Here is a 61,872-nt window from a genome sequence, read left to right on the forward strand (position 1 = left end):
CATCGAATTTCAATTCCAATTCTCAAGAACACAAGTACAGAGGATGCATGAAAATACACGGATGTGTTCTTGATATTCTCGAGTGCACTGAACTGAAATCTGGGGAGGTCATGTGACCAACAGGAAGATCACACACATCTTAATTCATGGACCTTCTGAGTTCATTCTTCCAAGGTCAGTTCTTTGCATTCTTGGAATTGAGAAACAGCATCTCTCAATTAACACCATTATATTTAAGTTTGTGCAAATCGTTTACTCTAAAAAAATGTTGGGTTGCATGCTTTACCCAAAGTTTGGTCAAATATGGAGAAACCCAACAGTTGGTTTATAAATAAACCTATGCTGGGTTGATGTTATCCAACTATGGGTTGAAACAAGCATTTGAATTGAAATACTGTAACCAAGATGAGTTGCTGTAACTTATAAATTAAAGTTAAATTAATTTATTTCAACTTAATTGTTTTACAGAGTATATCCCCTGTAGCATGACCAACACAGGTTGATCACAAGGTCACACAACCACACAGTGTCTAAGTTTGTGGCTATGTTTAAGCATCAAAAATAACGCCGTCGTTTTAATTGATATTCTATGCTGTTTGCTCACATGCAAAACATGGTAATGTTCATTACTTTAGTAAGAATGCACCAATTATATGCACCATTTATCTCCCTACTCACCTGTTTTGCATGTTCTTTTGCCTCAGGCAAAATCAAGTCTATAAAAGGGGCTTATCATCTTTCCCTTTCTTTGCAGGATCCTGCACTTGTTGACTTTCTCTCTGTGTGTGTAAAGTGATGGGTTTGATTGTGTGGCTGTGGGTGGTCGGCTTCCTTGCTGAGATTGTCAGGGTGTGTGGTGCAGGTCTGTCCTGTGGTCTGTGGGGCAGATCGGTTTCAGAAAGTCTGTACAAAGAGGGAGATGTGATCATTGGTGGTCTGTTTCCTGTTCATGTTGAAGCACCACAACCTGACCTTGATTTTACTCAATCACAGCATGGAGCTCACTGCCAGAGGTAAGTATAGTGTGAATATATCAAATGTCACATAACGCAAGGTTGTCGATTGTATATTGAGGGATATTGAGGGGTTTTGTGGTAACATTTTTAATAAAGTTCCATTTGTTAACTATATTTGTTTAAATGAACAGTGTTATTTGTATTAACTAATAGTAGCCATGATCCATAAATGCTATGAAATTACTGTTCATTACTAGTTCAAACTAGTAATTAATTCATTATTGTTAAAGGGATAGTTCACCCAAAAATGAAAATGCTGTCATCATTTACTCACTCTTATGTAGTTACAAACCCACATACATTTCTTTGTTCTGATAAACATGAAGGAAGATATTTTAAGAAATGTTTGTAACCAAACCGTCTGTGGACCCCATTTACTTCCATAGTAGGAAAAAAGGATACTATGGAAGTAAATGGGGTCCACGAACAGTTTGGTTACAAACATTTCTCAAAATATCTTCCTTTGTGTTCATCAGAACAAAGACATTTATACAGGTTTGTAACTACATAAGAGTGAGTAAATGATGACAGGATTTTCATTTTGGGGTAAACTATTCCTTTAACAAATTGAGCTTTACTGTAAAATGTTACCAATGCAATCCAACATAAACTTCAAAAATTGAAGTTGTCCAGTTGTTGCCTTAAAGAAGATGCTACTGACCTATCCAACCTAAAAATATTTTGGTGGCCTAACCAAATAATAGAATTCAATTAGTTTACTAGTAATAAGTTAAATAAAAATGTATTGTTACTATGTGGAATATGTTTATAAGTTACCTGACAAAAGAGTTTTAAATTGAATTGCAGGATTTTGTTACATTCAGATAAAATCTGTTTTCATCTGCAACAGTTTTCACCAAATTGTATTTTTTTCTCAGTGTTGACCTTCGTTCATACCGCTGGCTAAAAACAATGATCTTCACAGTAGAGGAGATTAATCGTGATCCTGTCCTGCTTCCAAATGTTACTCTGGGGTATCTGATAGCTGACACTTGTCTTGCCGAGGGTACGACCCTGAGTGCAGCTTTAGCTCTGGTAACCGGGCAGGAGGAGACGGTGTCAGGAGCGGAGTGCAACGGAGCCCCAATGGTGCCTGTCATTATCGGAGACGCCCGTTCTTCTGCCTCAATAGTGGTGGCTGACACACTGGGAGTGTTTGATATACCCATGGTATTGTAAAATCACCATAAACAACTTATTTTTCCCATTACATATGCCCCAACTGCTTATTATTTTTGTCCAACTACCCTCTGAAAAGTTGGTTCTAAATAGCACTAATAGTGCTTCACTGGCTTGTAATAATAGGAAATATTTTTTGTGCTATTACTTCATATAGTAGAACATGTGTAGCACATGTGTAGAACCATATTGTGCTATGCTATACCATAAGTGGTGCTTTGGTCATGCTTTAGCACCACTCATGGTTCTACAGAGGTTCTATATAGGTGCTCTGTGTTAAAAATGGTTCCCCTATGATTAAGAGCTTTAAGTGTTTAACATCATCTTTTAGAGTGTATTATGTTAGGTGAAAATTTGAGGAGTGTAACAAAAATGCAACTCTGGGTTCTCAATGTAGCAAAAATTTGACATAGTACTGTACAGTATGTTCCCACATCACCCCTCTTATATATTGTAAACAATATAAGTCACATACAGTATTTATGATTTACACAAAGACTCTGATATGTGAACACCATTATAAATCGTTTAAAATTAGGCATGGGCTGGTTAAAGGTTTCAAGGTATACCAAGGTTTTAAACAGTCGAGGTTTCAAAACCACTAACATTTTCTGTAATACCGTTTGCAAGGTATGAGCTGGGTTTACACAAAATTTATTAAATCAATAAGTCATGTAATTTACATTATATATATGTGAAAAAAATATACCCAGCATACATGTTGCTTAAAAATAAAATGTATTGTGTCCAGTTAAAAAGTTGATTATTTGTATACATCTGAAAAGAACAAATTTTAGAGTTGCAATGGCAAAACTGCAATATTGTAAAGCCATGGTATTTTTTGCTTAAGGTTATCATACTGCCAAAATCTCATACCGACCCATGCCTATTTACATACAATATACAGAAATTTTATTTTGCTACTTTGTTCAAACTTAACTCAAAACAGGCAGCAATCATGTCAGGAGAAAGTGACCATGTTGTGTAAATTTGGCATACAAGACTTACATAAATTTTTTTCTGCTAAAGTCTCTTTTAAAGGCACATTTCAAAGAGCTATTATAGTACTGTATATACAGAACAGTATATAGTTTTATCAAATATTTAGTTAGTAAACAATAGGTTTATTTCATTGCTATTAACAGGTATTAAATGGGTGCTTTTGTTTTTTTTGTTTTTTTTCTTACGAATTACAGAATTCCTGAATTTCTCATGTTACTGTACCAAATTGCTACCCATTTTATACTCTTTTCCCACTAGCTCTGTGTGTTTTATTTTTCAGGTAAGTTACTTTGCATCCTGTGCTTGTCTCAGTGACAGTCGCAGATTTCACACTTTCATGCGCACCGTTCCTAGCGATGCCTTTCAGGCCAAAGCCATGGCCCGTCTGCTGCATCTGTTGGACTGGACCTGGGTCGGTGTGGTTGCAGGAGATGATGACTATGGTAAAAGTGGCGTTCAGCTGCTCTTGAAAGAACTGGAGGGTAAAGGAATCTGTGTGGACTACCTGGAGTTCATTCCTAAATCACTCTCACAGACCAGAATCAGGCGGATTGTGGAGAAAATCCAGACTTCCACAGCTCGTGTGGTGGTAACGTTTGCCATCGGACCAGACATTGAAATTCTGTTCAAAGAAGTGAAGGTGCAGAATGTGACCGACAGACAGTGGATAGCCACAGAGGCCTGGAGCACTTCAATACAGTTCTTTGACCTGGCCACCATTCCTCTTCTTGCTGGTACCATTGGCTTTGCCCTTCGCAGGGCTGATATTCAAGGTCTTGGTACTTTTCTTGCCCAGCTCAATCCTTTGAAGCAGCCAAATGAACCTTTTGTGAAAGATGTGTGGGAAGACATTTTTGGCTGCTCGCTGGCCCAAGACTGGCAGCCTTCATTTGATAAACCAAGATGCACGGGCACAGAGAATGTAGAGGAACATGGACGCATCTACACAGATGTTTCACAGCTGAGAGTCACTTACAATGTGTATAAAGCTGTGTATGCTATTGCTAATGCTATTCATAACATGATGGCCTGTCAGCCTGGTAAAGGGCCGTTTGAACATGGACAATGTCCTGATGTGCACCGAATAAATCCAAGACAGGTACACAGATAGGATAGGAATAATTCTTATAAACCAACACTTAGCTTTTTGAAAATTAATGCATTGAATTTTTTTGTCATATAACTACTGCATATGTTCATCTTTGTTGTCTTTTTACAGCTTCTTCACTATTTAAATGCTGTAAACTTCACAACACCTGTGGGTGAGCGGGTCTACTTTGAAGATAATGGAGAGCCATCTGCCTCTTATGACATTATAAACTGGCATGTAGATGAAAGCGGAGCAGTGAATTTTGTCCAGGTGGGGCAATTTGATGCAGCCAAAGGACCAGGACAGGAACTGAACATAAACCTTGAGCGGGTAGTTTGGGGTGGAGGCCGGGCAGACCAGGTAGGCATTCAGTGACTATAGGGTTCATTTTTCCTTACATTCAGTGGTTTAAAATATTTGGTCACTTAATCAACAAACAAAAATTAATAAAGTAAAAGTAAAAATCAAATAGTTTTTCTCTTAAAAAAGTCAGCACAAGTAAACTTCCAAGCAAAACATTCAATAAAATACCACAACTGAATCTAAATATCCTCTAAAAATGACCTTCAGAGCAAGTTGATAAATAACAGTCAAGAAAAGTGAAATTGGTTTTTAGAAAAAGTTACAGCATCTTGACTTGATATGTTGCCTCTTGGTTCGATAATATAATCCATTCAATGAACTTCATCCATGTTTAGGGGTGGTTAAGTGCTTAAATAATTGTGTAAATGTCTGTACAAGCTAAATTTAAAAGGCTTAATTTAAGGCAGGTTTTTAAAATTTTAGGAAAAAAAATGCATGATAAATATTTGTATAAAAACACTGTTGTCCTATCATTACTTTATTATTGTCAGTCCTGTTTTGTTCTGTGAAGAGCCAGTAAGACTCTTTCATCATAGTGAAAAAAATCAGCAGATAAGAGAACAATAGCCCAAATATCCCAAAATAAACCGTCTTTGACACAATCTTTGTGCTTACACTTATTATTTGTACAAAATATATTGAATATATGCTATGCTTTTGATCATGTGCTTTTACAATCTGCAATTTAAAATGTGTGTGTTTATATATATATATATATATATATATATATATATATATATATATATATATATATATAGTGTGCATGTGTCTATGATCCATGATCCATTAACATATTTAGGTCATAGATAACTTTAATGGGTAGAGAGCCGAGACACGTGTCATTGAGATGAGCCTATGACTTTGTGTATGAGAATCTGCACGGTATGTGTGTTTTATAGGAACGGCTCCCCACCGTGCATGTGTGTGAGGCGGCAAAGCATTTTTAGTCTGTTTGTTCTCCTTTATGTGCTTGTTGTATTGTCAGATATTGTGTTGTTTGAGGTTTGTTGTGAGGTTGATGGAGTTTTCTTCCTCTGTAATTCAGGTGCCTGTGTCTGTGTGCAGTATGAGCTGTCTCCCAGGCACAAGGAAGGCTGTACAAAAAGGAAAACCTGTCTGCTGTTTCGACTGCCTTCCTTGTGCAGCAGGGGAAATCAGTAATGTCACAGGTATACACATTTTTTTATTAGTTAATTATGACAAGATCATTACTTTTTAACCCTACCGACAAGTCTGACTGTTAACATATCTTTATCTGTGCTATAAAATCATCCTCCAGACTCAGCAGAGTGTATTAGGTGTCCAGAGCGGTTTTGGTCAAACACTGAGAGGACAATGTGCATCCCAAAGGTTGTGGAGTTTCTGTCCTTGCAAGATACCATGGGAATTGTCCTGACCGTCTTATCTGTAACTGGAGCAACACTGACCACCACTGTTTTGGGTGCCTTCTTCCGTCATCGTGACACACCCCTGGTGCGGGCAAACAACTCCGAGCTGAGCTTTCTTCTGTTGGTATCTCTCACGCTGTGCTTCCTCTGTGCACTTGTTTTTATCGGTCGACCTGCGCCGTGGAACTGCATGCTACGTCACACACTGTTTGGAGTGAGCTTTGTGATTTGCATCGCCTGCGTCCTCAGTAAAACTGTGGTGGTGCTTGTGGCTTTTCGGGCCACTCTGCCAGGATCTAACTTGATGCAGTACTTCGGTCCTGTCCAGCAGAGGGCAGGCATCTTTTTTTGCACATTGGTTCAATTTGTCATATGTTTGTTGTGGCTGCTGTTGGCTCCTCCTCTGCCCACAGAAAGTGCAGGAGGAGAGCTTGGTGCTCGGGTGATCCTGCAATGCACAGTAGGATCAGTGGTGGGATTTGTACTGGTGCTGGGTTACATCGGCCTGCTCGCTGTTGTTTGCTTTCTGCTGGCTTTTCTTGCTCGTAAGCTTCCGGACAATTTCAATGAGGCTAAATTCATTACTTTCAGCATGTTGATCTTCTGTGCTGTGTGGATTGCATTTGTGCCAGCATATGTAAGCTCACCGGGCAAGTACACAGTGGCTGTGGAGATTTTCGCCATTTTGGCCTCCAGTTACGGCCTGCTGCTGTGTATCTTCACCCCGAAGTGTTACATCATTCTGCTTAGACCTGAGAAAAATACAAAAAAGAACATGATGTCGAGATAAGAGTAAAATAATGGTTTCATGGGGTTCTTGTAAATTGGTTGGGATTGTATTTGTTTTGGAAATGCATTCGTTTTCTTTTAAAGATAAGCAAAGGGATATGATAATGGATTTCCTGTAAATTTGATCGAGGTTTTGTTTGTATGTTCATTCAGATGTACCTCTGTAAACAACATTAAATAAATAAACATAAAAATGATTTCCAAACATTTAGTCCCTGACTCTTCTTTATCCTTACAATGTGTGATGGATGAGTAGACACCATAGTTTCATCAACTGTTCTCCCATTTCACATAGTCACCCAAACCTACAACCCAAACATCTTGTTTCAGTAAGTACTAGTATCAAGTTATTGAGCATGAACATGGAATTGCTAAACTCACTCTTGGAATTTCACCCAAAGAACTATTAACCAGATTAAAGGCAATAACAAACCACAAAGCTTTATAAGGTCCAGTTATACTGTAAAACTAAACATGTTAAGCTTTACAGCAATAATTTAATGGTATTTAATCACTAACATTAAAAACTAAATTTAATCCCCCCTCCCAACATAATCATATATTTTGCTGCAATTCTGTTTTATGGTTGTGGTCACCTACACAAATGCTCTAAGATGATATTAAGCATGAAAGTTATTATTACACATTAAGTTATTATTATTAAGTCATCTATTACACATTTATCTAAAGGTGCCTAGGTGATTTCCACAATCGCCTATTTACCTGTTGCAAGCAAGATGAACAAAAATGTGGGCTTATCATCCAACCCTGCACTTGTCGACTCACTCCATTGTTGACTCTTTCTCACTGTGTAAAGTGATCGGTTTGATTGTGTGGTCATGGGCGGTGGGATTTATTGCTAAGATAATCAGGTGCAGGTCTGTCCTGTGTTCTTTGGAGCAGATCTGTTTCTTTATAAACAGAGAGATGGTGGTCTGTTTCCTGTTTATGTTGAAACACCAAAATCGACCTTGATTTGGTTTTTAAACAGCATGGATGTCACTGCCAGAGGTGAGTATAGTGTTAATGTATACAAGAAGACTTTAGAGAAGACTTTGTAAAAAACAAATCAACATCAAATTGTGCAAAAGGTAAAGTTGTACATTTGTTTCTTTACAAAGTTAAGTGTACAAAAAGTATATGTGTTTTACTATAAGTATATTTTCCGGTTCTCCTATAATATCTGTACACGGGAGACCTCAGTATAATAAATTATCATAACAAAATCTGGTCCCCATCTTCATATTTGTATTGCCCCCATCAGCAATGATTTGCTATTTTTCATCCCTTTCATGTTTTTATAGGAAGCCCGTGTTTATTATTAGGATCATGATGTTTAGGAATCTTTTTGGGAGGATTTAAAAAATATAAATTTTTTTTTACCTAACCATAGGTTTAAACATTGGTTTAAAGTGTAGTTTGGAGAAAAGATATTCATGAATATCAGCTGACGTCACTCACATCTCAAACTTGTCTTCCGTCATTTTGAGTACCTGAAGTGGTCGCAAAAGAACTAGAAGCTATGCCTTCAATATGTTGTGAGCATCAAAATCGCTATTTTTACAACACCAAGAAGGCTCAACACAACATGGGAACTTTGCTCAAAGTATCAACTGTGTCTCTCATTGAGGACATTGCTTGTGTCCACAGAGTTCACTAAAAAGAAGGTTTTGAACAACTGACTTTGGTTGTTTTGGTGTCCGCTCGCCGTCATCTTGCCAGTCAAGATGTGTCGATCTCCGAATGTGACATAGGGAGGAGAGTAAAGATGGATAGCTCCTAAAGCATAGTTCCATATAAATGCACGGATAATTTGTTGTTTTGTCGCAAGGGAAAAACAATATTAACCTTCTAGTTGAAAAAGGAGCCTTATACGAGATTCATTCATTTGCATTCGGAAATCGATTCTTTACGTCTGGCAAATATGGCGAGCGGACACCAAAACAGCCAAAGTCAGTTGTTCAAAACCTTTCTTTTTAGTAAACTCTGTGTACACAAACAATGTTATCAATGCTTGCGTTCATGTGTAGAGATCCACGTGATACTTCGAGCAAAGTTTCATGTTGTGTTGTGCCTTCTTAATGTTGTATTAATAGTGGTAGTTCTGCGGACAGCGGCTGGAAGAACGCATCAGGGATAGAGTAGGCGTCACCAAGATATTTTTTAAAAAAAATCTCTGTAGGCTGTGGTGATATATTTTCTTTGGGCTTAAAGGGACAATAAGTAGGATTTACCCCCATCTAGTGGTGAAATTGTACTTTGCATTCAAACGAACAGTGCTCTCTAGCACCTCGCTTTTCCAAATGCGTGTTGCAACTATGGTAGCCGTTATGTAATCACGGACCTCCTTGTCCGTTTCAGTTGGTTCACATGTTCTGAATGAAAACGCATTGTGGAAAGTGCTAGTGCCTACTTTGTCCCTCTTTGGTATTATAGTTTATCAATACGGCGGAATGACATGGAAACCTCCTTGGACTTACCCGACTTTCAATGTAAGTAAAGAGAAGAAATTCTAAGCTTACAAAGAAAAGTCTGATCACTTGCAGAGCTTATCTGACACCAACAAGGACATATTTATGAATAAAGACATTGATTTTGATTAATAATACACTTAAAATCCTACTTACTGTCCCTTTAAGATTATTTTCTGGATAAAATGTAAATGTTTTCGTTCATGTGGATGTGGTTATTATGTGCATTTGCCATACTTTTGTAATAAGCCATTTCAATTCTCTGTGTAATGTGGATGTGTCCATTATCCATTTACTATATGGATCATGTATTGTATCCTTTAATAGACTGATAAAACATTGGGATGAATTGTGTGATTGTTGTACTGACAGCTGTTGGCTCCTACTATGCTAAAAAGTGCAATCATTGGCCAAAAATAATTTCCAAGATAAATCCCTGAAAATGCAAAGAAAAGAAGAAGAAGAAGAAAAATACTGTCTTATGAAAGTATAGCCTGGTCTAACATGTAATGTGAGCACTGCAGAAAAAGTCCTTGGGCCCTATCTTGCACCCAGCGCAATTGACTTTGTCAGTGACGCATGTATCATTCGTATTTTGCGCCGGCGCACAGCGGGGTTTTTCCCTCCACAGATGCACGTCAGCAAACTAGGGAATGAACTTGCGCTCCCTGGGCGGTTCAGCGCAAAAAGGAGGCGTGTTGCGGCGCAAACCATCTCTTATGCTATTTTGCAGTTTCAAAAAACAATTGCGCTACTAACCAAAAAAAACTAGTCTAAAGTCAGTGGCGCGTTGCGCGTGGTTCATTATGCTATTTTAAGGGCGCATGCTTGACCATAATGTATAGCGTGCACAACGCGCATACACTTTGCTTATCTAATCTACACAGATGAACAGTTATTTTTGCAAATCATAAATTGTTACACTTAAAAATATTAATACACGAGATAAGGGGAATCATAGTGGTGAGCATTGTGGTGATAGTTTTTATTTATTCTCATGCAAATAACGATTAAAATATTTTCATAACTTTGTTGTGTGGCTGTATTACGTTTATTTTATGTAAATAATAGTTAAAATGTTTTCATAAGAAACCTTAATGTATATGAACTTGATTTGTAAGAGTACTTTGGGGTTGGACCTTGCTTGCGTTTCTTGGGTCCGATTTCAAAGCCCCCAAACCCTTTCAGCGGTGAGGGTGGACGCAGCGATGTCCTCTGCTGGCGTCAAGTCCTGAGGCAGATCCACCTCCCGTTACACGGCGTGCCCGATTTATGCTGGCAAGCGTGGGATTCCCCCGTACAAGGACGTCGGTCTCCTCGGCTGTGAACCGCTCCTGGCGTGCGCCTGGTAAATCCGTCATAATAATAGCAACCCGCCATGGAACTTGCGCCCTTGCGTTTAAAGGGAATGTTGGCTAGCGTTCTGATTGGTTTATTTGACGTTACGCCCAAACCACACCTATGAATAATGAACCTACTTCAGACCAACCCCTTATTGATTTGCGCCCGGCGCAAGAGTTATTTCTCACGCCGGGAAAATAGCAACAGCGCCCAAGATCCGCCCACAAACTCACTTGCGCGTTGCGCTTCGCACTTGCGTTTCAGATCGTTAAAATAGAGCCCTTTCAGTTCAGTGGTGTCTAGCTGCCACAAAATGAAAATCTCCACAATGAAGTGACTTCACTGAGCCCTAATTCAAAAACACAGCTGGGTTATCAGAAGTCCCTCTGGCCCCAAGAAGACCACAGTTATTAGTCACCATATTGAGCTAAACAAAGGCCCTGTAACTCACTTGTCTTATTGCCACACCTGGGTTCCATATCTCATCATGGCAGATAGTGAGGATAGAGAGAGACATCATTGCTGAACACAAGCTTGAGAGGATAAAAGGTGTGACACTGTCTCAAAAAACATGTTTTTTTTCACTTTATAGGCATTATCATCGGATGCATGCGCAAATGTTTTGATTTCCTTAAAATGTGGGAGGCGGCGAGCATGGATTACTATGTGAAGAGAAGTTTGGCAGGCAGGCATATTTAAGGATCTGTAGCTATAACATTGTAACACTGATGTAATAGTTTTAGCTATGATTTGAGGTAATTTACAATCCTTGTTATTTATTTTGCTTTTTATCAGAAATAATCTACTCTAAAATTCCTTACATTTATATAGCACTTTTCTCAGTACTCAAAGCTCTTTACATATGAACGGGGAATCTCCTCAACCACCACCAATGTGCAGCATCCACCTGGATGATGCGACGGCAGCCATATTGCACCAGAACGCCCACCACACACCAGCTTATTAGTGGAGAGGAGACCAAGTGATATAGCCAATTAGTATATATGGGGATGATTAGCAGGCCAATGGGCAAGTTTGGCCATGATGCCGGGGCACACCCCTACTCTTTTTCGAAGGACATCCTGGGATTTTTAATGACCACAGAGAGTCAGGACCTCGGTTTAACGTCTCATCCAAAGGACGGTGCTTTTTTGACAGTATAGTGTCCCCATCACTATACTGAGTGTTAGGACCCACACAGACCACAGGGTGAGCACCCCCTGCTGGTCTCACTTACACCACTACCAGCAGCAACCTAGTTTTCCCAGGTGGTCTCCCATCCAAGTACTGACCAGGCTCAGCCCTGCTTAGCTTCAGTGGGCAAGCTGTCTTGGGCTACAGGGTGATATGCCTGCTGAATATATCTAGGACTCTGTATGCAGACGTCTACCTGTAGTTCAGTTTGGGCCACAAAAGCCATTTGCACTAGGTTGCCCACACGGAGTCTGTATGTTGCCCGCCAAAGCACATTCTATCAATAGCCTAAATTTTGATATTTATTTATTACATATTTTTGTATTAGCATTTTGCATAACATTTTAAATAGTGATAATAAAACATATCAACAAGTAAAGCAAAAAAATAAAAAAATTAGTAGACTTTTTTTTTAAAGTAGCCATCCAGATTGTTTATTCATTGTGACAGCCCTTGCTCACAAAAATGTTGGAGACCCCTGGTCTATATAGTATATTATAATGATTTAGATATATTCAAGTTTAGTTTTAACATGTTGTCTTTATTTTACTCCACTTAATCCATTTATCATTTGTATGTCTTCTGACCTTTAGCTTACTTTAACTAAATTACTTTATCTGGGTTTTTACATGCAGCTTTACAATTTGTATGCATGTATTTGTGTCCTGTTTTTGTATGGAAAAGAACTGCATCAAGAACTGTACAAATCAGCCTACATATTTTACCTTCATTATATCCACACATATATGCATAGACATTCTTTGGTCTAAAAATTTATTAATTTATTTAATAAATGTTAAGCATACAAATAGACAGCTTAAGCATACATCTTCAGATTAAAAGATTTTAAAGATTATGTGAAACACTTCGAGTAACCATATGTGAGTTGAGAATTACTCGAGAGTGATGAAATAACAACAACATTTCATAATGTATACTCCAGGAAGAGTTCATAAAGTTTACCGCATCGTTCAATGTTCCTGTAAAAACACAGACTGCTCTGATCACATATGGTCAGCATTACAGTCGTGTTGTGAAGAATGCAAACTACAAAGCTGCAAACAACATATTAAGATGATCCAAAGCGTATGCGAGTAGTAAATGATTAAGGTAAAAATGTGATATTACCAGCCATTAGTGAAGCAAAACTAAGCTTTGGAGCACTTAAGCTATTTACAATCATTTTCAGCACATGAGAGGTGTGGGGAATTGGATGCTGTGCTCTGCCTCTTTTATGTGTTTGAACATGCCTGGGGCAGGATCATGACGTGCATCGCTCTGATGTTGTATTGATCAGCTTAAAGTATTTTTTACAAACATACAATACTGGTGTACATCTTAAGATAAAGCAATGGCACTGATATGTTAAGGTATGTCAGAGCAAGATATTTATTTTTGTAACATTTAGTCTGGGATTATAAAATAAGACAACTGTCTGGGAATTATGGTTAATCTGGAGATTTGTATGCACATTTAAAGTCCAAATATACTCAAGTTTATTATATGAATAAAAATGTGCTGTTCTGTAGGCTTACTGTATGAGCAGGTGAAATGTCACAATATTCCTCGTGGTTATGCCTCCCTGACTAAGTGCCACCAAATCAAGGTCATCATGCACTGTGAAATGTGTTGGGTGCTACGGTTTGGGGTGTTACTTTAGCTAGCTGTAAAACTGAAAGTGATGCCATTGCTCCAGGTAATGGCAAAAACACTTAAGCTCTGTCATACAGTATACATTTTAATCAAACACATGATATTCTTGTATAATATTCTTTGTAAACTTGCATCTTTGCTCCACATTCCAGTTCCTTGTTTATGTATAATGTTTACATGGGAGAAAGGGTTATGCAGTGCACTTCTCTAAAGCAATGCCCAACACATGCTCTGTGTTTTGACTGAACACTAATTGTTTCAAGCATGCATACTGGACATGCAGACAGTCATTATACAGTTACATTTAAATGCAGCAATCTCAGCTCTCTCCTTAGATAGGTTTGCTAGGATGAGGGAAATTTTTACCTTACTACTGTGCATGTTCACTAAATACTGTTTATTTTGACAGTTTTTATTTATACATTTATTTCAATACAAAGACACATAATATAGCATCGGATGCAAGTCTCACAGCATCTTTATGTCTTATTGAGGAGTTTAACTTGAACACCAGTGCACTCTAGTGGTAAAACATCATAATCGAGATTGTTTGATATGCAGGGATGGAAAATAATAGACAATTTTTCTTTCATTTCATGAGCAAAAGATCAACATATCTCCTCCACTTCAGAAAGGTTTTATATTCATCCAAAATTGAAAATGCACACGAGTAAATGTATACAACGCAAATTTAAAGGGAAAGTTCACTTAAAAATAAAAATTTTGTCATCATTTACTCACCCTCATGTTGTTACAAACCGGTATACATTTCATTGTTCTGATGATCACAAAGGAGGAAGATATTTTAAGAATTTTTTTTTTAACAAAACTGTTCATGGACCCCATTCACTTCAATAGTATTCTTTTTTCCTAATAAAAACATTTCTCAAAATATCTTTCTTTGTGTTCACCAGAACAAAGACATTTATACAGGTTTGTAACAGCATGAGGGTGAGTAAATGATGACAAAATGTTCATTTTTGGGTGAATTATCCCTTTAAAAGCAGAAGCAGGAGATTGGTCTATCATTTTTGGGACATGAGATATTTTTTTGAATTTCTCTCAGGCATGAAAATGATGATGTAACATTTAGGAGCAAAAATACACAAAAGTACTCCGTAACTAGAAGCTAAAATGGCAAATATCTCCACAGCTACAGTAAATTTTCCAGGTGAACTGACGTAAGCTGGGATAAACGTGATCCACACCGCACAGAATATGAGCATACTGAATGTGATGAATTTAGCTTCATTGAAGTTATCAGGCAACTTTCGGGCTAGAAATGCCAAAATGAAGCAGAAGGCCGCTAAGCAGCCAATGTAACCCAATACACAGCAGAAAAGCGCTACTGAACCCAGGTGACACTCTAAAATAATTCGGTCACGATATAGCCATGTGTTTTTTACCGGATAAGGAGGAGCAGTGGTAAGCCAAACCACGCAAACCCCGCCCTGCAGGACAGAACATATAAACACACCTAGTCTTTGCTGAGGGCGACGAAACCATTTAGCTGTGTTGTTACCAGGCAATGTGGCTTTAAAGGCCATAAGCACCACTAGGGTTTTACTGAGAAGACAGGAGAGGCAAAGGGCAAAGGTCAAGCCAAAAGCAGTCCGTCTAAGAGGGCAGGCCCAGTGTGATGGCTGGCCCAGGAAGGTCAGCGCACACATGAAGCAAAGGGTGAGAGAGAGCAGCAACAAAAAGCTCAGTTCTGAGTTATTAGCCCGAACCAGAGGTGTGTCTCGATGACGGAAAAAAATCGCAGCAACTGTCATTGCAGCAACAGCACCCAGAATGGCTGTAGCGGCGAGGGCCATGCCGAAGGCCTCTGAGTATGACAGAAATTCAATCTGCTTGGGGATACAATGGTTGCGATGCTGGTTGGACCAGAAGTCTTCAGGGCAAAGCATGCATTCAGGCTGATCTAAAAAAGGGCACACAAAACAAGAACCATGTGACGGATTTCTCTGACTGGCATGTCAGTGCTAACATCCTTTTAGGAAAAAAAAACTTAGCTCAGAGAGTTAAGGGGGTCGCACACCGGACAGGCAGCTCAGCGCCACGCCGTTCTAAAAAAAATTAACACTTTGTTTTCTATGAGTATTTGCACACCGGCGCCTGTCCGCAACACCCAGCTACGACTCAGGAAGCTGCTCAAATACCTTTCGCGCCACAGAGCACATAGTTTACAATTAAATAACATTATATTTGTCCCAAATCATTAACTCTTTCCCCGCCATTGACGAGATATCTCGTCAATTAAGAGAAAACGCTTCCCCGCCAATGACGAGATTTTCCGTCTTTCCGCAATACCGCTATTATATAATTCCGCAACTTTTTAAAACCGGAAGTATTGCCCTATGGCAAGCTGCTGCATGTCCGTGTCTGTTTTAAAGATCGCTCTGAAAGGGATCTCTATGAAAAGTCCGTCACAAAAATGGAATTATTTTTGCTTTTTGCTCAAAATATGGTGTTTTTGCAAAAACCTACCCATATTCAAAAGCTGATTGCAAAAGAACCACTAAAGGTAGGATGAAACGGTTTTTTTTGTTTGAAAGCAGAGGGTCTGTTCTTTCATTTGGTATATTGTATGTTTATTTATTTAAAGAAGAACATTTTCTGGAAGGCATTAAACTTTGGTGAAAATCATGAAAAACGCTGGCGCTGGCTGGCAACTTTTTTTAAAAAACGCTGGCGGTGAAAGAGTTAATGATTAACTTTGGCTGCTAACGTAAATTTTGCATTTTAAAGTAGACGCTGTCTACTGACTAAGCTAGCGCTATTTAATGTGCACTTCCGGTGTATGAAACCTCCAAGTTGTCCTAGACGCAGCGCTGCGCATCCGGTGTGCGACCCCCTTTAATGTTTTGTATTTAGTCTTTTTACAGGTTGTCAACAGTGACATTTGTTGCTGTTTTATGTATATTTATGTATATCTGAGGCTGACTGAACATTATAACTTTCTTGTATGCATATTCTGGGTCTCCTGCATATTGATAGTAGCTCCCTGATGCTTGAAAATTATGTAAAATATCCCAGAAATGAATTATTGGAGAATGTAAAGGAGGTAAGGTACAAATAATTGTTTTATTCGGTCTGAAAATAACAGAGAGTGTGTACTGGTTGGCCTCTTTTTCTGATAACTAGATCAACCTCCATTGCACAAATAACACTTTCTTTTTGATAATTATGTCCATCACTATATGGTTACAGACGCCGCTTGCAAAAAGCAAACTGGTCTGAGGTCGGTTGCTCGTTCATACGCAATCAGACGCGTCCTCGCATGGGGCGATGCGAATGACTTGATATGGACAGTGCGTTTACAGCGAAAACACGCGCTATTCGCCTCAAACGCGCCTTCGCCCAAATTGAAAATATTCAACTCGAGCGAAAAATTTGCATGACACGAAGTTAAATCCCGCGAGTAATCTAGAGCGAGTAACGCGATGCCCTTGGTGTATACGTAGCATTTGTTTTGGTAAACCATTCTTTGCAAGCCTGTAAAAAAATAGGTAATTGAAATTTGGCTCCCCTGTGATGTCAGAAGAGAATAATACCGCCCCTTAATCTGCACTATCCATGGCACTGCCATTTAGTGCAGAGATCAACTAATTTGCATTTAAAAGGACACACCCAAAAACGCCACATTTTTGCTTACACCTTTAAAGTGGCAATTTTAACATTCTGTAATAAATTTTCCATGTCGTATTTGAGCTAAAACTTCACATATGTACTCTGGGGACACCAAAGATTTATTGGACATCTAAAAAAAGTCTTGTGAAATGCTCCCTCTAAAGTGTACCCCTGCTTAACAAGGGTCAAAATAATGTTATTCATTAATAAGGTGCCATTCGTTTCAATAGCATAGCTGACTAACTGTTAACCGAGCTACCCGACCAAAATCATAATATAACACAACGTATTGTTGAACATGAATTTGTATTAAGTGAATCGCACAACATACAATTGCTAGAAAAAACAACGACACCCCACTCTAACCCCGCTGACTAAAATCAATGTCATGGGGCGAAAGAAATTAAATTGGTTATACAAATTAATATGTACAAATTGCCATGAGATTGTGTTGGTGGGATCATACCAGTAGTATTGCTGATACTGCCCTCAGCACAACGCATACAATCATAGCAACACACAGGTTGACCCTCTTGTATAACCTTCCTGAATCCTTGTGGACAGCTTGCAGAACACACAGATACTGGTACCTGTAAGTGAAGACAGCACGTGGCAAAAATATATTCTTTAGGAACTACATGCCAGAAAAAGATTTGATAAATTACAAAGAGATAGTAAACAATATAAAACAATCACTAATCATCTGAAACGCTAGTACCTGAATATGATGCTACAGTATAGTATATCATTTTACCTTCTTTGTTTCCCCAAACCAGATGATTTGCTCCTGGTTCAACACCAACTGCTGTGCTGTCGGCAAAGAGGAGTCAAAGCGACCCACTGTAACATATTGTACCGGACCTTCCTTTGTCTCCCTCTGCCAGTTCACTATGTCATATGACCCAACAGGGTCTCCATTTTTATCAAAGTAAATTAAATCTCCAAAAATGTTTGTGTAGTTCACTTTCATCAGGACCTCAATGACCTAAAAACATAGAAACATAAATTAGGCATTAAAACTCAGATTTCCTTTTAACCATTTTTACATAATATAAAACATTTTGCTGTACCTGCCAGGGCTGCAAATTAAGGATATCAGGGCACTGTTGTCTAAAGACAGACACATTTTGTCTCTCACATAGAAGCAGGTTATGCAGTGCATGTGCAACAGTGTAAACAGCTTTGTGCACGTTATATGTCACCCTGAGCTCAGACACATCATTATAGATACTCTGAGTGTCCCTGATACTCTCCTTGCCGGTACATGTGTGGCTGTATCGGACTGGCTCTGTTGTAGAGGCAAAAGGAAGAGTTGTGTTTAAAGAGCACTGGAATTGTGTTTCCCAGAACTCCCTTGCAAATGGATTATAGGGCTTAGCCAAAGGCTGCATGCTTTCGAGGAAGCTTTTGAGGCCCGGCATCTCAGCTCGGCGGATGGCAAAGCCAATGGTGCCACTAAGGGAGGGGTAGTTCTCTTTGGTAGAAATAAGAGTGGAGGTCACCCATGCTTCACTAGCCACCCACTGCTTCCCAGTCACATTCTGACGTACTATTTCGTCCACCACCGGCTTGATATCCTCTTCGATAGCGAAAACCACCAAAACACGTGCCGTCGAATCTCGAATGGTCCTAACCATTTCGTGCAGCTGCTGGTGGGTTGGTAGTTTGGGTATGATAATCCGATAAGCGACACAAACACCAAGGCGGGTCACTTCTGCCGTGAACAATTCTATGCCCGTGCGCCCGTAAGCATCGTCAGCGCCGACCGTGCCCACCCAGGTCCAGCCAAAGTGCTTGACCAGACGGGCAAGAGCGTTAGCCTGATTAACATCACTGGGAATTGTGCGAAAGAAATAAGGGAACTGCTGCTTGTTACTCAGGCAAGCGCATGATGCAAAATAACTCACCTGTGACAGGCAAAGGAATAGAGGATTAGACAAAGAGAAAAAGATGAGTTAAAATAGAGATTTTCAGTGGCAGTACATATTCAGTATATACCATGGGCCCCAAAAGTATTTAGATTTTTTTGCACACTTACAGTATGTAATATTTAGTACAGATTCTTAAAATCGTAATATGTCCAAACGTTTTGCTTAATATATATATATATATATATATATATATATATATATATATATTTGATAACACTTTTTTCGATAGTCCACTTTAGACATTTTACTAATTATAAGTTACTTTGCAACTACTTATCAACTACCAATCTTTAGAGAATTAGTACTGTCTGCTTAATATCTACTAACACTTTATTGTGATTATATCTCCTCAGACATTTAACTGTCTATAAGTATCTTTGCAGGTGCATGCCAACTTATTCCACTAACCCTAACCTCTTTCCTTACCCTAACCCTTACAGTCTACTAATACTCTAATGACAGTTAGTTGATGTATAGTTGCAAATTAATGAAAGTTAGTTGACATGTAGTTGCAAAGTAATTTATAGTTAGTAGAATGTCTAAAGTGGACTATCAAAATAAAGTGTAACCATATTTTTTGCTAGATGGTTTGATTTTTGCTATCATGTGCAAACACATTGAATTTGAAAGTCTTACAGTATGTGACCAGATACTTTCTGGGGCCACTGCAGTATTCTCTTAGTCTTAATATCTTATGCAGTTGTGACCCAGTCTGTGAAAACCCAGCTAAAGTCTATTTTTTATGTTTTCTACATAAAATCATCTTACATAATGTAAAGAACATTCTGTGAAAATATAACCTTAGTAAGGACATGACAAAGATTGGAATCAAAGAGTGAAGTTAAACTTTGATGCTCCGAATCAAATTATTAGACTATGAAACTTTAGTCTGGATTTCACAGACAAAATCACAATTTTGCTCATCTTATAAAAGCATCTCGGTTTATCAATGTTTAGAGACTGTAAAACAAGACAAACATATTATTGACAACATCCTGGTGTCTGATCTCCCTCCTACCAGTGGGATACGAAACAAGTTAAGGAGTCTAGAATTAGCCATAGACAAGGTGGATCCAGAGTCCCCAATGATGATGGGGATGCTTGGGGAAGAGCACACCCCAGAACTGCTTCTCTTCATGGGTTGAGAGACCACAGACAATGCCGTCCTCACAGATAGAGTAGTCAATCCACATGTGTCATACAGCCTGTAGCCCAGAGTTATGTTTGGCAGGAGTGCAGGGTTTCGGTTGATCTCCTCAATGAAGTAGATCATTGACTGAGACCAGCGGAACACTCGCATGTTAAACCTATGAGAGATCAGACTTCCGGTTATTCAGACACAACAAATAGATTTAACACATGCATAATATTTTACAAGCAAAAAGCGGTGCTTAAATGTGTAAAGCATTTTTAGTGTACTTTAACTTTTTGGACCACTTTAAATTGAATTGCTGATTGCCACAAAAAATATGCAAATCATTGTGACAATTCTGTAAAACAACGTTATTATAATATAATGATAATTTTTTTTACAATGACGTTCATCAATACATGTAGAACAAAAACAACTGTCTGAAAGACACAAAAGCCCTAAAATTTGTTTTGGCTCAATTGTATTTTTTTACCCTCTACATGTCTTCTGGTCTGGTTGGCTTGTAAAGTTTAGCTGGTGGTCGATGCCTTTAGAGTGGATGGGAAACATTCCTGCCAGAACTACGTGGCCTTCCTTATGGACCACCGCTGAGTCTAGGTCCCTCCAGAGTTTACAGTTTTCATCTGAGACACTTTGAATTGGGTAAAAGAAAGAAAACACCAAATGTATGGTCTGGAATACTGCCAGCTGTATCTCCATCTCTGCACAATGGTCTGTCTAACTGACAGACAGCTGGAAACGGAGGCTGTGGGTCAGAGACTTTATAGAGGTAATATTTTGAAGAGACTCTGCAGGGACATGACAGGAGGTTAGGTATACAAGATACAAGGACACACATGCCTGGGCTCACACACACACATGGACCAATGAATGCTTACACATGCTGTACATACAGACACAATAAAAACTCAAAATAAGAAACATGGTAGGGCACCACCTAATTCACAAAAGCATGATAATGATCTTATAAAAAAGGTGTCCTAATACAGCACCAATGTCACAATTATGAATGTTTACTGAATTTAAGATAGTTTGCAAATCCCCATTTAACACTCCTAAATTCATAATGGATTAAAAAAATTCAGCTTTTATAGCTCATTTGGTAGAGCATGGTATAAGGCACAACTATCATAAAAGGTTGTGGGTTCGATGCACCAAATGTAAAATGTAAATGCTTTTTGAAATTTAAGCTTTGACAATGGATGGTTAAAAAAATGCTTCTGCAATTTTTTTGAAAATCCATAATTTGTACACTTTTCTTTTTGTAAAATGCTAGGTTTCAACCCAGAGTTGGGTCAATACAGGACAAACCCAGCCTCTAGATTAAATGTTTATGTATGACCCAGCAATGTGTTAAAAAAAACAGCATTTTGGGTTAAAACAACCCAGCATAGGTTAAACTACCTCCCAACGGGTTTGTACCTTTTTGATCCAATGCTGGGTTGAAAATAACTATGTGTTGACCCAAGGACAACATTTTTGTAAATAAACCTAAACCCACCCCTAACCATAACCAAACCCTAAAATCAGAGTGAAATGATAAGTGAAAACCAATGGTCTAGAAGCAGCTAATCCTGGTTGTAAACTTAAACTTAAAACAAACTGTAAACATATTTCTGAAATTTGATTAGTTGATTCAAAATGTTGTCCCATGGTCAACATAATATTGCCCTGAGGACATCAACCACTTGGCAAAATCAGGAGAGCCGTTTGGGCACTTCAAGGTCACTACTTTAACAATCTTTAAATAAATGTGCTTAAAAGGTTCTTCACAGTGATGCCATAGAAGAACCACTTTTGGAAACAATATTCAGTCAAAGGTTCTTCACATTTTTTTTCATACATTTTTATAATCGAACCTTTTTTCCACTACAAAGAACCTTTTGTGAAACAGAAATGTTCTTTAGATGTTAACGATTCTTTATGGAACCTTTCTTTTATGGTATTGTGAAGCATCTTTTTTAAGAGTGAACAGATACAAAAATTAAAAAAAAAATAAATGTCACAGGTTTCAAATGTATCTTTATTTGTTAATAATATTACAAGACACACCAAAACACTACTTTTGCAGTTGTGTACGATGTGATAGCAATGTAACACATAACATTTCCCCAAAGATTGGAATGTCTTCCTCTCCATCTCTCCTCTTTCCCAAAACAATGGAGAAGCAAATAGGCGTGTTTGCCATGTTTAGCTGAAGCAGAATAAATTCATCAGAGTGCATTTGTTTTTGCAGTGTTCAGTGAGTGAAACAGAAGGGATGTTGACATGTTTAGCTGTTTTTAATGAGCTTAAGGTGCATGGACATTTGATGTTTCAAATAACTTTTGAGCAATGTATGAGTACTGGCAGAGCAAAGAAAGAATCTGGTCTAAATGTGAGACAAAAGGGTAAAAAGAAAAAAAAATCTGCCTGCAAACTGAATGCTGTCTCAAGGTTTATGTACCAGGTTTACCATTAATACTGGGGAACGCATTATGCATTTATAAGTGATTTGGGGGGCAATAGCAAAATTCATGTGTGTGCACAATGTTAAAACTCATGAAAGCATTTATTTAGGGAACTATTCATTATTCATAAAATGAATCTTTCCAATTTAGTTTTTAATATATTCTTTCTTGCCGGATTTGGACAACAAATATCTCTTTGTATTTTTCTCAGGTCTAAGCAGAATGATGTAACACTTTGGGGTGAAGATACACAGCAGCAGGCCGTAACTGGAGGCCAAAATGGCGAAAATCTCCACAGCCACTGTGTACTTGCCCGGTGAGCTTACATATGCGGGAACAAATGCAATCCACACAGCACAGAAGATCAACATGCTGAAAGTAATGAATTTAGCCTCATTGAAATTGTCTGGAAGCTTTCGAGCAAAGAAGGCCATCAAAAAACAAACAGCTGCAAGCAGTCCTATGTAACCCAGCACCAGTGAGAATGCTAATGGTGAGCCCACATCACACAAAAGGATAATCCGGGCGGTTTCACGGGTCATGAGCTTAAATGGAACAGGAGGTGCCACAATTAGCCAAGTGCAGCAAATCACCACTTGCACGGCTGTGCACAAGAAGATGATGGCGCGCTGCTGTAGAGGGCCAAACCATTTCATCACATTGCTGCCAGGTAAAGTGGCTTTGAAAGCCATGAGCACCACCACAGTCTTCCCCAGAATACAGGAGAGGCAGAGAGAAAATGCAATACCAAAGGCAGTGTGGCGAAGCCCGCAGGACCAGGATGTAGGCTGCCCAATGAAAGGTAGCGCACACAAAAAACAAAGCCACAGGGAGCTGAGAATGAGGAAACTGAGCTCAGAGTTATTAGCTCTGACTAAGGGGGTGTGATGTTTGAAAGCAAATATCAGAGCAACCGCAATAGTGAAACAGGACCCCAGCAAGGCCACGGCTAGCAAAGTGATTCCCATGGTATCGCTGAAGGAGAGGAATTCGACCAGTTTGGGGATGCAGGTGTCTCGTCTAGTATTGGACCAGTACTCAGGCAGGCATTTTTCACACTCTATGGCATCTAAACAGACAAATAAGAAAATATTATAACATTTTCCTTCTGTAATCTTTTATCCAAAATGTGTTACCCTAGTACCTACAGGGTTACAATAAAAAAAATCAGCAAAAATGAAGATCTGGTCAGTACAGTACAGTACAGTACAGTACACACACACACACACACACACACACACACACACACACACACACATAGGATAAGAGGAGTTGATTTAGGACACACCTGTCTGATTGCTAACCTCCCCAGCTGCACAGAGAATGCAGTCAAAGCAGCAGAGAGGAAAGTTTGGCCTGGTAGCCTTTCTAGTGCCTGGAGGACAGCTGGTGCTGCAGATGGACACAGGAACCTGCAATTCAGAAAGCAGACCAACTACAGGGATATACATCGTAAATTGATGAATAAATACCATTCTAAAATACATGAGATACAGTGGGTCCAAAAGTTTGAAATTGGAATTATCAGTAGAGAAACATGCTGATGTTTTTTTTTTTTTTGTATGTCCCTTATTAACTTATGCACTTGAAAAGCCACATGCTTGTGCAAAACTGCATGTTATAATTGCACGATCTAAGGTGTTCCAGTATTTAAAAAAAACTAATAAATAAATACATAAAAATAGCTATTAACTAGGTTAATGGATTTAACCTATTTTATATAAAAATTTGCTTATTTAATTTGTGTCCTAGAAATACAACAGAAGCTTAACTATTTCTCAGTTTTCAATTCAAAAACTTACATTTAAAAATTTCTTAGTTTTATCATTTTAAAATTCCCAAAATATTTTAAATCCAAGGTTTTTAAACTTTTGGACACTTCATAGACGGGGGAAAGGAGAACAGGGAAAATCGTAATTAAGTTACTAGACAGAAAACTCTTTTAATACATGCATAATTAAATAAAATTCACACTGGAGCTTTACTTGTCTCTGGTTTCCATTCCAGATGATGTTTTTCTCTTCAATCACTAATTTTGGCTGCATTGTTTCATCAAACCTCCCCACAGTGGCGTACTGCACCTCTCCATTGTCACTGAGCTGCCAGTTGATAAGATCATACATAGCCACAGGATCTCCGTTACCATCAAACTTCGTCTCCTCACCAAACTCATTAGTGAAGTGTACATTCTTCAGATAATGCAGAAGCTGTGCGTGTAAGTAAATTGATAAGACAAGGATGAAAAATTATGAGAGATGTATATAATAAGATAAAAAAGGCAACACTTGCAAATCATGGTCCAACTTCATTTTAAACAAGAGAACTTTCTAGAGCACAAGAGTTAAATATAAAAACAACAGGAATAAACTGAAAACAAATATTGTGTCATATCTTATACCTCCTGTGGTTGTATGGAGCTAGAGTTGGGGCACAATCCACCTTTGAAAGGTCCTTTGCCTGGTTCACAGTGTAGCATTGAATCCAGAGCGTGAGCAATTGCGTACACTGCTTTATAAACATTATAGGAGATTCTAAGTTGGGATACATCGGAGTAAATGTTGCCTGTGTTAACTAGTACTTCTGAGCCATTACACGGGCGTTTAAGAGGCGAACTTTCATTTTCTTTACCTAGAGAGCACTTAAACATTTCCTCCCAGAACTGTAGTACAAATGGGTCCTGAGGGTATTTGGAAGGATGCAGCCGTAGCAGGAAAGGCTGCAGGCCGGGAATATCAGCCTTGCGGATTGCATAGCCCATGGAACCTTGCAGGATGGAGTGAAATTCAGGTGTGGAGAGAACAGCTGCTGTGATCCAGGCCTCGCTGGCCAACCACTGTATACCAGTGAGGTTTTGCAAAAGGGCTTCCCAAAAGATAGCCCTTGCATCTTGTTCTAAAGCAAAGACCAGAACCACGCGGGCACCTGTCTCACGAATTCTCATTACAATCCTGGACATCTCTGCTTTTTCATGGTTCTTTGGAATTATTTCATAAAATGCAATACATGCACCCAGTTTTTTAACCTCGTCGTTGAAGATTTGAGCACCTCCACGACCATAAGCATCATCTCCTGCGAAAGTTCCTATCCAGCTCCAACCAAAGTGTTGCACTAGCTGTGCAAGAGCATCCACTTGAAAGAAGTCACTGGGCATAGTCCTCAGAAATGCTGGAAACTCAAGTTTATTACTGAGACATGCACAGCTGGAGAAATAGCTTACCTGGAATAGCAAAAATGAGAGGAAAAAAATGTTTTATAAGACATTAATGTACCTCAGTTGTGTTTCAAATGCACAGCTCACCTGTGGAACATGAAAAACGCCTAAAAACCGTGCAACCACTAGGGATAATGTGGATCCTCCATCACCAATGACAACAGGCACTTTGCCTCGGCACCCAGGATTCTCCAAATCTTCTTCATGACCACTCATCAGGGCCAAGGCTGTGCGAAGGGCATGGAAATGGGTACTGCATGAGTCATAAATCTTATAACCCAGAGTTATATTGGGCAGGAGTCGATTATTTCTGTTGATCTGCTCTATAGCAAAAATCATTGTCTGCATCCACCTAAAGGTTCGAAAATTAAACCTTTTGCAAAAAAAGCACAATAAAAATTATACAATTAAAAATAATCACCATAAACACATTTTTGTTTATAATTAAATAGGTTTAAGACTGTAAAACACCCTGGTTATGGTCCTAACAGTTTACTTAATAAGAGACTGAATGTGAGTCTAAACTTTCATTGGTCAATTCTATAAAATTTAAATCCTAAATAGGAATACAGTATTATTTTTTGGAAAAGCTCTATTAAATGACTTACCCCGAGCAGTGCGTTGGATTTGGCTTTGCAGTAAAAGACAGTAGAGATTCCAGCACTGTGTCATGTAGAGAGAAGAGGGCGCCAATGGTAAGGTCTCCCTTGCTGGCCAACACGGGCAGGTCTGAGGTGCTGCGGATAAGTCGACAGGTCTGAAAGAGCTTTGAAGAGATTAAAGTGCTGAGTAACAACACCATCAAACACACATGCACACCTTGAAATGGCATTGTTTCTTTATACAATTCACCAGTTGAACCAAACTATATAGCCCTTTGAAGCTTCATTAAACACCACATTGGCATATTCTACATGATATGTAACCCCTACTACATACAAATGCATATGACACACTCTAGCTCTTTATGTAGTGACCCTAGAAGTCACCTAAAGCCAGTTTTATACTATCCATAAACTATCCATGCACATTCCCTTAGGAATTCCCCCAATGGAAAGAACTGTGAGCAGCACACCACAAAAGGAGAGCATTGATACATTTGTTTGAGCATGCAATGCTAACAATTTTTATCAGATAAAAAGATACAAAATCAGCCTCACATAACCAGATGAATCAAAAAAAGAGAACATAACATTATGAAACAAGTCATTTTTCTTCTTGTTTTTGCAGGGTAAAGATATGCAACTGGTAAAAAAACATTTAATAAAATTACTGCTGTTTTAATAGGATTTTAAAAATTATAATTAGTACAGGGTGTTTCACTTTTATGATGTGAAGTCTACTCTTGTACAGTAGTAAAGCCTGTCAATCTGTGGCTTAATAGCTCGTTACAGGTTCTTCCACTGCATTTAGGGGTATTTAATTATATAAAGTGCTGCAGGCTATGTTCGCACATACGTACACACACACAAACACAAAGGGAACAGAGGTATAAAGAAGTGTAGCTCCAGGCAATAGTTTTCTCCTTCTTCACACTAATATCACCAGGAGACAGCCATTGCAGAATGTTAAAAGCACCCATGGTGAGCTCTCCCAAATGAAAACGCTGCACTTTATTGGATTGGATTGTCGTAAGGGGAAAAATCAGTCCAAATTCAGCCTGATCTGATCTTTGTTGTGTACAGAGCTTAAGGGGACCTGCGGTGTAGATAAAATGGCTCATTCTAAGGTAATAAAAACATATCTGTTTATTATGTAGGGTCCTTACAGTACACACCACTGAAAACATGAATTTTTTGTCAATAGATCCTCCTAAATTCTCCTCAATAGATCATCCTAAATGTCACCGGTCGGAAATTAAGACAATCTTTATTTAAATTAATTAAAATATTGTTGGGAAGGGAAAAGGGGAATTTAAAATAACGTCTTCTTCTGGTTTTGATTTCTTGTAGGGGAGGAGAGGGCCAAGTGCCAGGGGTAAGGACACCCACGGGAAGGGGAAAGGGGGGCAGAGCTCCTTCGTCCGCTGGTCGGTATGTATTTCCTTCTGGGGATCCCTTGGTCCTCTGCCTTGTTTTTCATTGACACGTGGTACCCTCCTCTTCACCTGGAGGCAGAAATTAAACACACAATGAGCGGATGGAAGGCTGAGAGCAACTACCTGCACCCCGTCAAGGGGTGTGCTCCGTGATTCCAAGTGGGACGTCCTTGTCTCTCCTCTGCTTCCTACAGGACACTGAGTCCGTATCTCATTCCCCGTAAACTGGGGGTGAATGTCTCGCGGCGCAGGCTCCTAAGAACACAAGTGATTTAGCCAGGTGAGTATTACCATTAGTTCCTTCGTGAAAATAACTTGTTCCTCTGTTTCCCTCTTTCCACAGGATACTTGGGTGACGTCTCTCCGTCCGTGGACCCACAGTCTTCACAACTCGACCCGGAGGCCCCTACAGTCACAGGTAAGAGACAGATTAGCGTGGTCTTATAACTCGACTACTAATGCTCTCCCCCAGCACTGGGCGTTCGATCCCAGAAGGACAGGGCTGATGGAGTAGGGATGACTTTGCGTGTCGTTTCAGGGTACTCCAGGCCGTCGCGGAGTCAGCTGACACGTCCGCTTCCCGTTCCTTTCCAGGGCCAGGTAGGCACCTAAATCAGTGGGGCAGACAGCTGGACTTTCTCCCCAGTACAGGACATGCACACAACGGTTAGACTGGCTTGTAACAGTTTCACCACTCCGCTTATCACATTATGGTCTTTTCCACAATACCTCACTCGCCATACTCACTCACTTCCTTCGAACCTGGGCACACAGGCGGGGGGTTGTAGCTAGATAAATACACGATGGTGGTGCACCACAGCAGTTCACGGAACACCCACAGTGATTTGCTTGACCTAGAGGCAGGTATAGGCAACAGGAGACACGTCACCCACTGCAATCCACACTCTTTAGTGATTGGTAAGGCCAATACTTCCACACTAAGTCAAGTTCCACATTGGGGGAAACGTTGAGATCGCTGCCACGGGCAGTGGTATAGGTGTCGCGGGTCCCCACGCAATGGTATGCATGCCCTGCAATCCTCTGGCTCACCCACCGGCTTCGTCCTCCACGGTGGGGCCACTAAACAATAACAACACTCCACACAAGGATTTAATCTCTGTTTTCTGAGTCTTAATGAAAGTAAACAAACCACTTGTACTCACAGTCTTTGTAACGTTGGCCTCCCTTCCTCCCTGTCGTTCTTTCTCTTCCAACAGCTCTCCAGAAAGCCCACAACACTACAGTATTTCCACCCAGAGATCGTCCCTCTATGCAGCCTTCAATATGACATGCACACACAGGTAAGTGTTTATTCCTTCAAACGTAGCTTCTTCAAACCTGTTTCGATGGCTCATCCCCAAATACTTTGTCCAATTCAGCGAATCCTCTCCGTCGTTTCCGCCCGTTTGCCTTGTCACTGTAACATACACACAGCTTCGCCCGCAGCGCCTCTTTCCAACCATCCACACGAACACTTGCTGTGTCTCACACGCTTCCTTTACACTCCTCACAGCGTCTGAACTGCCCAGTCAGCATTCGCCATCTCATCACACACACCTGTTGCGTATTACCTTTGATTTCGTTGCCCGGGTTTACCCAGAAGTGACAGGTGTTTGCGTAAATCGGTCCGGGCGGAACTTTTCTTTAGTTCCGCCCTAAAAGTCACTCGTGACATAAACAAGCACCTTAAACAAGCAACTTTTCTTTTTAGGAAATGAGAACTGAGTAATATATCCTCAATCAGCTCACTAATCACTCAGCTTCCTTGAGGTCTCTCTCAATTGATTGTTCCTATATCTACACACATAGCCATTATTTGCAAAGTAGCCCAGTTGTCGACCAGAAGACAGATATGTTTGTCAGTTCTGGGGCCCTATCTTGCACCCAGCGCAATTGACTTTGTCAGTGACGCATGTATCATTCGTATTTTGCACCGGCGCACAGCGGGTTTTTCCCTCCACAGACGCACGTCGGCAAACTAGGGAATGAACTTGAGCTCCCTTTTGCGTTGTTCATTATGCTATTTTAAGGGCGCATGCTTGACCATAATGTATAGCGTGCACAACACGCATACACTTTGCTTATCTAATCTACACAGATGCAACAGTTATTTTTGCAAATCATAAATTGTTACACCAAAAAATATTAATACACGAGATAAGGGAAATCATAGTGAGCATTGTGGTGATAGATTTTATTTATTGTGTGGCTGCGTTAAAAAATTCTCATGCAAATAACGATTAAAATATTTTCATAAGTTTGTTGTGTGGCTGTATTACGTTTATTTTATGTAAATATTAATAAAAATGTTTTCATAAGAAACCTTAATGTATTTTAACTTGATTTGTAAGAGTACTTTGGGGTTGGACCTTGCTTGCATTTCTCGGGTCCGATTTCAAAGCCCCCAAACCCTTTCAGCGGTGAGGGTGGATGCACCGATGTCTGCTGGCGTCTGTGTAGAGGCAGATCCACCTCCGGTTACACGGCGTGCCCGATTTATGTTGGAAAGCTTGGGATTCCCCTGTCTCCTGACATCATTGTAGTGCTTGGCGCAACGATGGGGATGCCAGCTGATGAGACTGTGGCTATTTCCTCTCACGCCTGTTTAACCTACGCTGATTTGGGCGGGTTTCTCCTATGCCCATACAAAACAACTTCTCTGTCTTTGACTGCTCTTACAAGAATGTGGGTCTCCTCGGCTGTGAACCGCTCCTGGCGTGCGCCTGGTAAATCCGTCATAATAATAGCAACCCGCCATGGAACTTGCGCCCTTGCGTTTAAAGGGAATGTTGGATTGCGTTCTGATTGGTTTATTTGATGTTACGCTCAAACCACACCTATGAACCTACTTCAGACCAACCCCTTATTGATTTGCGCCTGGCGCAAGAGTTATTTCTCCTGCCGGGAAAATAGCAACAGCGCCCAAGATCCTCCCACAAAGTCACTTGCATTTTGCGCTTCTCACTTGCGGAGAAGGATTGATTGACATCTAGGAACCAATGAGCTGCATAATGAGCTGCATAATGAGGCAGCAATGTGTGACTACAGTAAAGAATGTGAGGACAAATGTATACATGTTTGTTTGAGGTTTATGAAGAAGTTAACAATATAATAAAAATAGAAATGAAGGTCAGTAGGACATTTTCTGTTTATTTGGAAACAAACCCTATTCAAAAACTTAACTAAGAAACTGATACACAACAGAGCTGCACATGTGGCTCATGTTACCGTATAACTTTATGTCCAAAAAGTGTGAATTTGTTTTTCCACTTCATAGTTTTGTACTGATGAGAGGGATGCAGACCTGTAAGAGAGTTATAAACAGCTGTTAGCATAAATTTTCCACAGAAATGCCCTTACATACATAACTGATGGGTAAATATCACTGATAGCACTACATTCAGATAAACTATCATGTACATAAACTAAATTCAGAACATCTCAGATAAACATCTGCAGTGATTAGTTTTATAAAAAGCTGTTTCAGATGCCCATCGCCTGATCGTATAGTTTCTGTTTTTAACGCGTTTTTGTAAGCGCGTATGAACTTTAAAAAACACATCGCATATGGCGACCACGTGCGCGAGCTCGCGTCTATGCGTAAACAACGCGGCGCTCATAAAAAACGGTGTTGCGTGTAAAGCACATTGTATGGAATTGTAACAATATATGGAATCATATTACAGCACACACTTAAAAGAGCCTGCAGTGCATGCTCACTGAAAGGTTCCATGAAGGATACGAAAGTAAATTACTGTGTCTAACACTGTAAAGCATGTAACAGATATCCGCCATTACGTGAGATCACACGTCCTCGTTTGTAAACAAGCATGAAAACAATATATGGAATCATATTACAGCACACACTTAAAAGATCCTGCAATGCAGCTTTATTTAAAGTTGTCATGAAGCATACGAAAATAAATTACTGTCTCTAACACTGTAAAGCATGTAACAGATATCCGCCATTACATGAGATCATGCATCCTCGTTTGTAAACAATGCGAAAGCTTTTCAATCTGAAGCGTGCAGTCTGCTGAGGTTGCTTATGTAGGCTGAACTGCACAAGCCATAAGCATATTACATGATAGCAAATATAAATGAGGATAAATAAGTTACTCACTTCAGAAATATATCCTCCTCCAGTGCGTCTTCCATTGTTCTTCTTCTTAGGTAACGTTAAAGATAAACGCTTCTCTTCCTCAATGTCCAGACATAAATGAAGATATTCCTCACATGTGTGTATAAAGTTTATCATCCAAAAAATGCGGTAAAGTTTTTAAATTTTATAAAACTTTACGCTTTGTTCGTTATGGTTTGAACTGCTCCTCTTTTCATTACCATGTTAACAGCCTGTGGGCGTGACCGCATTAGAGATAATGAGCTCAGCCAGGAAAAACGGTACTCTCTTTACTTCAATGCAGATTATATAAACAGGAAATATTTGTTTTCGATTATTATTAGCTTGTTTAAAGTAGACATTTCAGGCTTTCTTTGGATATGTGTATCATGTTTGTGTGACGAGTATTCACTGAGTTTCAATTGATTTTTGTAACGTGTTTTGAGAGACAGCAGGCAGAGACAGAAATGTCTGGATGCACACCCTCTTTATTTGACAAAAACACAAAGATCTCTTGTTTTTGTGAATGTACACATATTAAAGAAGACCCTTTACAGTTTCAAATGATGTGAAACATGTAAGTGTATGATTATTAATGATGGAGTATTTTAAGTTGATTCTGCCATGATAAGGAGAACAAGTCAAAACGCAGTGCCGCGTTTTTGCACACCAGGGGGTTAACTGAGTAATGTCATGTCAGTGATTGAAATCGTAGTGAAATTAATGCTTGAAATCAAACTGTGATGCTCACAATAAAATTTGAGACTTTAGTCTAGTTTTCACAGGCAGAGTCTCAGTGTGCGTAAGGTCCTACAGTTGCATCACAAACAAAACAATGAGGCAAATATAGGGTTAGTACGAGGGCCAGAGAAGTGTCCCCAAATAATTCATGCTGGTCAGAACTTAGTTATTTGTGGTTCAGCTACAGGCATAGCCCCACACTCTGATAAGTGGGCAATTGTTGAGCATTGTTTAGATTTCCCTTTGCCTGGAGGGTTTAATTGTTAAGTCTTGCTCAGTCAATGTTGCTGGAAAGTGACGTTGTTACCCAACTGTGATAATTATTAACACCACAGTTTATGATGTCAAAATTCCCCCAAGTTGTATCATAGCTGAGCTGAACGCTGTGCAGTATATTTCACCTAAAGAGAAACCCAACTGCGTGAATGCACAATCTCCTCAGGGTTCTTCCACTGGAGTGGGAGAAAAGACTCAATAAGAAACTAAAGAGCATTCCTGAAGTCTTTTCTCAGCATCCTTTGGACACTGGGTGCACAGACAAAGTATAAAGCATCGGATAAATCTTTTAGAAGAGGAACCATTTAAGCATTGTGTCAGGCCCATACATCCTGATGATAGAAAAGCAGTTAGAAAACATCTTCACAAACTGCTAAATGTGGGAATTATCCGAGTCTGAATCTCCTTTTGCCTCACCGATTGTTATGGTAAGAAAAAATAATGGGGATGTTCGTCTGTGCATAGATTACCACAAATTAAGTCAGCAGACAATAAAGAATGCATATGCTCTCTCAAAGTTGGAAGACACATCAATGGCTTTGAGTGGATCTTTATGGTTTTCTGCCCTTGATCTAAGATCGGGCTTTTATCAAATAGAGGTTGAAGAAGCAGACAAACCAAAGACAACATTTGTGTGTCCGCTAGGATTCTACGAATTCAGTAGAATGCCACAAGATGTTACAAATACTCCAAGCACTATTTAAAGGCTCATGGGGAAATGCATGGTGGGGAAATATCTCCAAGAGGACCTGGTGTTCATAGATGACATCATTGTCTTTTCCAAGGATCTAGAAGAACAAGAGGAAAAATTAATGAGAGATCTAACCCAGCTCAGGGAGTATGGACTTAAGCTCGCCCCAGAAAATTTTGTTTTTGCACAAACTTCAGTTAAGTACTAAGGTCACATAGTGTCTGACCAAGGAGTAAGTACAGACCCAGAAAAAGTGGCTGCCTTAAAAAACTGGCCAATTCCTAGAAAATTAAAAGAGTAAAAATCCAAGGAAGGTTACACAGCGGCTAAAGATTATGTACACAAACTAGAGAAAATCCACCTACCTCAGTGAGAAATGCATTTCCCAGATTACCTTACCTGCTGAAGGAGAAAGAATACCTTGAGTTACACAACAGAATCCTGTATTGAAAGAGGGAATCTGGGGAGAAAACGATTTACCAACTTGTCCAACCTCTCCAAGTTGTATGCATTGACTTCCATACCTTAGAACTTGACAGCACCAATACAAAGAATGTCTTGGTAATAACTGACCATTTTACCAAATATTTATTGGCCATCCTCATACCAAATCAAAAGGCCAGGACTGTAGCAAAGTGCTTGTGGGAGCAATGCATTTCTCATTATGGCTACACATAGCGTCTCCACAGTGATCAGGGCCCAGATTTCAAGTCTCACTTTATAAAAGAACTGTGTGAGATAGCTGGAATACAAAAGACTAGAACGACTCTGTACCATCCCAGGGGAAACCCTGTCGAAGGTTTAATAGGATATTATTAAACATGCTGGGAACCTTGGAGAACAAAAGCAAAAGTCACTGGAAAAATTTGTGAAGCCCCTGGTTTCACGCATATAATTGCACCAGAAACAAGACAACTGGTTTCAGCCCATATGAGTTGATGTTTGGTCAGCCAAGGCTCCCAATCGACCTTGATTTTGGATTATCTCTCAGAGATCAGGGAAAAGTATCTCATTCCCAATATGTGCACAATTTGAAATTCAGTCTGAAAGAAAGTTTCAAAATAGCAACAGAAAATTCACAGATAGTTGCAGAACGGAATAGAACTAGATATGACAAGCGTGTCACAGTTTCACAGCTGCAAAAAGGAGAACGTGTTTTAATACGGAACATACGTCTACATGGAAAGAACAAAATTGCAGATAGGTGGGAAGAACAGGTTTATGTTGTAATAAGTCAAAGTGGTGACATACCTGTTTATAAGGTGTGTCCTGACGGCCAGTCAGGGCCTATTCAAACTTTACACAGGGACATGTTGCTCCCTTGTGGGTTCCTTCCTTCCAAAGTATATGAGCAGGTGTCTTCAAAACCAAAATGCACAACCTTTGAAAGACGAAAACATGCACCTCTTACTAAAGAACTGTCTGATTCTGATAAGGATGAAATTTATTGTCTTTGACCTACCCTTGATATTGAGTCTGCTAAGCAAGGTACATTTGGACCAAACACAACTTACCTGGTTAAAAGCTCTGAAAATAAAGAATTACTTAGAAGAAAAAGCTAAGGAGGAAAATGGACCAATTACCCAAGTATCACATAGAAAAAGAAAATAATTGACACTTAGGATGGAGCCAGTTAGACACTGTAAAGCAGTTTCTGGAAAGCCGAGAGGGACAAAATCGCTAAAAAACATAATCGGCTATGGCACATAAGCCCCCTGAAGATGATGGCAGTATGGTTTGGACTCAGGCTTTTCTTTCCAGACCTGGGGGCCATCATGTGCTTGTCCATAAGACAACACATCGGTAGTTTCTTATATAAATCACCAAGTAGGTCTGCAGTTGCTTTTTTACCCAATGCCAATATATGTTCCTATGGTACTGAACAATGTGCCGTGGCCCATTGTGCTGCAAACCTTTTGTCATACCCTGTTTAGGACTGCGGACCAAGGAAAGCTGAATTTGGTGTGTCCTGTGCGAGCAGCATGAGTGGCCGCAAAAGGAAACATCTCAAACTACATATGTAACCCTGGTTCCATGAAGAAGAAACATGTTGTTGCTATGGAGACACAGTGTCTTTTTCCCTTCTTAGGTTACAAGGATTACATATGAGACCTGAGACATTATTTGTCTTTGTCAGACTGTGTTGTTTGTTTGAACTAGCATTGCTGATCTTTAAAGTAAAGTTTTTCAATCTTGTTGTTTTCTTTTTTAACCTTTTGGTTGTTCCTTTGTTTTGTTAAGTTTTGTCTTTTGTTTTGTATTCCTTTTTTGTTTTGTAGTGTTTTTCTTTGTTTTACTTTGCCTACTGGTCTCCTCCTTTTACATGCCCTTAGTATGTTCAGCCTCTCCAGTCCAGCCTAGCCTCGCTGCTTCTCCCGCTCTGTTTTTGCCACCTAGGTCTGCCAGTCGTTTCTCTGCTGGCATTGTTATACACATTTTTTCCCAGTTGGCCTCATTGTCAGCTCTGACGGTCTGGGTCCTCCGCTTGTCATTTGCCTGCTCTCTCCAGCTATCCTTTTGCTCATGGGTGTCTGGCTGAGCTCTGTGATAACACTTTTATTGCCTTGTTGCCCTATTAACCATCTGAGGTCTAAGGGGTTTTAGGGCATTTGGGAAGTTTTGACCAGCACTGACATTTGTGCTTTTTCAGTTGCTTAAAAACATACTGGGCTACTACATTATGTGAGCAACATGTATGTACATTTGTATTTAAATGTTTGTGCATGGTTTTTGAAAAAGCTAAATTTTTAAGTCCACAAAACCCATACTAAACATGTTTTCACAAGACTTCAAAAAAGAATCAAGTAGTCTAGAGTTTTTTTCTTTAAAATGATGTGAAAATCATTCTGCCTACTCATTCACATAAAACAATATATTGATTTAACGTTTTTAAGGCATTTTTTGCTTAGAAAGGCCATATGCGAGGAGCCGTGAAAGCTCCTGAATAATCTGTGATTGACACCTGAGGAAACAAGACTTGCATAATGAGGCAGGAATGTGAGAGGAAACTACTTTTTCTGTAGTAAAACTATAGTTTTGTTTGTTTACATTATTGCGTGTTGTTTAAAAGAAGCACAAAGGAATGTCTGGCCAGGCGTGTGATCATCCATGTAATGAACTTGAGGGAGAACTTGCTGTGCAGAGATAGACACATGCAAACAAGGTTTTAGATGTCCTGTTTGATATCGCGTCATTTACAGCAGGGGTCCCCAACCTTTTTTTCACAGCAGACCGGTTTCAGCTTTAAAAAAATTTCGCGGACCGGGAGTGAGATGGAGGGGTGGAGGGGGATTGGGGTCGCTGAGTTGCTGTTCAAACAAAGTGCTGAAAATCCTCATTTTCGAAATGTACATTTTAAACGGAAGGAAAGATAACAACCATGCATTAGAAAAATAAATAATTGCTTTATTTAGGCTATAGTATATTTTCTATAGTCGTGTAAAACCATATTTTGGCGGATTGTTTTTTCATTGTCAACTTTCATTGTTTTTACTAGTTTGCCTGCCCATTTAGTCTTAATAATTAATGAAACCTAAACGAACTTGGCTTGCTGTTCTCGAAGGCTCCTTGAATCTTGGTCGGGCTCGAGCCCCAATTCCAAGTAACAGAACAGAAGAAAAATGCAGTGAAGGAGGAGAGATGCCAGAGGAATTGCGGCTGGGCACAGAGACACGGAGACTCGCGTTTCCCATATGATTTTAATGATGATTGACACAGGACTGTTTAGGTTCCTTTCAAACCTACGTTAAAAGTGTAGCCGTTAAAATATTATTAGCCTAATAGTTTATTTTGATCATGGTGCTACGATCGATGGATAATTTTGAAGTTGTTTTAAAGAAGAATAAAATAATGACTTTTCAGTAATTTGCGATGTCACACACTTGAATGTCTCCGCGTTTTTACATGATTTGCGACGTACATTTGCAAATGATTCATAAAGTCATACCTCCGCAATTCTTTGATCGATTGTGTTTTAAAAGTACTGTATGCTCAAACTCTAATGACAGCAATGTGATCGCTGATGCGCTGGTAGAGAGAGAGAGGCGGAGAAAAAGAGAGAGAGCATGGCCCTGTACAAAAGTAGAAATTATTTGTTATTTGAAGTCGGCTATTAAAGTACAAAATACCTGATTAAGCGATTACGTGGCTATTATACAAAAAAATTTTCGGGACATTCTTGCGACCCGGTGGCAACTTGTCCACGACCCGGTACTGGGTCGCGACCTGGTGGTTGGGGACCTCTGATTTACAGTATAAGAATACAAAAAAAAACACATAAAATATGATGCCTCATATGTTTGTGGATGTGTGTGGCTGTTGTGCATACTCTTTGATGAAAGCACAAAGAAATCACTCGCATCTGGAGAGAACTTTCAGTGAGGAGACATACAGTACATATGCAAGTGAATAAGAATTTAGATGTCATGTTTGCTGCACTAGGATAAAACAACTCAGCACAGCACTGAATGCAGAGATCAGCGATTGAGTGTCCATTGACTGTGGGGCATGAACAATGCATATGGATCGTCTCAGCTCATTTACATTGGTTATATTTTTTCTATGCCTTTACTTAATTCCATTCTTTTTAGTGTTCTTAATCTGTTTCTTCCTAAAGAAACTGTTTTATTGGATGCACGTGTGTTGTCAAAGTTACACGCCTGGCCCAAAGTTAGCTTAGTGTCTTTTTATTTATTGTCTGGCTAGTGGCTAAACTGAACACTGGGACAAATACCTTATCGAAAAATAAATAATCAGACAGTTTCCAAAAAACAAGACAAGATGCCGGGCATGGATCACCGCTGTGAAGAGGCAGCCAAGCAAGAACCTAATGATCTGTAGCTAACATTGCAACACTAATTTAACATTGTAACATTAGCTCAGTGTAGTGGCTGAAACACTTTAGGAATGATTTGGGCTAAGGTAATTTACTTGTTATCAGAAACTCTAGAAGGAATCTATGGTTTGATTCTTTGCCAAAGTCTATGCCAGAAGTTATGTCTGGGCCACAAAAGCCATTTGTTTGTTGCCGCTGAAACTGTCTATAAGGACAGTCATATAAGGCATTCACTACATGTCTTGCTGTTTATGATTGTGTATGTGATTAATATAAATTTGACTTTTTTGTCCTACATCCTTAGTTGTGTAGCTGAAAAATGACACCCACAAACTTATCACGAGTCGAGTTTTACAGTAATACAGTAAATCCCTTGCAAAGGTAGCAAAGGAGTAACAGCAGGAAATGAATTTTTGTCTAGAGGGTTTGTGTTCGGAGCAAGTGTGGATTGTTAGCCTAACCATCTGAGAATTCTAGCCTAGTAATACCATCCTGGCAGGGCATAATTGACAAGCGTTTTTCTTCTCGTGGGAGGGGCTTGTCTGAAGTTTAAAATCATTGGTGTAAATGTAAGCCAATCACATAACGTTTGGTTATGACATGCACTATGCGCCGGCTCAGCCGCATCGAAATTCCACAGTAAACACACATATGATGCGAAAACAAATCCATTGAGCGAAATACCGGAAGAACCTGGCTGTTAATGACTTTTGGAGATTATGTGAAGTAAGTCTGGTTAATCAGGAACGTCACCAAATAATGATTGCCCACGTGTCCTCCACTATTAACTGTGAACAATGACATTCCCCTCCATGATTTCGCGATCATTGTGCACGCCAAGCTGTGAAGCACCAAAGTTTCTCGCTGACAATCAACAATAGTTAATAAATTAAACTTTTCCCAAAACCTGTGGGGAGTAGGGCAACAACATCATCTCCATTCAAAATGTTTAACACTCTTCTTGTTCGGGTTTTAGTTGGCAAATGCCAGGAATATTCTCCACAACAGAGCGAATAGCATTCTAAATCAGAAAAAAATCAATACTTAAAGTGACATACTAATGCAAACACCAAATCTAACCCTAAACCGAATCGACAATGGTTTGAAAATATGAAAAAGCAGTTGAGTAACCAATCCGTGAGAATCCCATGGAAAAATGAGCAAAATCTTCAGTGACTATCCCACGGAACTTTGTGAGATTATGTTGCAGAATTCTAGTATCAAGATAATTGATTTACATTGTCTGTCAAGAAACCAACACTGGACTTGATACCAAAACTCTTTCTCGATGAACTTTCCTGGTGAAACATCTGGACATTGAATTACTGGTTTTGCTCAAATGTTGTGTTATTGCTTGACAAAGACTGGACAAAGACGGTTCTGAGTTAAGGCAAACCAAAGACTGTACATTGGGGATATTATTTTATTAAAAACTTTGATTATCTCTGTGTGTGAGATTTGTATGTGCCTAGAGAAATTTTATGTGATTGTTTCACTTACACAGAAAGGTAACTCACAAATATTATAATCACATTATAAAGCCTTTCAGATGTATATAAGAAGATTCTGCATTTGTCACTTTCAGAAATGAAAGATCACTCAGTAGATGTACTTATAGATGTAAGATTTAATACATTAAATGACAATATATGCTAACTTTGTGGAGGTCATTGCGTGTTATAAATCATCTGTAATACTCCTAAGAGTTATAACAACAAATTAAGTATTATAATGTATGAAATATATTGGCATGATACAACATATAAGGCATTATGCCTGCATTATAATGCATTATATAATGCAATAATCCCCTTTATAATGCATTATTAATACAAGCTTCATAGAAAGTGTTACCTAAATGTAATTAAAAATGTAAATCATTAAAGCAAATCTTAAGCAATTATAAATAACTCTCAATGTAACATTGTTTTTTCCTACTGCCGTTCAAGTATGGGTAGTATTATTTTCACATTATAGTTTTAATTATAATTATATTAAATATGAATTATTATTTATACAATAATAAATATGCATCTCAGGGAGTGTTAGAGACCTGTTGGTCAATTTTAGGGGGTTTGGCTGATTAAGGCCTGATATTAAATTGAAGTAAACAACCTTTCAAAATAAAATCTGATTTGAACATAAAGTTAGACTGCAGTGGACAGTATTAATAGACTTGTAGCCTATATTTTAATATAAAAGCATATTTTGGTTGTACACACTTTTTCTAAAGTACAATGCATCTCTGACCTTTCTGTGTTTGACCTTGTCATTACACTTGTTATTACATTTTCAGTTAAAGAGACAGGGGCTGCCAAACAATAATAAACAATGAGCCAATTCAATCCCTTAAGTAAAGAAAGAGCAAACAGAATAGTCTTAAGGGTGGCTTTGTATTGTTTTTGTGAACAAGTCAACACAAGGTATCATTTTCATATTCTAATCAATGATCCCCTATAACCATGATTTAATTGGATGTGAGAGGTCTGCTTTACACCACTCGCAACTAATTGAATCATGGTTTAAAGCGAACATGATAGGTCTCTACCTGTCCAATTTACTATGGTCCTCAGGGTTTAGGGTAGGTGTGCAACAGCCTCTTAGACAAGTGCTGACAAGTAAGTGTTTCCATCTCAAGTGATTAAATAAGAACCTAAGGTGTTATTCTGTAAAGCAACAACAATGCATTACATCATAATTAATTAACAGCATGACTAAGCATGCTAGGCAGATGAGTGAAATGTGAGATCAAAAGCTGACAACAGGTGTCCTGAGAATCCAAATCTCAATCAAAACACAATTAATGACTGAGCTTCTCTAGAAAGGTTGGACCCAGAGGGAGAAACGTCCTAAACAAAGCCTTGTTTAACCTCATTGATGTTTATCTGTTTATTTTGTTCTATATACACTTTAAACCTTTTAAAAGGTAATTTATTATGTTTTTAAAAACATAAAAACAGAAGCTATTTTAGAACTTTTTAAAATAACAAGACTTCTTCAAAAGAAGGTACTTTTTTCTTGTCCTAACAATATCCACATTCATAACCACTTCTTATATTTGAGTCCAGTAACCTTTTCACTTTTGTTTACTATATAAAAATATATTTTGTAGAATGTTTATTGTGAATATAAATGAATAAGATGTTTATACAGTTAAAACTAGTTTGTATAAATAACCAATGATCCCTAAAAAAACAAATAAAAAGTTAATAAATCTTTTTAGATAAATAAACTTAATAGAAGCAGTAATGAGTAATGAATGGTGTTATCGTTGCCTCTAGATTTATTAAAGTATGGAAACTGGTAAACGCTAATGTTGGTGTTACATCACGAGAGGGCACTACAGACCTGAACAGCAGGCAAATACACTGAATGGCAGCGCCAGAAAAAAAGAATCATATTGAGGAAAGACAGGCAGAACAGAAAATTAGGTCAATAAGGTCCCATAAATATAACTATTAACTACTATCAAAATAACAAAATATTAGTTTCACGTATTTGCTTTGTTGTTGTTAAAGATTGTGTTAGGTAAAGTCTGAGCTATCAATCTCAATCATGTGGAAAACCTTTGATGTACTGATTTATGATTCTGCTGGTGGATGCTTATTTCGGGGGTTAATATTTTCTAATTATAATTATATTTTTTATATTACAAGTAAACATTACAAATAATCTTTTCTGTTTTTTAAAGACAGAACTGATGTTTAAAATGTTTTACAAATAATGTTAAATTTATATTTTTGTAACTATGACATCACTGTGTGGCAACTTTGTGGAAACTGTAACCACAAAAAATGGATACATTTGTATGTTGCATTTCTAAAAACATTGAGAAAATTGCAGACAGTCTGTCTGAGTTATCCGAACCGTAAAGCTTTACTAAGAGTAAGGCCCACTTTGACCAAAGAAAGACATGTCAGAAATATCATGAAGAATTTATGAAGTATGGTCCACCTGCTTTACTGTCATCAATTTACTGTACACCATCTCACTGTTTGACTAAGTGCGTGGCCTTTAAAGTATTAAATTAAAAGCACTTGTGTTAAAAAAAAACTATAGACTTTATTCATGCTTTGCTAGAGCTGTCCAGTTATCAAACATTAAAATATTTTCCTATTGCACATTTCTTAATTTTCGGATTGCAATTGCAAAGACCTTTTTCTGCTGGATACATGAGAAATAAATAGCAAACACTTAGATAGTGAGTATTCATATGAATATTCGGTAACACTATTTTACGGTGTCTTTGTTACACATGTTACATGTAATTATTATAGTAATAACAGTTAATTATGCATTATTCCATGCAACTAACCCTAAACCAAACCCTAATCCTAACCCCAACCCTATAGTAAGTACATGTTATTAATGATTATTACTTAGTACTTAAATGTATAATTACACTGTAACAGTGATACCGTAAAATAAAGTGTGACCGAATATTCAATGGGAATAGTTATATCCACTTTTAGGCCACAGATTAGGCTTTTGTGATCCCAATAACTAACCTAACGTTTACTTTGTGTTGTTTATTGTTTGTGTTATAGTGAGGGTTAAGGGTATTAATGGATCTTACTTTATGGATTGTTGGCAAGCTTATTTTGGTTGTTAAATTGGAAAGTCACTGTCCTTTCAATACAGTATATATATATATATATATATATATATATATATATATATATATATATATATATATATATATATATATATATATATATGCAGCTAGACAACAAAAAATAAATAAAAGATCAAATCAAAATATAATCACAAAACATGAAAATCAATGACGTTTTTAGATTGTTTAGTTTTCAGTAAGGATAAACATGTTTGCAACTTCAGAATGTTTGTGGGCAGAAGGTCAGGGTCATCCTGAAGTGACATGCAGAAATGCAAGCCTGAGGACTTCAACTGTGACATGATGCAACCTGAATAACAGGCTGATGTAAAAGCTCCCATGGCTTGTAATCGCTCGGGAGCAGATTTAATAGGTGTATTCACAAAGACGAAAACCACATAAGAATTTGTTTAATTAAAGCACAGCTGGAAGCTATGCCTGATTAATATCATAAACATGTTGAGGGCAAAAACTATTATAAACAAGTAGCCACAGAAAAACATATGATGCAACATATTGTTTGATTAGGTGCCATTATTACTATGTTTATTTTTGGTGTGAAATTTCAAAAAATACAGTATGTACATAAAATACATATCAGACTTTATATTTTAATGTAAAAAAAACTAATAGAATAAAAAATTTTGGATAACAAAGGTTTCATTTATTAGCAAGAGCATGCATGTTATTTAAGTAGAGAAGGAACAGAATATGTAGAATAAATTTAATGATGACTATTTCCTGTTAATAAGTAAGTATTTACTAGTTAATATGAATATACTGTATGGCCACTGACCTAGGTTAGTTTTTACATATTTTCATTACTTGAAAGAAAATGACCTGGTAAAATGATAATGTGAAAAGTTAAAAAGTGACCCAAAAGATTAAAGGATAGTACGCCCTACACTGTAAAAAGTTGGTTTAACTTAAAATAGTACTTAATTTGGTAATACCTATACAATTTAAGTTATTTTAACTTAAACACATCAGTTGGAACAACTTGGTTTTTTTTAGGTGTTACCAATAGAAGTTTTTTTTTTTAAAGTTGATCCAACATTTACTTTTACATTGTAAATGACTGGTGGGTCAACCCATTTATGAATTTATTTGCACATAATGCTAAATTGACCTAAATTTATCACAATTTGATATTTGAACAGTACAATATCACTGTAAAAATATTAATATTAGTCTTGAAAAGAGATGATTTGCTTAGTTTTTTCAACTATATTTTATTATCTTTATATTAAGTTGTAATGTAACAACTCATCTGTAGTTATAACAACTCATCTAGTCAAGATAAATAATAGTAAGTTGAAATGACTTGTAAATCTGAGTTGATTCAACAAAAAATTTAAGGTATATATATATATATATATATATATATATATATATATATATATATATATATATATATATATATATATATATATTGTATTTACAGTATATATATTGGGTTTATAATGTATTCACATTGCTCAGAAGTGAACATCAAAATCAAGCCATTCACAACTTATAGAAACTGCAGAAACAGTGCTGACAAATCACACATGGGCACCAATCTTTAAAAGGAAATGTGCCTTTTAACAATATAGTACAGGAACACACATTAGGTTTTGACACATTGATAAAAAGATTTACCTATTGTTGTCACTTCCTCTTTTGATAGCTATTACCAGAATTAAAAAAGGCCTTTGTAAGACTATAATTGGCTCTTTGGTGTCTGCAAAAGTCCTCTTAATATTTTTATCCTTTTCAAATATCTTGAATACAATATTTAGAAACCTGATCCAAGTGCTATAGTAAAATAATTGCTGGATCAATTGTTATAGAAGTGAAAATCAGTGGTTGAACCTACAATAATAAAATGTTATTATACTATATCAGTGACTAAAAGTGTGTTGTATGTATTTAAACATGAAAAGAAGTGGAACAAATGAGCAACGGAAACACCATCAAAGTCCTAATGAGAAAGAATAGAAAATGACATTTTATCTGTAGTTATGCTACATTATGCTACATATGAACAATGTCACAGCTACAGGACAGTTTGTTTAAGGTTAGGACATTCTGACACGAGGAGCATGCTGTTAAAAATTGTAAAGGAAAGGTACAACAACTGTTACTAGGTTGGTACTTTTTCAAAACATACACATTTGTACCTAAAGAGTTCATATTACCACAAAGGTACATATTGGTGTCTCACATGTACTTAAATGGTACATAATAGGATCTTTTTAAAAGGGTACTGCCGTAGTGACAGCTTTTGTACCTTTTTTTCTGAGAGTGCATTTGTTTAAAAGAAAGTAAATCGTTTATATTTTGGGACAAACTTTTTGTTGAAAACTGGTGAATATTCAGATACTGTTGCACTGTTGCTTTATAAACATTTACCACTATGGCTCTGGTTAAGGCCAGAAACACAAAACATACCTTCCCGATTCTCTTTTCATGGTTAACTTTTTTGGCCTTGATGGTGATCAGTGGAGGTGGGGGTTGGGGGGGTGGTGTTGTAGTGACAAGCAGAATCAAGGCCTAAGGAATTGGCTGATGCAAAGGCTTCACTAGCATGTATTCACTTGGGAGTAAATGTAATAGGTGTCCATACAAACAAGAAAAGCAAATAGGAAACCTATTAATTAAAGCATAGCCTGAAGCTACAGAATAATTGTCATGAACAGCTGAAGGGATTTAAAAAATTGTAAACAACTAAGGACAAATATGATGCAACTGACTATGTTTTTGACTTCGTGATGTTGTTTTTGTTTCTAAAATGTAAGCCATGTATCTCATTCAGGCCTCACAAAAATATGTTTCAGCTTTGAAAAGATAATCAAATCAAATAAAAAGATGGTATAGTATAATGTAGTGAACGGTAACAGTAAAATGTAAAAAATCTTTGCTGCCTTGCTTTTTATGTTCAATCAACTCAAATTTACAAGTAATTTCCATTTACTATTATTTATCTAGACAAAAGATAAGCTGCTACAGCTTATAAAACATAGTTTAAATCAGTCAACTTCATTTTATAAATTATAACCACTCATCTCTAGTCAAGATAAATAATAGTAAGTTAAAATGACTTGTAAATTGGAGTTGATTGAACAAAAACATTTAAGGCAGCAAGTAATTATTTACAGTGTACCTATTGCACTTTCATGTATATGCTGTTTACCTAAATTTTAAACTAACATTTTGACTAAGCAACATGTCCGTGGATCATGCCATACTGTTTCTATCCAGTACATTGATTTAAGTTAATCATTGCAGAGTGATGGGAATATAGATCAAGGATTGCCAATCCTGCTTCAAGTAAAAGTCGCAATCACACACTTTTAGCATCCAAATTCGCAGGTCAGAGTTCACCAAATTTGATCTTTGGAATGCTGAAAAGCAACTTTTTGTGTCATCTGTGTCACTGTGCCATCACTACATCATGGCTCTCTAAAAACAATGCATGGTGTGCATGTGCATTTAAGTGGGTAAAAATAGTTGAAATATTTTAAATTGTAAGTGACACATCCTGCTGCTTTGGTGTCATTGTGACCCATAAAAGCCACATTTATGTGATCAGCCCCTCTGACCAAACATACAGTTTAGGTTTGATTTAAATCATCCAATGGACACAGAGGATAGTATAGGAGACATTTACCTTTCTTGCTATAAATGTATTGCCTTACCATGGCAACAATGAGATATCAAAAATCTTTGCAATTTAGCATCTTTTAATAATTTTGTTTTGACATACTGTAATACTGACCAAGTTTGAAGCACTTGAATCCCCTATGAGGAGTATATAAAAGTTTACATGCAGTGCAGTTTTTTAAAGTTGTTCGGTTTGGTGAAAACAATATAGTTACCAATTTTCAATATAACTTACCCTACCACTTTAGTCAAAATGCCCATCCATGGCCATGTCTAAACTTTTGCCCTGTGTGTTGTACGTGACACACTTCCTGTTTTCAATAGATGATGCTATGACTGAATGTTATCAGACTATGTGAGCAAACATAAATCTCAAGTTTCATCAAAATCACTCAATGAATGTAGAAAATCCAAATTTCACTATCGATTGGCTCAATGAGATCAATGTGATCAGGTCCCATGACTAAACCTATACAGTCTCACCCCATGGCGTCAATATTTGACGACACCTGACCATGCGGAGGGTATACATTTTTTGACGAACTGGGGACTTCAATACTATTACGTCCGTTGCATTCTCTTTCCTATTTTCTTACCATTTTCGCGTCGGTTTAGGGTTAGATTACACAAAATTAAACAGTGTACGCGAAATTAAACAGTTGTCACCTGGCGTTGGGGTTAGAGTTAGGTACGCGAAATTAAACAGTTGTCACCTGGCGTTGGGGTTAGAGTTAGGTTTGGGTAGGGATGTCATTATGTAAATCTAACCCTAAACCGACGCGAAAATGGTAAGAAAATAGGAAAGAGAATGCAACGGACGTAATAGTATTGAAGTCCCCAGTTCGTCAAAAAATGACGCGAAAGGTATACCCTCCGCGTCAACATATTGACGCATGGTCAAGTGTCGTCAAATATTGACGCCATGGGGTGAGACTGGGTTGACTAAACATACAGCTCAAGTTTAATCAAAATCACTATGTTCTGAAGAAAACCATCAAATTACTTTAACTCTTTCCCCGCCATTGACGAGTTATCTCGTCAATTAAGAGAAAACATTTGCATTAAAAAACGTGTTCCTGATGATTTTTTATGTTAATCTGCAGTACCGCAATTATCCATTACATTACCAAATTTATGAAAAAAAAACTAAAGCCAAAACATCATTTACTAATATTAAACTCTGTGTATGTTTGATAATCGTTCTGAATCTGATATCTTATAAAATTCCTTCACAAAAATGCAATAATTTCAGCTTTTTGCTAAAAAAATTTTTTAAAGAAAAATACCCATATTTAAGAGTTTATAAGCAGAGAAAAAAATAGAGAGGATGAAACGTTTCCCCATTTTGTTTGTTTATTTGTTTGGTTTATTGTTTGTTTGAAAGCAGAGGGTCTGTTCTTTCATTTGATAAATTTGTATGTTTATATATTTTTAAGGAAAATTTTCTTGGAAGGCATTTTGTGAAACTTTTGTGAAAAACACAAAAAATGCTGGTGGGCAACTTTTCAAAAAATGGTTGGCGGGAAATGAGTTAACTGTATTCTAGCCCTCCTTGACCTTGCATACAGTATGCCTGCCCTATAAGGTTTTTAACTGGATTCACAATCGTTCATGCATGATAATTGTGCATATAAAACAAATGCTAAAACTGTATCAGGTCAATTGCATTAGCAGTTGATCTCAGTCTTTGGGATGCTGATCTTTCTATACAGACTTCTGCTTTTCTGTCATCTTCATGCAAAGGCAGAAAATGGTCTTTGCCAAATTATGGGTGACCACAAGTACCCGCTGCTGTCTAAGAATGGAGACCTAACTATTGGAGGACTTTTTGCAATCCACAGTAAAGAAACATTATCTACATTTGAGTTTACACAGAAACCTCAGCTTCTATCATGCTCCAGGTTTGTTATATGGGAAAAAGTGATTAAATAATGTATTTCAAACTGATTTGTAATAGTCACATGACATCTTATTTTACATGATTTATGATGTAAATAAAATGTAACTTTTCCTTAAATTTCTGTGTTATTATTTTTTGCTATTTAGCTTACTGGTTTCATGTTTTCACAGTTTGAATCTAAGAGATTTTCGGCTGGCTCAAATCATGATCTATGCCATCGAGGAAATTAACAGAAGTGGAAATTTGCTCCCACATGTTTCTATTGGTTATAAAATCTTTGACACTTGTGCTTCAAGACTGTCTTCTATGAGTGCAACTATGGCAGTGATGAATGGTCAGGAGTTTGCATCAGGAGACAGATGCAATGGACAGACTCCTATACATGCTATCATAGGGGAAACAGAGTCCTCTGCCACAGTGATTTTGTCAAGAACTACGGGACCTTTTAAAATTCCAGTGGTAAGAGACGAAAACAGTAAATGTTTGTGACAATTACAAGCCTGATAACTGTTTCATTATTTTTTGTACTTTTTTTAGGTAAGTCACTCAGCCACATGTGAGTGTCTCAGTAATAGGAGAGATTACCCTTCTTTTTTTAGGACTATTGCTAGTGATTATCACCAGAGCAGAGCACTTGCATACATAGTCAAACACTTTGGCTGGACTTGGGTTGGAGCTGTGAACAGTGACAATGATTATGGAAACAATGGAATGGCAAAATTTCTGAATACGGCACAGGAGGAGGGGATTTGTGTAGAGTACTCTGTGAAATTTTACAGAACTGAGTCTGAAAAACTCCTAAAAGTGGTAAACAGAATAAAACAAGGCACAGCAAAAGTCATTGTTGCATTTATTTCAGTTTTTGAAATGGGGCTACTAGCTGAACAGCTATATATTCAGAACATTACAGGCCTACAAATGATTGGAGTGGAGGCATGGATAACAGCAAAGAGTTTGATCACACCAAATAGTTTCCATATCTTGGGAGGATCACTGGGGTTTGCAATGAGAAAAATTAATGTTGAAGGTTTTTCAGATTATGTTTTAAGATCATTTTGGGACACAGCTTTCCCATGCTCTCAGAGAGATACAATTTCATCTAAAGATGAATTGAAATGCAGCACATATCAGGATTTACTTGTGATAAAAAATTTCAATGAAGATGTGCCTGAACAAAGATTTGCAAGCAATGTCTACAAAGCAGTGTATGCTGTGGCTCATGCATTACACAATCTGCTAAAGTGCAAAGAACAAGAAGGTTGTGAGAAAGGCTTGACAATACAACCACAGCAGGTAAAGAAGACAAAAGAGAGAAACTGAATGCAAGAGGGTTACCTTATGTATGCGTATGCATTAATGACTGGTAAAAATGATTTTTCTGTCAGGTCGTCGAGGCCCTTAAAAATGTCAATTTTACCATAAAGTTTGGTGATAATGTGTGGTTTGACAGCAGTGGTGCTGCAGTAGCCCTGTATGAAGTTGTGAACTGGCAGCAGGACTCAGATGGATCAATCCAGTTTAAAGCTGTGGGTTACTATGATGCCTCACTGCCCCCTGACCAGCGCTTTGTACTTAACACTGAAAACATAATCTGGGCTGGAGGACAACTGAAGGTAAATGACAATATCTTGTTGTCCAACAATCTAAATTCTGCTGGGTTATTTTTAACCCAATGCTGGGTAAATATTGGACAGAGCAAATGTAGGTAAATAAATATACCTAAGCTGGGTTGTTTCAACTCATGTTTGGGTTAACAACAACATTTTACCATACTGTAGGTTTATTTGTAACCCAACATGTGTTATGTCCAATATTTACCCAGCATTGAGTTAAAAACAATTGAATTTACAGTAAAGTTTAAACTACTAGATGCTCCCAATTATTGTGTGAGGATATAACTATATTTAAATTGAAAGTAGTAATTATGAAATATCAAGAGTGATTGGTCAAGTGAAAAATGACAGAGAGTTTTACAGAAAGTTTTTGAAAATCTCTATACTAATCTGCACTCCAGTTGCACATTTTGATAATTTGAATGCAATATACAAAACCATATTCTCTATAGTAAAATTTTTCAGTCTTTTTAGTAAGTGTGTAATATGTTTTCTGCATAGAAGCCAAGGTCTGTGTGCAGTGAGAGTTGTCCTCCAGGCACTAGAAAGGCCGCACAGAAAGGAAGACCTGTCTGCTGTTATGACTGTATTACATGTGCAGATGGAGAAATCAGTAATGAGACAGGTAAACTTCAGACCATTGCAAAAATCCAAAGAAAACTGGCTAGCTGCATATTCTGTGTTCTCCTCCTTCTGTTCAAGATGCAGTTTTATTTTCAAAGAGTTCATAATTAAAATAATTTTCTTTTTGTCTCTAACTTCAGTGATCACAACTTCCTTTCCAGATTCAAATAACTGCCAGCAGTGTCCAGGGGAATACTGGTCTAATACTGAGAACACTGAATGTGTGTTAAAGGCTGTAGAGTTTCTGTCATTCACAGAAGTTATGGGTATAGTGTTAGTCTTTTTCTCTCTGTTTGGAGTAGGAATAACTTTACTGATGGTCATTCTGTTTCACAGTAAGAAGGACACTCCCATAGTAAAAGCCAACAACTCAGAGCTGAGCTTCCTGTTGCTCTTCTCATTGACTTTGTGTTTTCTCTGTTCACTTACTTTCATTGGTCGCCCCACTGAGTGGTCCTGTATGTTGCGTCATACGGCGTTTGGGATCACTTTTGTCCTCTGTATCTCCTGTGTTCTTGGGAAAACAATAGTGGTGTTAATGGCATTTAAAGCAACACTTCCAGGAAGTAATGTCATGAAATGGTTTGGGCCTGCACAACAGAGACTCAGTGTTCTTGTCTTTACACTCATTCAAGTTCTTATTTGTGTGCTTTGGCTAACAATATCTCCTCCATTCCCATTTAAAAATATGAAACATTATAAAGAGAAGATCATTCTTGAATGCAGTCTGGGCTCTACTATAGGTTTTTCTGCTGTGTTGGGTTACATTGGCTTCCTGGCTGTCTTGTGCTTTATTCTGGCTTTTCTGGCTCGGACGCTGCCTGATAACTTCAATGAAGCTAAATTCATCACATTCAGTATGCTCATATTCTGTGCTGTATGGATCACATTTATCCCATCATATGTCAGCTCTCCTGGAAAATTTGCTGTAGCTGTGGAAATTTTTGCCATTTTAGCATCAAGCTTTGGTTTACTATTCTGCATATTTGCACCTAAATGTTATATCATCCTGTTTAAGCCTGAACAAAATACAAAGCAACATTTGATGGGAAAAACACCATCAAAGTCCTATTGAGATGTTAACTAACAAATGCAACCTTATAGTAGATTGTCACCCTTATTAATTGTGAATAATCATTAATAGCTTTGTTTTTTCTCTATACAGTGAGGTCTTGTGATTGTGTAATTTATTTGACATAGACGAACATTAAACCAAGCAAATTTACACTAAATACACCTTAATTTTATTTTACATATCATTATATATTGGGTAATATGACTTAGTTAAAAAGCTGGATATGAATAGTTTGCCATTATTTGTTATAAAAAGCCTGTCATACTGCACTTTGTTTATTTGAGAAACATCACCACAAATATTTTATATAAAAATGTTTTGTATACTGTTAAAAATACAAACTCCCAGTGGCAGCTGGTGACTGCGTTCCATCACGTAAACCATGTACATCACGTGTCTTGTCAAAATACGTGCCTGCTGCACAAGCATCAAAAAGATTTATGAAAAAGAAACGCTCACGTTAACAAACTACTCGCAAGACACTAACTTAACATTAAACTTTGTTTACCCATGAGATTAAGCAAGTATCTGGCAAACACATGCATTTCTTTTATCATAAACCCCTACGTAGCGTTTGCAGCAGGCTAGTACTTGTATTTTGACATGATGCACATAAGTTTACATGACGTGCCAAACACATATTTTGAAATGACAAGCCACACTCATGACAGGCTACATACATGTGATGAGCTTTGCATGGTGTGCCCTTGAAAAAGAAGTCGCTGGCCACCACTGCCCCATCATCTGATATTTTAACAGTCTTAAGTATGAACCATATGGGAAATTACAAATATGCCTGACCTTTGCCACCTGTTTTCTGTTTATTTATTTGCATACTGTCTTACACTAGATTTGTTTAATTATTGTTACTGCTTTAATGTCTTTGTCACTGAGGAGGTTAACAGAAGTGACAAGCATAATAAAACAAGGCTTTGCAAAATTGGTTGTTGTGTTTCTTTGATACAGTCAGAACAAAAATGTTGTAAAAAAGGCCTGACAATACAACCAGGTACATGAAAAACATTAGATTGAAAGATAGTGAGAGAGAAGAAAAAGCTAACCCTACATTTGTTTAACAGTGGTAAAATATTATACAATCTAAAAATTATTTATTTCACAGTAAAGATGTGATATTCAGTTGGGTTTTACACCCTGGTAGTGCATTAATTTCTTGAACATCTATTGTCTTTAATAAGCAAAATTTTCTTAGATTTTAAATGGAATTTGCACTCTAAAAATGCTGGTTTATTTGATCATTTATATAAACAAATGTGACTGAATTTCAGCCAGTGGCTGAATTTGTCCCCTGTTGACCCAACACCGGGTTAAAATTAATCCAGCACTTTTTATAGTATACTTACATATGCTGGCATTAAAAATACAAATTTATCAGAAACATTGTATCACATAAGCTTTTTTATTGCAGCAAACAAAAAAGACACAAATAATGTTTTGTTTTCCTGTAAATTATAACATTTGTGTTTTCTGATCATTTAATTTTTGGCCCTTGGTTGTAATAGGGGTCATTTCGAAGTGACTGATGCAGACAAACAAATCTCAAAAACTGAAAAACAGGCTGATGCAAAAGCTCCTGTGGCATGTACCTGCCCACAGGCAAATTTGACAGGTGTTTCCAGAAACATAAATAAGAAACATTTAATTAAAGCACAGTTGGAAGCTATGCTACAATAATTTAATCTGAAGGGATGAAACTTAATAACAAAATAATGAACAAACACATGATGCAACTGACTCTTTTGTCACATGATTATGTGATTGTTTATGTTTGGTCTTTTAATGTTGCAAGTATATTTTAAAATATATTTTATATCTAAGTGATATACTCTTAAACACGTCATGTTTCCTACATATAAATTGTACAACTGAAGCACCAAGTGCAAAAATGTTTCACATGTCTAAAAGATGATATGAATAAACTAGTCTTCATTGATTTTATACACAAACTATGATCAAAATATTTAAATATTAAATATAATGTGCATGTAAATTGAAAAATTACGTGTAATTATTTGCCTTAGCTGAACAGTTTATGCATATTTTTATAGAATTTTAATATTATCAATTGTACTATACATATTTACATTATGTTACTCTCAGCATGGTATCATGTGTGGATCAGGGCCTAACATTAACACTTGCCAAGCACCAAATGCAAGTAAAAATTGGCGCTGGCGAGTATATGAAAAATCAGCCAGCTGGCCGGTGATGGGCATCAAATAATGTTTGAAGTTGAAAATCTTTAGGTAAATGTTAATTAACATGTACCAAGATTAATAAATCCTGTAGAAGTATTGATTATTGTCTCTTCAGGTTAACTAATGTACTAGCTAAATAATGTTAATACATAATCTTAATGTTATTGCATGGTCTTATATTTAAATCTATTTGAAAAATATGGGGGGAAATGGCCAGTACAATATATGTATTTCATTTATTTATTATATATTTAGTTTTAGGCCCTATGTTTACTGTTTTATTCATGCATGCTCAGTATCAATATCTCATTTGTTCTCAGTATGTCAGACGTATCCAATAGAAATACTTCAATATATACTTACATACTCTATATACATACATTTATATAGATACTGGGTAATCCAAATCTGAGGGTGCAGATGTATTATGTGTTTCAAAATTAACTATCAGTTCCCTGTCTTCGCATATGCTCTGCCCTGTGAGGTCACTTCCTACGTTCTCAATCAAACATCCTTTGTCTATAAAAACACCAGTATGCATTGAGTCAGCTGCAATGTTGCAGCTGCAGCTAAACTCAGTCTTTAGGATGCTTATCTTTATTTACCCACTTTTCCTTTTCTATCAACTTAATGCAAAGGCGGAAAACACACTTTGCCGAATGATGGGAGCCTCTAAATATCCGCTGCTGTCTAAGGATGGAGACATAACTATTGGAGCACTTTTTTCAATTTACAGTAAAGAAACATTATCTTCATTTGAGTTTACAGAAAAACCTCGGCTTCTATCATGCTCCAGGTTAGTTACATTGGGAAAACTGAGAGTATTAGAGCAGAAACCTAACAGAAATGTATGTTCCTATTTACTGTGGCCTTCTGTTTTGTTGTTTTCACAGTGTGAATCTAAGAGATTTTCGGATGGCTCAAATCATGATTTTCGCAATTGAGGAGATTAACAGAAGTGAAATATTGCTCCCGAATGTTTCAGTTGGCTACAGAATCTTTGACACCTGTGGATCAAGACTGTCTTCTATGAATGCAACTATGGCATTGTTGAATGGTCAGGAGTTTGCATCAGAAGACAGATGCAATGGACAGCCTCCTATACATGCTATTATAGGGGAGTCAGAGTCCTCTGCCACAGTGATTTTGGCCAGGACCACAAGACCTTTCAAAATTCCAGTGGTAAAATGCAATAACATAAAACATTTGACACAAATACCAGACTAATGACTGTTTCACTATTTCTTGTTCTTTCTTTTTCAGATAAGTCACTCAGCCACATGTGAGTGTCTCAGTAACAGGAGAGATTACCCTTCATTTTTCAGGACTATTGCTAGTGATTATCACCAGAGCAGAGCACTTGCATACATAGTCAAACACTTTGGCTGGACTTGGGTTGGAGCTGTGAACACTGACAATGACTATGGAAACAATGGAATGGCCATATTTCTGAATACAGCGCAGGAGGAGGGGATTTGTGTAGAGTACTCTGTGAAATTTTACAGAACAGAGCCTGAAAAACTCCTAAAAGTGGTGAACATCATAAAACAAAGCACTGCAAAAGTCATTGTTGCATTTCTTACCAGTTTTGAGATGAATAATCTACTTGAAAAGCTATATATTCAGAACATTACAGGCCTCCAAATGAGTTTTTTTGTGCTTGGAGGGTCATTGGGGTTTGCAGTAAGGAAACTTGATATAGGAGGATTTGCAGATTATGTTATAAAAGCATTCTGGGACACAGCTTTTCCATGCTTTCAGGGAGTTGAGAATTCCTCTCAATATATATTAAACTGCAGCAGTTATCAGGATCTACTTATGCTGAAAAATTATAATGAAGATGTGCCTGAACATAGATATTCAAGTAATGTCTATAAAGCAGTGTATGCTGTGGCTTATGCACTTCACAGTCTGCTGAAATGCAAAGGACAGGAAGGTTGTGAAAAAGGCCTGACAATAAAGCCACAGCAGGTAAATAATTTGGTAGAGAAATGAAAAAAAAAACATATTTCATTTATGATGATAACATGATAAAATGACTTAATGATAATATTCCATCTTTTTAAGGTGGTTGAAGCTCTGAGAAATGTGAATTTTACAGTAAAATTTGGTGATAATGTGTGGTTTGACAGCAGTGGTGGTGCTGTAGCCCAGTATGAAGTTGTGAACTGGCAGCAGGACTCAAATGGATCAATCCAGTTTAAAGCAGTGGGTTACTATGATGCCTCACTGCCCCCTGACCAGCGCTTTGTACTTAACACTGAAAACATAATCTGGGCTGGAGGACAGCTGGAGGTAAATGACAGTAAACTCTTTGTTTGTTTGAACTCGTTTAAATGTTAACATTTTAGTTTTCCATTTCCCAGATGCATAACATTAGAAAAAATCTACACAGGCTCATTGGATTACGCATTGCATACATTTCTGCAAAATCTGAAATATGTTGCCCCTGGTACACATCGATGCATCTTTCGAGTGTCCACTAAAGGCACTGTGACACTTGTTTTTTCCCTCAGTTGTATGCAGGTTCATTCAAGGTTACAAAGCAGACAATACTGAACATTATTGGAATAGAAAGCATAGTGGTGTCTTACAAAAGAGACAATAATGAATGATCCAAATACATCTGCATGTTTCTGTCTAATGTGTTTTATTAAAATTAAACCACAAGGCCAGTGTAAGTCATTTAGACATGCCACACATTTGAGTGCATATGACTATAAAGTACCAAAGGGCACAAATCTATCTACTTAACAAAGATGAGCAGGTTTTAATTTGTGTATGTGTCTGCTTTGTAACCTTAAAAAATCCTAGGTCAAAACAGAAAAAAAAACATATGCCTAAAGTGGACAAGCATTGAAAGATGCAGCAATACAGAAGCAATGTATTTTATGCTGAAATGAAGGCAGAGGTACATTATGGGAGTTAGCATGGGTTGAAAACAATAACCCACAGTATATTTTTTAAACAGAGGCCCAAGTCTGTGTGCAGTGAGAGTTGTCCGCCAGGCACTAGGAAGGCTGCACAGAAAGGAAGACCTGTCTGCTGTTATGACTGTATTACATGTGCAGATGGAGAAATCAGTAATGAGACAGGTAAACTTCAGACCATTGCAAAAATCCAAAGAAAATTTGCTAGTTGCTCTTTTTGTATTATTCTCTTTTTGTTCAGGATGCAGTTTCTTAAAGGAGTTCATAAATAATAATAATAATAATAAAACAATATTTTTGTCTCTAACTATAGTGAGCACAACTTCCTTTCCAGATTCAAATAACTGCCAGCAGTGTCCAGGGGAATACTGGTCTAATACTGAGAACACTGAATGTGTGTTAAAGGCTGTAGAGTTTCTGTCATTCACAGAAGTTATGGGTATAGTGTTAGTCTTTTTCTCTCTGTTTGGAGTAGGAATAACTTTACTGGTGGCCATCCTGTTTTACAGTAAGAAGGACACTCCCATAGTAAAAGCCAACAACTCAGAGCTGAGCTTCTTGTTGCTCTTCTCATTGACTTTGTGTTTTCTCTGTTCACTAACTTTTATTGGTCGCCCCACTGTGTGGTCCTGTATGTTGCGTCACACAGCATTTGGGATCACTTTTGTCCTCTGTATCTCCTGTGTTCTGGGGAAAACAATAGTGGTGTTAATGGCATTCAAAGCCACACTTCCAGGAAGTAATATCATGAAATGGTTTGGGCCTGCACAACAGAGACTCAGTGTTCTTGCCTTTACACTTATACAAGTTCTTATCTGTGTGCTTTGGCTAAAAATATCTCCTCCTTTCCCATATAAAAATATGAAATATTATAAAGAGAAGATCATTCTTGAATGCAGTTTGGGTTCTACTGTTGGTTTCTCTGCTGTGTTGGGTTATATTGGCCTACTGGCTCTCCTCTGCTTCATTTTGGCCTTTCTGGCTCGAACGCTGCCTGATAACTTCAATGAAGCTAAATTCATCACATTCAGTATGCTTATATTCTGTGCTGTATGGATCACATTTATCCCATCTTATGTCAGTTCACCTGGAAAATTTACTGTAGCTGTGGAGATATTTGCTATTTTAGCATCAAGCTTTGGTTTACTATTCTGCATATTTGCACCTAAATGTTACATCATCCTGTTTAAGCCTGAACAAAATACAAAACAACATGTCATGGGAAAAACACAAACTAAGAAATAAAATAACATGACTGTTATAACATTGCAGTAGGTTTCTTGATTTATAATACAGTATCACCAAATGTAATATTTTCCCCCTTGTTATTCTATTAAAACAAACTTTCAATAGAAATTCATACAGTATTATGCATCTGTGAAGTGACTTCAAACAATCATCAAATGATTTTAACATAAAGTACAAAACATAATAAATATGGGTAAGAAATTGTATAAGGAGAGCAATTGTTATTAAAATACCTATATGTTTGAGTCACACACAGTGTTGTGAAACTTGCAGGCCTATATCTGCTACAGGAGTAGACATCTGTCACATTACATCTGAACATATCTGTTTAGCTAACTTACAACATATGCTGTAGAAAGTTTTGTCATCTAATGAAATATTATGTTATTTGTTAAAGGTAATTATGCCAATTAATTTCTACAGTAGCTTGATCTTATTGAGATCTCTTATAAAACTTTAGAGGAGACTATGTGTTAGTTGTTGTCTCAGGAGACAAGTGTGGGAACAAAAGACTTAAGCAAAAGTCTCCATTTCATGTTAAAGTAAACAAATTTATGCCTATGTGCAGAAATTAACTTTCTAGTACCTAGTACTGTTCTGACCATATATGTGAGTTTTCTGGAAATTTTGGAAGTTGTTTGTGATCAGAAGTGGCTGAAGCGAAAATACAAAGCATAAGGATTTTGACCTGTTGCAACCTGTTAAGCAAGCTGATGCAAAAGCTCCAGTGGATTCCACTTAGCCGCAAGCAAACTTGAAAGGTGTCTCAGGAAACGTGAACACAAGTAAACAACTGTTTAATTAAAGCATGGCTAGCAACAACATTTTTGTTATGATTATACACAAGGCAATGAACAAACACATGATGCAACTGGTGAGTTAAATCATTAATTTAGTTCATTAGTGTTCATAATTTATTTTTGGTCTTGGAAATGTCACAAGTGTAATTTAAATTACATATCATGCCTTATAAAAAATGTATTATAACAATATTGCAAGAAGAAAGGTTTTTCAAGGAAAAAAAAATATTTTTGTGGAAAGACTTTAAACAAATAGAGTAAAATATGTCTCAGGCCATTCCAGGTCTATATGACTTTATTTCTTAAGCTGAACACAACTGAAGTTATTTTAAATTTAATAATAATTTAATAAATTATTCTGACTCTTCTTAGCTTTTTAATGACATTGCATAGTGGTTAACATTTTAAGGGCCCCATTTGAATGATCTAAGCGCATTGTCTAAAGCGCACGACACACGGTCTAAATGGATGTGTCTGAATCCACTTTTGCTAATTTAACAAGGGGAAAAATGGTTTGTTCGCCTAGCATTATAGTTGTGCGTAGGTCCTACGGCATAGCCGCGACAGCGTAGGATCCGCATCGGTTTTCATTTATAATTTTGCGCAAACACACGCGCAGACCGCTGGTAGGCAGAATCCACCCGTGTAACCACAGTAGCAGCGCGACCATCATAGACGAAGAAGCTTGGCAAGTTAACCCACAAACGAAGAAGAAACAGCAACTTGTTGTGTATGATTTGAGAAGACCAGCAGTGACAGAAGTAAATAAACTGCGACTTTTGTTGCAGTTTGAGTTAAATCACTCCTCAACTTAGCCATTCTTTGTTTTCACCATCGCAAACGGCAGTTTTTTTTACCTGATGGGAGGGGTTCTGGTAGACCAATCATAGAGCTTGCGGTCCGCGTAGAACTGACGCGCTGTTAAAAAATTTGCACGACGCAAGTGTCTTTTGCTAGTTTGAACACAACGCAATTATCATTTTCAAGTTTTTTTCAAGGCAACTAAAATAGACAACGGCACTGACCAACTAAAACCTAGTCTAAAGTCAATGGTTAGTAATTTGCCCAAATAAACGACACGACAAAGTGCATTTGTTTATCACACACATGTATGCGCAGAAGCACACAAACGCTTTTAGATATGAAAAATTAAATAATGAAAATGTAAAGATTATTATTGAGTCTCTTGGACATAAATGAGGAACCGATTATGAGACATTAGAAGGCGTAAAGAGCTGCTTCACGTGTAGCCTGGTAAGTAATTAAATGTTTTGCTTTAAACAAATGCAAATATTGCATCTATTTTTAAATGTTTTTTTTTTAAATGCTCCCCCACGGACTTATTGTATATGATGACTTTGTAAAATATCTCTGGATATGAGAATTCAAGGTGCTGTCTGAGTGCTGAAATGTCTCTGCACATTTGTAAATCTTTATCTCCTCCTTTTTACAAATAAAGTATTTTTACAGTACAAACCTTTTCTGGCATATTTGTAAATAATTTTTTGAGATTACACTGATCATGTAGGCTGTACATACAATTACAGCAATTAAAAGCCTGCTAATTTTACTTCCATGACTAAAAGAAAACGACTTTAATGTTGTGAAGTGACGATTTATGTTGTGAAGGTAACGACGATTAATGTTGTGAAGGTATGTTGAATCTAATGGGTTGTAGCGATACCTTCAATGCTTCTTTATTGTTTTTGCCATGTCTCTTTATATACTGCTCAAAACAAACTAACTCAATTCTAAAGGTTTTAATACCAAAACAAATACAATTTCAAAACAAATCAAAACAACACAATTTTTTAGCATTAATCTTAAACTGGTGGTCTTGTTCCTCCGCTTACTTTTTCAGTTTACAAATTCCACCTTCTAAATAGGGAATCGGCATGGTGCGAGCGCAACTGGCTTTTAAAGTGGATGAGAGCTGAGACTCTCATTGGTTTTTTGAACATTATGCCCTAAACACACCCATTACTCATTACGAGAATAGGAACAACCCTTTTAGACTGTGCGTTTGGCACAAAAACCATTTTTCCCGTCATTAAATTAACAAAAGTGGAATCAGACACACGTTTAGACGGTGTGCCATACGATCTAGACAATGCGCTTAGATCGTTAAAATAGGGCCCTAAAAGCGTTGTTCCAATTCTCGTAATAAGTAATGGGTGTGTTTGGGGCCTAACGTGCAATAAACCAATAAGAGTCTGATCTCCCATCCCCTTTTAATCCAGTTGCACCCGGGCCATGCCGATTCCCTATTTAGATGGAAGAATGTGTAAACTGAAAAACTAAGTGGACCACCAGTTTAAGATTAATGTTAAAAAAATTCATTTTTTTATTTGTTTTGAATTTTTTTTTTTATTAAAACCTTTGGTTCTCTTTAAAAGTTGTTCAGTCATGGAAGTAAAAATAGCAAGCTTTTAATTGCTGTAAATGTATGGATAGCCCACATGATCAGTGTAATCTTAAAGAATAATTTACAAATATGCAAGGAAAAGTTTGTACTCTAAAAATACTTTATTTGTAACTAACAACAGATACAGAATTTACAATCATGTGGAGAGCCGAAACGTTTCAGCACTCGGACAGCGCCGTGAGTGTTTTTAAAATCATTACTTAAAAAAGTTTCTCAT

General features: G+C 37.5%; 5 protein-coding genes across 5 annotated transcripts; 3 read left to right on the forward strand and 2 right to left on the reverse strand.

The window, feature by feature from the left end:
* The first annotated feature begins 795 nt into the window (after nucleotides 1–795).
* On the forward strand, nucleotides 796–6,951 carry olfcs2 (olfactory receptor C family, s2). Its single transcript, XM_065282630.1, has 6 exons — nucleotides 796–1,013; nucleotides 1,895–2,186; nucleotides 3,478–4,296; nucleotides 4,417–4,647; nucleotides 5,696–5,819; nucleotides 5,930–6,951. Exons 1-6 carry the CDS (start codon nucleotides 796–798, stop codon nucleotides 6,826–6,828), a joined length of 2,583 nt encoding a protein of 860 aa, XP_065138702.1. The 3' UTR covers nucleotides 6,829–6,951.
* Nucleotides 6,952–14,511: 7,560 nt separating this feature from the next.
* olfcw1 (olfactory receptor C family, w1) lies at nucleotides 14,512–20,890 on the reverse strand. The gene is made up of 6 exons (XM_065278696.2): nucleotides 20,676–20,890; nucleotides 20,069–20,357; nucleotides 18,190–19,026; nucleotides 17,874–18,104; nucleotides 17,586–17,709; nucleotides 14,512–15,410 (listed from the first exon to the last, which is right to left on the reverse strand). The coding sequence occupies exons 1-6, from the start codon at nucleotides 20,750–20,752 to the stop codon at nucleotides 14,512–14,514; spliced, it is 2,457 nt and encodes an 818-aa protein (XP_065134768.2). The 5' UTR covers nucleotides 20,753–20,890.
* Nucleotides 20,891–22,799: 1,909 nt separating this feature from the next.
* LOC135773979 (extracellular calcium-sensing receptor-like) lies at nucleotides 22,800–26,696 on the reverse strand. The gene is made up of 6 exons (XM_065283911.1): nucleotides 26,473–26,696; nucleotides 25,952–26,237; nucleotides 25,052–25,870; nucleotides 24,639–24,860; nucleotides 23,942–24,065; nucleotides 22,800–23,722 (listed from the first exon to the last, which is right to left on the reverse strand). Exons 1-6 carry the CDS (start codon nucleotides 26,694–26,696, stop codon nucleotides 22,800–22,802), a joined length of 2,598 nt encoding a protein of 865 aa, XP_065139983.1.
* A 21,820-nt stretch (nucleotides 26,697–48,516) lies between these two features.
* Nucleotides 48,517–52,036, forward strand: LOC135769365 (extracellular calcium-sensing receptor-like). The gene is made up of 6 exons (XM_065278695.2): nucleotides 48,517–48,725; nucleotides 48,895–49,183; nucleotides 49,262–50,017; nucleotides 50,110–50,337; nucleotides 50,839–50,962; nucleotides 51,123–52,036. Exons 1-6 carry the CDS (start codon nucleotides 48,517–48,519, stop codon nucleotides 52,034–52,036), a joined length of 2,520 nt encoding a protein of 839 aa, XP_065134767.2.
* Nucleotides 52,037–54,839: 2,803 nt separating this feature from the next.
* On the forward strand, nucleotides 54,840–58,427 carry LOC135769438 (extracellular calcium-sensing receptor-like). Its single transcript, XM_065278750.2, has 6 exons — nucleotides 54,840–55,048; nucleotides 55,146–55,434; nucleotides 55,516–56,223; nucleotides 56,320–56,547; nucleotides 57,224–57,347; nucleotides 57,517–58,427. Exons 1-6 carry the CDS (start codon nucleotides 54,840–54,842, stop codon nucleotides 58,425–58,427), a joined length of 2,469 nt encoding a protein of 822 aa, XP_065134822.2.
* The last annotated feature ends 3,445 nt before the right edge of the window (nucleotides 58,428–61,872 follow it).

Source organism: Paramisgurnus dabryanus, chromosome 9 (genome assembly GCF_030506205.2).
Source record: "Paramisgurnus dabryanus chromosome 9, PD_genome_1.1, whole genome shotgun sequence".
Taxonomy (NCBI): Eukaryota; Metazoa; Chordata; class Actinopteri; order Cypriniformes; family Cobitidae; genus Paramisgurnus; species Paramisgurnus dabryanus.

What these genes read in the sequence shown, in the direction of transcription:
- olfcs2 (XM_065282630.1), top strand. Translation starts at nt 796, where the DNA reads ATGGGTTTGATTGTGTGGCTGTGGGTGGTCGGCTTCCTTGCTGAGATT. An exon ending in GAGTGTTTGATATACCCATG is followed by an intron (nt 2,187 to 3,477) that starts GTATTGTAAAAT and finishes TTTATTTTTCAG; the next exon opens with GTAAGTTACTTTGCATCCTG. An exon ending in GTGGAGGCCGGGCAGACCAG is followed by an intron (nt 4,648 to 5,695) that starts GTAGGCATTCAG and finishes TCTGTAATTCAG; the next exon opens with GTGCCTGTGTCTGTGTGCAG.
- olfcw1 (XM_065278696.2), bottom strand. Translation starts at nt 20,752, where the DNA reads ATGTTTCCCATCCACTCTAAAGGCATCGACCACCAGCTAAACTTTACA. An exon ending in ACTTGTTTCGTATCCCACTG is followed by an intron (nt 19,027 to 20,068) that starts GTAGGAGGGAGA and finishes TGCCTGTCACAG; the next exon opens with GTGAGTTATTTTGCATCATG. An exon ending in GGTTTGGGGAAACAAAGAAG is followed by an intron (nt 17,710 to 17,873) that starts GTAAAATGATAT and finishes CTTCACTTACAG; the next exon opens with GTACCAGTATCTGTGTGTTC.
- LOC135773979 (XM_065283911.1), bottom strand. Translation starts at nt 26,696, where the DNA reads ATGCCATTTCAAGGTGTGCATGTGTGTTTGATGGTGTTGTTACTCAGC. An exon ending in AATCCAACGCACTGCTCGGG is followed by an intron (nt 26,238 to 26,472) that starts GTAAGTCATTTA and finishes TTTTTGCAAAAG; the next exon opens with GTTTAATTTTCGAACCTTTA. An exon ending in GGAATGGAAACCAGAGACAA is followed by an intron (nt 24,066 to 24,638) that starts GTAAAGCTCCAG and finishes TCTGAATTGCAG; the next exon opens with GTTCCTGTGTCCATCTGCAG.
- LOC135769365 (XM_065278695.2), top strand. Translation starts at nt 48,517, where the DNA reads ATGCTGATCTTTCTATACAGACTTCTGCTTTTCTGTCATCTTCATGCA. An exon ending in GACCTTTTAAAATTCCAGTG is followed by an intron (nt 49,184 to 49,261) that starts GTAAGAGACGAA and finishes TACTTTTTTTAG; the next exon opens with GTAAGTCACTCAGCCACATG. An exon ending in TGACAATACAACCACAGCAG is followed by an intron (nt 50,018 to 50,109) that starts GTAAAGAAGACA and finishes TTTTTCTGTCAG; the next exon opens with GTCGTCGAGGCCCTTAAAAA.
- LOC135769438 (XM_065278750.2), top strand. Translation starts at nt 54,840, where the DNA reads ATGCTTATCTTTATTTACCCACTTTTCCTTTTCTATCAACTTAATGCA. An exon ending in GACCTTTCAAAATTCCAGTG is followed by an intron (nt 55,435 to 55,515) that starts GTAAAATGCAAT and finishes TTTCTTTTTCAG; the next exon opens with ATAAGTCACTCAGCCACATG. An exon ending in GGGCTGGAGGACAGCTGGAG is followed by an intron (nt 56,548 to 57,223) that starts GTAAATGACAGT and finishes TTTTTTAAACAG; the next exon opens with AGGCCCAAGTCTGTGTGCAG.